The sequence below is a fragment of the Carassius carassius genome, chromosome 24, assembly GCF_963082965.1.
Source record: "Carassius carassius chromosome 24, fCarCar2.1, whole genome shotgun sequence".
In the NCBI taxonomy this organism is placed as follows: domain Eukaryota; kingdom Metazoa; phylum Chordata; class Actinopteri; order Cypriniformes; family Cyprinidae; genus Carassius; species Carassius carassius.
The window spans coordinates 17,200,627-17,261,574 of NC_081778.1; the positions used below are offsets into that span (position 1 = coordinate 17,200,627).

Here is a 60,948-nt window from a genome sequence, read left to right on the forward strand (position 1 = left end):
AATAAAAATAAAACAAAATAGAGACATTTTAAAATACAAAAAGTAATTAATATTATTATTTAGAGCTTTTCAGACTATATTATAATTCAAAAATTCACAATATAAGAAAAATGCATGATCAATCTCTGGATTAAGTGGAAATTTAAACTACTCAGTTATGCTGCTTTAGCATTGAATTCACTTTTTGCTGGTAGAGGACCCAGTGAGATTAAAGGGTTTTACCAAAAATCTAGTTGAATAGGACCTTTAATGAAAACAGCGGCCTCACATCTCAAATCACCCACTATGACAGTAGCACTCTGCCTCCTCCCACCACAGACACATATTTATCTATCACCAATTTAACCGACACCATTTTACCACATACTGTACCAAAAGCACTAGAAAATGTTGGCAGGTTTTCACATTTTGAGTGCAAAAATAACTCTTCTTTCTTATTTAAAACAGTTTTCATCTTCAATTTATTTGGAAAAATTGCCAGTAAATGAGTGCTAATCATAGCAAGAGATGTGTGCACACACGTCTGTGTGTGTTTGTCTGGTACACACCATGAAAGAATGCAAAACATAACTTGTAGCCAGAGGACATACAAAAAACGGTCACACGCTTTTTACAACAACTTAAAATACCAGAATATTTTCTAGCGACTTAACAAAACAAAACAAGAAACAATACTTGTCATCAGCTGATTATATAACAGCACTTACAGGAATTCAGACCTTAAAAGCACTCTTTATGGCATTATGACAGAACCCTGGGGTGGAACACAACCTGAGTGACAAGACGCACATACTTGAAATGAACAAAGATATTCAGATATCTTTAATGGATCATTTGTTACATATTGCAATACTGCTACTTGCAAAACTGGCATTTAAGAATTTAGATCTTGTGCCAAAACTGACAGCTGCATGCTGACTTCACATTGCCTAATGCAAATATGAAATCTGTATTTTATTTGCATTACTTTATTGTTTTGATTTTAAACACAAAGTACATTTTTTAGCTTCTGTTTTTAAAGGATAAAGATGATTTAGAAACAGATAGTATAGTTGCAGGATTTACCAGCAGGGGCCAACCATACATTCCTTGACATTTGGACCCTTACATACTTTTACTTTTAAGGGTATACCTTACATACCCTTACATAGAAAGCGGAGCAGCACATTTCACCAGGCACCCTACACTGTTCAATAAATCCACCCTCCGGGGCATTTGATTTCACGCACCTCTTGTCGAGTAATTCTTCACCCCGTGACAGTGGTGGAAAATGCTGGCAATACAGTGAAGAATTACCGACAAGATCACCGCCCCAACTCCTAATTTTTTAGGAGTTTTTTTAGCGGAACACCTCGCCACTCGCCTGGGCAGGACGGAGGATGAACTCGCCGCCGTCCTGGCCGCCGCAGCCCAGTGCGTTCCGCTACCTGAGCCTCGGGCACAAGCCACCTGCCTGTTACCCAAGATGAGAGCCGATGATGATGTGGAGGCCTTCCTTCAGGTCTTCAAAAACACCCCCCACCGTGAGGGACGGCCCAAGGACGAATGGGCAGGTGCGCTGGCACCCCTCCTGACCGGTGAAGCACAGAGGGCTTACTTCTCGCTCCCCTTGACGACCGCCGACGATTATGCCGAAGTTAAGGCTGGCTCGCGAGGCTGGGCTTCTCCCCTGTGTGTGCCGCCCAGCAGTTCCACGAATGGGAGTACAAGCCTCGGGTGCCAGCCCGTGCCCAGGCGGCCGAACTCAGCCGCATCGCCCAGCACTGGTTGCTGGAGGGAGACCCCACCCCAACCGAGGTAGCGGAACAAGTGGTAGTCGATCGCCTCCTGCGCGCACTACCTCGCGCCCACCGACAGGCCGTCGGCATGAGGAACCCAAGTAACATCCGGGAACTAGTGGAGGCGATCGAGCTGGCGGATGCTGTCCATCACAGCGGGTCAGGGGACCGGCTGCCACCATTCCCCCGGAGGATGGTCCAGGAGCGATGCCTGCTCGAAGGCGCCGCACCACCAGTCAGTAGGCCGACGGTTCCCCCGCCGCGAGATGAGCCCATGCCCAGCGCAGATCCACCGTCGCCTCAGCGAGCCTGGCTGGCAGGCTGCATCGTCCACCAGCGAGTACCGGCGGGAGCCCCCGAAGCAGAGGTGAAGGTGGATGGAAGGAGGTTCGGGGCCCTTTTGGACCCTCGAAGCGGCCGGAGAAACTTCCTGCCGATTACCTGTGTGCACGGAGACTCGCCAAGTACCGGCCCGTGAGATGGTCATTTCGTCCCCCCATGGCACCTGGCCGGTGGAGGTGGGCCTGGTGAAGGACCTGCCGGTGGCCATACTGCTTGGAAGGGACTGGCCCGGCTTCAACAAACTGCTTACCGCCTCTACTCAGCCTGCCAGCCCCAAGGGGAACGGTCGAAGACAGAGGCGGCCACTTGGACCTCGCCGCCGGCCGGCCCTGCTCGTCTTCGACAGTGGGAGAGAAGGTGAGGCCCCCTCCCAATCTACTAATATTTTCTATGATGTGTACCAACAGGCCGCTGGAGGGGGCTCTTTCGCCAAGGAACAGCGGGAGGACGACCAACTCAAGCACTGTTGGAGTCAGGTGCGAGTCATAGATGGAGAGGACGTCCTCCCCCGGCCCCACCCTCTCCCACATTTTGTTGTAGAGAATGGCCTGCTGTATTGTGTCGCCCAGCGAAGGGGGGAGGAGAAAAAACTACTAGTCGGGCCTCGAGCCAAGACCGAGACCATCCTAGAACTGGCACATTCCCACCCCATGGCAGGACACCTCGCAGCAGCCAACACCACTCAGCGCATCCGCGACCGCTTCCACTGGCCGGGCCTGGAGGCCGAAGTAAAGCGATTCTGCCAAGCCTGCCCGACCTGTCAGGCCACGTCGCCCAGGACTCCTCCCCCCAGCCCGCTCATTCCGCTGCCAATCATCGAGGTGCCCTTCGAGCGGATTGGAATGGACATAGTGGGGCCGTTGCCGAAGTCTGCCCCGAGGGCATGAGCACATCCTGGTCATCGTCGACTATGCCACCCGGTACCCAGAAGCAGTCCCCCTGCGGAAGGCCACCGCGAAGTCCATCGCCCAGGAGCTGTTTCTGCTGGCCAGCCGAGTCGGCCTCCCCTCGGAGATCCTGACTGACCAGGGAACCCCCTTCATGTCCCGGATAATGGCGGACCTCTGCCGGCTGCTGCGGGTGAAGCAGTTGAGGACCACCGTCTATCATCCCCAGACCGATGGGCTCGTAGAGAGATTTAACCAAACCCTCAAGCAAATGCTCAGACGCGTGGCAGCAGAGGACAAGCGGGATTGGGACCTCATGAACCCTACGTGCTCTTTGGGATCCGCGAAGTTCCTCAGGCCTCAACTGGCGTCACCCCCTTTGAGCTCCTGTTCGGCCGTCAACCTCGGGGCCTCTTGGACGTGGCCCGGGAAGCGTGGGAGCAGCAGTCGGCCCCTCTTCATACCATCATCGAACACGTCCGACAAATGAGGGAACGGATCGACAGAGTGATGCTGTTAGTCTGGGAACACCTCACCAGGGCCCAGCAAGCGCAGCAACATCATCACGACCGGGCAGCCCAACCACGGGAGTTCCAACCGGGAGACCGCGTCATGGTCCTGGTCCCCAGCTCTGCATGCAAGTTTCTGGCCTCCTGGAAAGGACCCTACTCGGTGGTAGAGAGGATTGGGCCGGTCACATACCGCCGGGACGACGACAGGCGGAGCAACTCTACCACATCAACCTCCTGAAGAAGTGGGTGGGGACCCGGGACCAAGTAGCTGCCCTGAGCCTCACCGAGCCCGTGGTTGTGGATGTCAACCCCCACCTCTCGGCTGCCCAGAAGACGGAGCTGCAGCACCTGGTCAGTCAGTTCCAGGATGTGTTCTCCTCTCAGCCCGGGCAGACCAACGTGCTTCAGCACCACATCCGGACGCCCCCAGGAGTCGTCGGTCCAACAAATGCTAAAGTTGGGGGTAATAGAACCATCCCCCATTGTGATGGTCCCAAAGCCGGATGGCACCCTCCACCAGGCCTACGCGGCCGTCTACCTGGAAGAACATCTGGATCGTCTGCGGAGAGTGCTCTCGGAGCTCCGGCGGGCTGGACTTACCGCCAACCCCTGAAAATGCCACCTAGCCCTCTCTGAGGCCAAGTACCTGGGCTTCCAAGTCGGCCGTGGACTCATCCGGCCGCAAGACAAGAAAGTCGAAGCCATCCACGCCGCCCCAAGACCCCGGACAAAGACCCAGGTACGAGCCTTCTTGGGGTTGGTGGGTTATTACCGATGTTTTATCCCCAACTTCTCCTCTTTAGCCGCCCCCCTGACAGACCTGACCAGGAAGGGGCAGCCGGAGAAAATATGTTGGACCCCGTCGTCGGAAGAGGCCTTCACCCAGGTTAAAGCGACACTCACTTCCTCGCCGGTACTCTGCGCCCCGGACTTTAGCTGCCCCTTCCTGCTGCAGACGGATGCCTCCGACACAGGACTGGGAGCGGTCCTCTCCCAAATTCAAGAAGGTGAGGAGCATCCGATCATTTACATCAGCAGGAAGCTGTCCCCTGCCGAGAGGAAGTACGCCGCCGTGGAGAGGGAAGCCCTGGCCATCAGGTGGGCAGTCCTGGAGCTCCGGTACTACCTCCTGGGCTGCAAGTTCACCCTGGTAACCGATCACGCGCCCCTACAGTGGATGGCCCGCGCCAAGGACACCAACGCCAGGGTGACTCGCTGGTTCCTAGCGCTCCAGGACTTAAACGCTCTTAAACAGCACACGCTGCACTCAAACGACGGTCTCGAACCGAATGCAATGCTGGTCTAATTCCTGTCTCATTTCTTCGCAGAAAGCAGCGAGTGACCGACAGCCCACCCACTTTGGAGCACGTCAGGACACCCACTTTCACCTTAACTGGCACCGAAGAGCACAGAGAGCACACGGGAAGCACCGGCCACCAGAAAGTGGAACAGCACGTTTCACTAGGCACTCTACACTGTTCAATAAATCCACCCTCCGGGGCATTTGATTTCACGCACCTCTTGTCGAGTGATTCTTCACCCCGTGACAATACATAACTACAGCTTATGTTGTGAGTTCCTTGAAACAATAATACCATTTGTAAATGGCGAGATGGATGTAAATGCCAATGTTCGGTTGACCTGAGACTGGGAAGACATCATTATCAAGCTCTAATGTAAACCATTTAACCACTAGTTACTCCAGAGGGATTGTCTTTGCAATGCGTATTTTAAACCCACTGGGATAAAAGAATGTTGAGTAATTGCTATTTATATCCTGTTCCTTGTTCTAGGAAAAATATTCAGAAGCACTATTCAGAGGTTTACCATTAGTCTCAGTGAACAAGGAGGAAATAGAAGTTAACCAGAGCTGTAACAGGCTCTACAAGGGTCTGTAAACTAAACAAGGGGATATAGAAAAACACTCATTGATTCATTCATTCAAACTCCCACGGCTTAAAAATAACCCAATATTTGCACAAAAGTATCCTACATATTCTTTAATGGAAGTAGAGATATCCTACAACAAATCTTCCTTTAATGTGTTGTCCTTCAGGAAGAAATATGGACGCACACAACATACACCCTTGAAAGACAGACAGGGCATCCCAAGAGCTTGGCGGTGAACTGAGTAGTGCATGAGTAGTGGTGATAAACAGAGAGGGCTCAGCTATGTGAGTAATGTCAAGGCTTTTCTGCTATCTCTCCTTTAATGCATGAGAAATTCCCTTCCAGAGGCTGACAACCATAACACCACACCACACACCCACATTTTGTCTGCTGGTTCTGGTATCACTGAAATCTCTTCTCATCAGTCACAGAATCTAATTAAAACAGAATAAACTGATCACAAAAGTGGCTATTTAAAAATAAAATCTAAATTTAAGTAGCAAAGCGAGATAATTTGCTATTCTTCAAGGCTGGTTTGATAACATTCGAACACAGCAGGGGCTTTAATGGAGGGCCAAGGATAATGAATAACCGAGGAGGTCACGTTCACTGCATCATTAAAGAGCAAATTGAGTGTACATGTAACATATAATGTGTACACACAGACACAGGTGCGCAATTAGGAGTTTCTAGGAGTAATCCCCATGAAATCAAGCCACAAAACTCCCTCTGAACACAGAAAAGGATTGTAAGCATGTGAGTATGAGTCAGTGGAAAGAGATTGAAAGCTTGTGAGAACATAATGTGTGGGAAGCACTTTTAACCATGATACTTGCATCTTGATGTTCTTTGTCTAGAAGGACTGTATTTATTTTTCTTTTCTTTTTTACAAGAATATGACCTTGTCAGAAAAATACAAATGTTTACTCAGTAATAGACTTTTCTCTCGCTCTCTGTTACGCCAAGCACTGTGTTCTATGACACCTGTGCTGATATAGCAGCAGGACAGCTCTGACGGATGGCACGTCAAGGCAGATCGTACAGCTGCCTTCAGTTTCACAGTAACTCCTGCACATATTTTTTATCGCTCAACATGCCTTGCTGCTTCTTGTCCGTCCACAGAGGCCCTGGTGTTACAGAAATGACACGCATCAGCTTTAAAGGTGCACTTTTGGACGACAACATTGCAGTAACAGTATCAACATTCACTCTTGTGAGTTTCCAATAACTGGCCTGTTAATGAGATAAAGTCAGTAATCTGTTGGTCATGTGATTTTAACATGGCTACCCCCTTTAAATAAACAGTTGCGTATATATATAAAGTTGAAGTTCTCAAAAACTGAGCTAAATCCAATATTAAACTAAAACAAATCACAAAAGCACATAAAATTACTTAAACATAAACTAAACTTAAAATGAAAACTGTAAATAAAAATTAAAGCTAATTAACAATATTTAAAATGCTATAAATGCATATAATTAATACTAAAATAACACTGAGTTCAGGAAGGAGCTTTTTGGACCACTGAAGCAAAGTGGCAGTATCTCTCTCTATCTTCATCACTTACTCACACACAAACAAGAAGTACAGAGTGGATCAGTATTGGGAAAAGATGGAAAACAACTTGCTTTGATGAGGGAGAATCATCATTTAATCAGTAGAATAGATCCAGACATCAGTGTCTCCATTCATCAAATACAAATGCATAATGAGAGCATCTGATAGCTGACTCACACACACCACTTATTATTCATATCATTCTCTAAAAATCCTTCCTAATTCTCCTCATAAGAATATCTACAGATCTAAAAACCTCTACAGAAGCTTGTCCAGCTGCAACCTATTGTAACATTTTCCCCTTCCTATTAAATGTCTTCTCTTATCTGAAACAATTATGATTTCAATTTCCATTTTCTGTCCTCATTTTCATCTCAGTGTCAAACTGCATTAACATGCATTTGTTCCTGTGCTGTTGGTCTGACAGGTGAATGAGCTCCTGTTAGTGACTGGACTGTCAGAATCAATGATTTAAGAGGGATCCACACATGCTTCTTAACATCTGTCTCATTCCTCAAACTCATGTTGACAGTGCAAATAATGTTAATCACACCTGAGGGTGTATCTGGCTGCCTAGCCTAGGCTATGTTTTTTTTTAAATGATCCCCTTACATACAAATTTCAAAACGGGAGCAATTTCACCAACTTGACTGACACCCAGCAGGCCGGGGCAAGGATGAATGAGGCTGTGGCTGAATGTTTGATGATATATTGGCTGTGTCATAGGAAGTAGGAAGTAGCTTACTACATTTTAAGACACGGCTATCTTGAGGTTGTGTAGGAAGTGCCCAGCATTCACAAAGTACAGTACATCATAAAGGTCCCCTTTTTCTGAATTTTTTATTTTTTTGGTGTGAATACACTAGGGGAGAGCAGGGGCGAAAGTACCATTTTTCAGAAAAACATCATTTTAAAAGATAATGTTGTAGACAGAGATATATTTCTGCTGTGGTCAATAACTCATAAGTGTGGTCTATCAATACCAGGTGGTATTTTGTAGAAATGTAGAAAGGCTTCAGTATAATTTCAATTTGAACATAAGTTGCACATTGTTACTTTTGACCCCATCGGTTGGGATGAAAGTAACAACAATATAAGCTAGATTTATTTTCTGTTACTCTTATTTTTATTAAGTATACCTGACTATGACCTTGTTAATATGTAACTGATTAACTTGTTAATATGACATATTTATATTTATATTTTTATTTTAAATTTAAGTTTCATCAAATTTTTCATCAAGTTTCTCAAAACCCGACTGTACAAACTTTATTTTTTTATTTTTTATTTTTTTATTTCAGTGTATTTTTATAAAACATTTTTTCAACAGAATGAACAATATAATAATTAAATTACATTGGCATAATATAAATTCTAAACATAATGTAACAGTAGGCCTATTCATGTTTCCATCCAGTTGTTTTTATGCATAAATTCAAAATGTGCATTAAAACATCTGGAAACACTGCAAATTCATAGCTGGAGGTGTAAAAGCTAAGGTATGGCTAAAACCTAAATATAACTAAGGTAAATGCGAGGTAGGAGCTGCCCATATGTTCCTCTGTGTCCAGAAATGCTCTCTCATAAACATCTGGATAAAACCAGACCACTGTTTGTCTTTCTGACCCTCACTCAGACATATTCTTTTGGTATAATATGACATAAACATTTTAATAAATGATGCAAGAGACAGAAATTCACAGAATAGCATGCACCGGAACAAAATAAATACTTCTTGTCACTGTAGCGGGACAAAAGTAACAACTGTTACTTTCGTCCCGACAGGAACTCCTGTCATTTAAACCTGATTTACATTTATACAAAAAAAACTTTGATAATGCAAACTTTAGGATGTGTTAAAGCACTAAATAACCTGTAGATTGATCATTACGGTGACACATGAAACAAAAAAACAACACAACTAATTAAAAAAATTACCGCTTCAATAATTTAGTTTTTGTACTCGAAAACAGTTTTACCGACCTAACTGCGGGAAATGATGAGGAAATCACGTGATATTTCTCAGCTCCATCAAGGATTGAATGCTGAATATACCGTCATAGCTGGGAATGCAAATGCAGTAATAGGCTCTGAGAAAATCGCCTGTACTCACACTACTTATACTACAAAAGGCATTGAACACTGCATAAGTAGGCAAAATGGGACAAAAATACAGACATTAGACCACTTCCATTCTGACTGCTCAGTAAAATACAGTCAGTCATTACTAAATGTTTTGCTATTGTGAATAGCTCACTGGATGTATTACATGACTGGTTACTAAATAAATAATACATGTTTTTAATGAATGAGTTTGAGTAGATAATATTTTATTATCTGAGAAAAAAGAACATGTGGAGAGTAACGTAAATCGTCTCTCTCCAAATCCTTGTGAGTTTCCTTTAGGTCTCTCTTTTTATTATTATTATTATTTACAAGTAATGTTATCTTTGTGGTTGACATTGCTGAAATTCGAGACTTTAACGTTTTGCTCTACAACATAAATGGCATACTCACAAATAAACCCCAATTTGAAAAAGAAAATCAGGAGTGTGAACATAGTCATCAGCAAGTTTCCTGTATCAGAATGTCACTAAATACGATGGTTCACTCTCACAAAAATGAAATAACCAAATCAGATTACTTAATTTAATGATCATACTTAAATGTCATTCAATCAGAAGCGATCTGTCCTCAAAGATAATACTGTCTTCACATGTAGAAATACCTTAAGGGGGTTTCGGATCATCTTTTAACGATTAACAAGATCTTACATGATATAGCCATGCACTTACCTGACGGTTCCAACAGATGAATGCCTTTTAAATCATCAGAAGTAAAGAACTAACACTGAAGCCCCAAAGGGAAATTCAAGATGAATGTTAAAAGAGAGAGTAACAATGTTTAACATGCTTATTTGGTTTAGCCATTTAAATTATGAAGTTACCTGAGGCTTCAAGCAATTCTACATAAAAAACAAGAGTCAGTTTGGAATTTGTTGTTGTTTTTGTTTTTGCAGTATAAATTCTACACAGTTCCAATCAAAAGAAGACAAGCAACAAAGTTCACAAATGCATTCCACAAATATACAAATCACCTGGAGAGCATAAACACTTGCAGACAACCATAAAGTATGACATCTTATGCAAAACAGCGCTCTTCTTTCTTGCAAAATTCAAAAATCATTCAGTAGTTAAGACATGTATTCTTAAGAAAACGTTTCCCCCCACAATATTCTACAAAATGGGTGTTCAAATATCTTGTAGGCAAATATTGACCAGAACTATAAATCACACGTGGCATTGACACAACATATGAGTACATTTTGCAAATTGAAATCAGTAAATGTAAAAAAATAGCATCAAAGATAAAAGTAAAAAATATTCCGAGGAATCTTAAACAGAGGCCTTTATAAACTGGCCATCATATATTTTCCAGTGTTTTAAATGTTCAGAGATATTTATGCTCATGTTCCATGTGTCTGCTGGACACTTAATACATACTGATTCATTAAAATAATCTCAACTACACACAAAGACTCAGTAAGTAAAAAATAATTTTATATCCAAACCAAGCCCTCTCCCACCCTCTATCCATCTCATTTCTCCTCTGTCCTCTCTTCCTCATCCAATTGTACTTAACCTGCTAACTGGAGAGTCTAGAATCACTGTTTTGTTGGTACTCAAAAATTTGAAGCAAATAACAAGGCTCTTAGCTTTGTTTAAAAGTAGGGCCTGGGAAAACAAATTACAGTGCTTTCCAACCACATAGTGATTCTAGAATGTTCCAGCTGTGCCACCTGAACAACAGTGTGCTTTTACTAAGATAACATATACAGTATAATATATATATATATATATATATATATATATATATATATATATATATATATATATACATATGAAAACACAGAAATGTGTAATGTCATATACAAGCTTAAAGAAATCATTTTTACACCCCACGTTCACTCATATTTTTGGTTTAAAAAAACAAACAAAATGAAAGCACCAATAATTAACAATATTGATATAAAAAAAAAATAATAATAATAATAAAAAAGATTATTAAAAATCTGACCCTTGTCCTCACCTTTTACCATGTGTTCTTGTTTATCGCCTTGCTCTCAGAATTTAAAGTGATAGTTCACCCAAAAATTATGTATTATGTTAAAATTATGTCAAAATGTAATTCTCAGTGTTTCTGTTTTACATTGAAAATCAGTGGGATCCAGTTTGGTTTTGGATCCATTATGTCCAAAAACCGTTCAAAATGTCTTCTTTTGTGTTCCACAGAAGAAAGTAAATTATTTAAGTTTTAAACGATAATGAGAATGAGTAAATTATGACAGAATTTGTTTTTGTGTGAATTATGACTTTAAAGTATAAAGTCTTGGGGTTTCACATAACTAACACAGAGCAAAAACTTTTTTATTTAAAAAGACTGAAGGTGTTTAATTTGATGTTTCTCTAAATATAAATAATGGAAAACATAGTGATATTAGTGCTAGAAAAAGTTAAACTGAATAGTATATTGTGACAGTATGTTCATTATGATTTCTGCCCAGTAAGAAGATAATTTCCAATTCTGCTCAGCACTTGAATTATCCAAAAGGAATAATGAAGTTGAGACTATATAAACTAGTGAATGCCTAATCCTGTTAAGAGGCATTTTAAAAGAAAGAGACGGATCTGTCCTGTCCCCTTACTAACGCATGTGTAATAATTACAGAGTTATAAAATTACAAATCTTTGAACGTGTTTGGGCTGTTGGATGGAATTCAGCGCAGTTCAGAGAAAATGAGATGCTTGAATTAGTTCTGTAACTCTTCCAAGAGTCTCAGACTTGAGCTAAACTGGTCAAAATATATTGTTTGAATGGGATTTTCACACACTCTCTTTCTTTTCTGTCACCACTGGCTTTTGGTTTTAGCTCAAAACATATAGGTGTTGGACATGTAGGCATAGTCTAAAATATCAGTTTTGTAGTCATAGTAGTAATATATAAGGCAAAAATATTCATATTTGACCATTTGAAGGCTGATATGAATGACAGCTTGATTATTTTTCCAGCGTTGAATGTACAGCTGAACAGTGTGTATAATGGCACATCCATATGCTCCAAGCAGATCGTGGCCAAAGCGTATAGTGATCAGTAGGGCTTACTAATCGGGATAATGGCACGTTTGCAGTTCACTATCTAAAGTATAAACAGAAAGTGCATTTTGTAATGCAAAAAGAGGCTGTACTGCACTATCTAACACCATGAACTAATGGACATAACCAGGGTGAAGCACAGAGTGAAGAACCAGTGCCGACAGTGACTTTTCTGCTTAGTTTTGGGTAGAAGAACACTGCATTAAGTCGTGCTCTATTTCACAGAGTTGCATTACAAAGATTGGCTTGATAACACAATCAGGACATAGTATGTACCCTTATCAAAAAATTGGCAGATTTACATTCATTGCCCCTCCCAAACAGAAAACCCACCCTTGACCTCATAGCCCCTCCCATAATCTTTCAAAAAAGAAAACTGTACAGCTAAAATGAATTCATCTTCTCTTTCCTCCATCTCCTCTCTTCTCCTCCATCAGAGCTCTCTTAATTCCACCGCCATCCTCTACATCCCTGGAGACGTCCCTTGTCTCTTTTCTTCTTCTTTTTAACACTGTGAAAGATTAAAGGTTGTTAATGAACGCATATTACTGGCCATCATTTAGCTGCTGAATGTAAAACAATATTTGAGATTAAAAGCTATTATATGTCTATTTAAGGATCACAGTGCAGGCCTCAAGAATTAATTAATTGTAATTATAAATCTTTACCAATCTTCTAAATTTTTATCATTTAGAGAAGGTTTTCTATCATTTAAAATACAATGAAATGTTGTATAATTAGTCTATTATTTAGTTTAGTATTATAAGTACAAGGTCAGAATAAGTACAGCATTTATTTTAACATAAATGTATCTGTAACACTGAATGACAATTTTATTGTGATTTTAAGGACATTTTTGTTGTACAATAAACAATTTTGGTACTGTGTTCTCTTGAATCAACACCAGTTCAGGACCACCATGCTTTTGATCACTCACCTGTTCTGTATTCGGATTGTTTTTGAACGGAACAGACTCTTCATTGCCTTTCTCACTGCTCTTCTCACCTTTAATGTCCCCAGATGCCCTGGAAGGAGGAAGTGATAGATAAAGAATATATAAAAAAATGAATCTATGGAAATGTGAACATGATGTGCAAATGTTGGTTATCGTGGTTCTTGCTACTCACCCATTGTTCTTGTCCTTTTCCCCACAGCTCAGCTTGCCATTCTTACTAAGGAAGAAGAGCAGAGCCACCAGGACGACAAGCAGCAGAACGCACACCACCACGGCAATCATGACCGCGCTCGAACCTCCCTGCTGTTTTTCCACTGAGAAGATCAAAGGAGAAGAGAGTCGGTGAGAAGTCAAAGGTTAATGGCGAGTGTAAAGATGTGATGAGTTTGGGTGGGACAGGAAGAGAAAGTGTAACTCAGCAGGGGAACGGGCGTGCTGAAGAGGGTGGAGAGGAAGTAAACCAAAACAATAAGCAATTGTTCTTTTGTCGACATTACTTGAGACCCAAGTTATCAGTGATAATTAAGGTCATAGTTTACGAAATTATATACAAACACACGCAATTTCACAGTTGTAAGCAAACATACAATTGCATTCATACTGTACACACACACAGTTTTATTCTCACGCAAAGACAGAAAAGCAGCAGGGGTTATACAGACCTGTTTTGAACACAGGGTTTCCTTTGAACAGCATTATGGTAAAGGGAAAAGTTGAGTTCGAATGAACAGTGCATAGGAAAAAACACTCTACTCACACAACGAGGCCCATCACCAAGATGAAGACAAACACACACACGCTGAAGTGACCGCACAAGCTAACCACTTGAAAGCACGCTCAAGGATGAAAGGAAAGAACGGCGGTATTAAGAGACTGAGACCCAGACACATAGAGGAAGGAAAGAGAGGGAAGTAAAATAGAACAGAATCCTTTATTGTTCCAAATGAGGGTAAAGTTAAAGGTGCAGCATCAACAAAAAAGAGGATGGACATCATTTAAAGATCATATACGTAATACAATATACAATATACACAGTGTTTGGTAACAGTACATAATATACAGTGTAAAGGGCTGGAGAGCTAGATCACAGAGTATATACAAGAAAGAGTCCTGAGAGGGAGAGGAGGAGCAGAGAGAGTCGGGTCAAGTGTCTACCTCGGTTAGCAGCATTGGAATCTGATGCTTTGTGTGGATCTGCACGGAGGAAATAAAAGATCAAGGTTTAGTGGACAGGTAACATTTTGAGTGCAAATCTGTGTCTGTGGAGATATGTTGAGTAAATCTGAGCAAATACACTATGTTCAGAAGTTTGGGGCAGGTAGATTTTAATTTATTTATTTTTAAGGAATTGAAGAGTATTTAATTGACTACAAAAACGTTCTATTTCAAATAAATGGCTGCTCTCTTTAAATTTCTATTCATAAAAAATCCTTTAAAAAGGTTTCCACAAAGATCGTAATGTTAACCATTTTTTCTGTTTCTTGAGCATTTCTGAAGGATCATGTGACACTGAAGACTGGAGAAATTTTATTATTTTATTTTTTTTAATCAAATACATGCAGCCTTGGTGAACATAAGAGATGTCTTCCAAAAACATTAAAATAAACATCCACAAGGTCTATGCACATCTGCACTGGTCATACTTTTTATGAATAGTATCAAGGTCCACAATCCACTGTGCACTTGACCATTAGTTTTCAGTGAATTAAAACTGGAAGCAATATCCATGATTTTTTTAATCTTCTCAACTAACTATTGTCAAAATTCTGACTTTTTTAAACAAATATATTTGGTTGCTACGAGCTGAATAAACCATGCAACGTAATGAGGTCATGTGACACTGTGCAGAAGCACTGTCTGATATAAATATCCCTGCTTTCTGTATATACCTATTTACATACAGTTCTGAAATATAAAAAATAGAAAGCAGTATACATCATATATGCTGGGGTGCTTTTTGTGCAAACCTTGCTGCTGATTTATATGTACCAAACTACAAAACTGCAAGTTAACCCAACGTTTTCTGTCTGATATTTACCCATCGTGGGGTTGCTAGTGGGATAACTTTAACCCAGTAATTTTTAGAGTGTTGTATTCCAATCCCAACATAGCCTTAGTCTATTAGAATAGGATGCACTAACCTGTTTTGATGGACACCTCGAAGGTCTTGTTGTCTCTTCCATGACTGTTGTATGCTTCACAAATCACACCATTCTTCAGAACCGCAGCCGAAGCCTCAAGAGTGACTGTGCTGATCACCTTATTCCCCACTACTGTCACTGACTACACACAGACAAACACACAGATAAATATCATTACAAAAATATGACAAATACAGTTTTCTGATGTAAAGATCAAGCTCAAACCTAATTTATTTGAAGCACATACACACACCTCTTTGCCAGAAGGTGTCCAGGTGAACTGTGGAGCAGGATGACCGAGAGCAGAGCATTTGAGAGTGACCATTCCTCCTTCCTTGTCAACAAAACCATTCACTGGAACATCAATCTCAGGTGCACCTTCAAAATGAAAGCATATGTTTTTTATTAGTGTCCCATCTTTGAGTTAATTTAACATCTGTCTTTTTCTGAGGATTCAGAAAATGGCTTTAAAATATAATATTCTTATGACCTCATATTCTTTCTTGGAAACCAGGAAAAGGTGTGAACTACAACCATGCATACTATAAATGACTTGAAGGCATATAGAACAAAACCAGGAAATCAGCTGTGGAATGAAAGCTTTGCCAATGGCACAGAAAAGATGAAAAACCTTGCCTAGTGTTACAGTATGTCTCATACTGCAGGGGGACACAGTTTTTAACAGCTAATGTTAGTTTTATTATGAGAATTAGTTCAACAGTAACTTCTCACATTGTCAGTGGCCTTGGAAATATATCTCCCTTTGGTATTTCAGCATGTTGCCTTCAACCAAATGGAACCACTCAAAGATGAATCACAACACTTGATTTGAAGCAACATGTCTATGACCATTTTGTTTCCTTTTGATGCAGTTTCTTATTAAAAAACGTCTCTACTGGCTTTCTTGATTCAATGCTACAACATCCCTACAACAATAGCTAGCTAAGCTACTGTAGCTCAGACTCACTACAACTCTTTACTCATTCAGAAAAGTTGAACATACATAAGCGGCTAAATTAAAGTCCAGGAGTTTATTTGCTTTTTTTTGTTTGTTTATTTTTTACATCCTGAGATTGGCGTGTATAAATTAAATATGCATGGCGGAAGCAAATTGTTATGGATCCTAATAAGCTGTAAATGTGAATGTTGACATTGCCATTTAGGTTGTAAGCATTTTGTTTATTGCCAAGAAACCAAACTCATTTAGCTGGTTTATGAGCAGACTAACATTTCCCATCATCCTCAATGGCAGCACGAGAATGATAAAACACGCAGATCAGCACCAATTACACACCTAATGTGCATTCTTTACTCTTCTTTATGATGCCTTAGTGCTAAAATGTTTCCAGACTTTCTAGGGAATTAAAAAAGAAATGAATATGAAAAAAAATGACCTGAACTCTTTTGAGTACACATCATATCATAATTATGATATGAAAGATGGTACTTTTGAGAAGAACATGAATGCATTTCCATGGCAACAGAGACTTCTTGATTATAGTGAATGGGGTCAGTATTTATTTATTTAAGAAATGTATACTTTTATTATAGTAGTGTAACAGTAGCATTTGACAATCTGAGAGCTCAGCCTAAGAGGTTTGTCTTTAAAAGTGTTTATTGTTGTTTCATATCACATTATTTTTATATGCAGATTTTTAATTGCATTTTTACTTAAAATTATGCTTGATTGGTTAATTTGAGCAAAAAAAATAAAATAAATAAATAAATAAATAAATATATATATATATTATGAACAAACTCGCTTCACTTTTGCCATTGAACTCCCACTTGTATCTAAACATAATATCAGCAAAAAAATAGCAGTTATAACAACAGACGTTGACAGTTTCTTGACAGCCCATAATTTAGTTCTGTCTCCTGATGGCATGCTGTCTTGATACTGATGACAGCTTGTATTGACACTTTGCACTGATAAACCACCATAAAACTTTGTGTGTGTCTATGCATGCACTTAGTACCTGTGACCACAAGGCTGACATTGGCTTGTTTTTGGAGACCTGGCACTGAAGGTACTGCTCCGACACATATATACACACCAGCCTTAGCCAGAGTCACTGACTCAAGAGTCAACACACCCGTCTTCGACAGCACCTCTGAGTCCTATGGTATACAGTGAGATCAAATGAGATGCTGAGTCGAATTAGATCTAGTACAACATTTTAGCCAAAAACAAGATGGACAGCCTTATAAAACTTAAAAGTATAGTTTACCCAATAATGAAAATTCTGTCATCATTTACTTACACTTGTGTCGTTCCAAACCTATTTTACTTTGGTTCACTTTAGAAACACAAATTTAGAAGATCCAGGTAACCAAAAAGTTGAAGATCTGAAAAGGTCAGGAAGTCATTGTAACAGTTTAATCCAATTCTTGTGAAGAGATATGATTGCCTTATATGATGAACAGATGTAATTTGGGCTTTTATTTATTTCTAAACAATGACTGACACACATACATTGGAGCATGTCACATATGGTAAAGAAAAAAACTCACACACAAATGTGTGTGATGGATCCACAAGAACCAGTGAGGTTTGTTTATGATGCACAAGACCCTAAATTTCATGTTCACCATATGTGACATGCTCTGTATGTGTTTATACGTGAACAGATGTCTAAATTAAATCTGTTCATCATATTAAATAATCATATCTCATCACAAGACTTTTGGATTCATTTTACAAAGACTTTATGGCCTTATTGGACATTGGTTACCTGGACTTTCAATATAGAGGGACAAAAATATTTCAAAGAAAGAAATGTTTCAATGCTCAACCTAAGTCCTTTGGGTTTGGATTGACAAGAAAAGTGAATAAATAATGGCAGAATATTCTAAATTAATTAATTAAAAAATTTATAAATAAATCTGAAAAATCTAAAGGCAGACAAAGAGTAGCACCATTAGAACTAAAAGAACATTATTCCGAAAGAAAAAAAACAACATCAGAGACAGAAACTTTGAAAAATTGGCTTGTTGAAATTGGTACATGCCTTTATCCACTGCAGGGTGTATTTATCAGAGGACTTTGTCTTACACTGAAACTCCACAGTATCTCCTTTTTTAGCAGCATGCAATGGGCCTTCTGGAGTCACTGCCATAGGGTCCAGATCTGACAGAGCAACAAAAGAATGAATATAGCTAAAAGGTGGTGGAAAAAATCTTTTAAACCTGAACTTAATGATATAATTTAAGACTTTGTCTGACAATAAATAGTGATCCTTGATGCTAAGCCCCACCCTAAAACATTAAAGATAAAGATAAGATAAAAAGTAATGTTACTATCTTAACATCATTTAAAGGGGTCATATGATGCGATTTAAATTTTTCCTATCTCTTTGGAGTGTTACAAGGTCTCCTTTTTTTTACTTTCTCTTTGGAGTGTTACTCCAACCTTGGACTGAATTCTTCACTCTAAAGTGGTGAAAGTAGGCCAGTTCACCTCTAACTCCATCTCCCTAAACGTAGGAGCCCCACAGGGGTGTGTCCTGAGTCTCCTGCTATACTCTCTCTACACACATGACTGCGTGTCTTCAGCAATCCTGAAAACGTTCAATTAAGGAGCCATAGAAACTGTGGTACGGGAATAGCTCCAGTCAAGACTGCAAAGTCATGCAGAGACCCCTTTAATTTATATACTGACAGAGGTCACTGTAGTGTTGGAAATAACTAAAGAGTTTACAGTACTGGAGTGAATGTGTTACAGAAACAGTTGTTTACTTGAACTGTCATTGCTTTCAAATGATACTCTTCTCTTTTTAGTTGATGATGAAAAGCAGTGGTGTTATTGTTAACTTAAACTAAAGCTATTAAAAATGGAAATGAAATTTTCGAAATGAAGCAAAAATAAAATAGAAATAGAAATACTAGATAAAAAAAATGTAAACTGAATTTAGAAATGTTACCTTGCCAACAAAGTGAAATAAAATAAGTATAAGTACTAAAATTATAAAACTAAAACTGAAATATCTTATAAATAATAAATAAATTAGCTAAACAGAAAAAAATAGAATTAAAATATATATAAAAAAGCTAATTTAAAATATTAATAAATACTATAATAGTATCTAAATAATGCACACAAAATAAAAAGATACTTACAGTGCACACTTAAGTTTAGAGTTTTGATAAGTACGACACCTTCCAAGGCATCAAAGTCCAGAGCTTCACACCTATAGGTTCCAGCATGCTCTCGAGTGATGTTCTTCATTTCTAACATTCCTTTCAATCCTCTCAGTGCTTTATCCTTATGAGTGAGTAAGCAAATATGTGAGTGAGAATAATATGGACAGACCAGCACCAGATTATTTGGTTGTGATTTGGCATAGAAGGTCTCTCACCTCTTTGTAAAAATCAAACTCTGGCTGAGGGTTTCCATCAGTCTCACACTTCATCAGCACATTATCCCCCTCTTTGATTGGCCCCTGATTCTTCAGTTGGAAGAACACATTTTCTGTTGAATCTAATGGGAGGAAAGCACAGTATGAGTAGTTTAAGGTAAGTGAGCGTACAGTTGACACATGCGGCAGGGGTTACAGTTTAATTGTGAGGTGTGCACGTCGGACTTACAGAGCAACGAGAGGTTGAATTTATCGGAGCTCTCCTGTTTGATCTGGTGGTTTGGCATTCTGTACTCCACCGTGCAGTGGAAGACTGATCTAGCGTCGGCTTTAACAGGCTGCATGAACAGTGTACTGGTCAAGGTGTACAGGCCTGAGGCTTCCTTCACCACACTAGGTATCATATAGGTTTCTAAGAAAGAGTGAGACATTAAAGAGAGAGAGATTAACATTACTGTAAGATGTCTAAAAGTCTGTGAGGACTTACTATGCTAAAAAAAATACATTATACAATATATGCATTTATTCTGAAAGGTATTTAATGAATTTGAATCACTTCAGTATTTAGGGGGCTTTCCAGGATTTTTTGATTAATAAAAAGAGCAGTGTTTATCCGAAACGTATATTAATGGTTACAATGTTAATATTTTACTGTCAATTTGTATCAATTTAATTCAAGTTTGCTAATAAATAAATATATATTTCTTATTGTAATAAATATGGGTATACATACTAAATCCCAAGTTTTTTGGTCTTTTCAGACTTTCAGTGGTCCCAGATTTTAAAGGCATAAAGCAATTTTAAATTCTGAGCACTGATTCTTCACTTACTATTCTTTTGGTTATTTACTTCAGGCAGAGGCATGGCATCTTTAAACCATATAATACGAGGCTGAGGGAAAGCGTTCCTGCTGATGCACCTGGCCACCTAAACAAACATACCACACAGAAATGTGACACGATGGATGTTGTTACAAGATTTCTGACAAACTTCTTTAATTGATTGTAACCTTACACAAAATAAATGTACATTTAAAGGCTTAACGCTGTCATAAACAGCTATAAACATATACGTGAGACTCACTTCAGAGGAGGTTTTAGTGTCATGACTGACAGTGATAGCCTGATCATTTCCTTTGATCACTGGCTTCTCCGGAGGAACTGTGATAGGCAAAGAGATGGTCATTAATAATTAAATCGAGCCAGAGATCTTTCCTAAAAATACTACATGCATACACCCACTACAATTGGCCATATAAACATGAACACATAGAGGGGGAAGTCACTGAAAGAATTATGACAGTGGATAACTGGCTCTTTTAAATCACTTGACCGCACCACACTGGATTTATACCTAGGATGCCTAGTTATAATTCTCCTCTTCATCATTTAATCATTATATTATGAATAACTCATGCCATGATCAATAGAAGTATACATAGAAAGTTCTATTAAATAAAATCCAGTTTATCAATTACCACCTGCTGTCTATAGGTGGTAATAGCGTAACGTTAAATGTGACAGGCAAACTGTACTGAATTGAGTCAATAAGGCACAATATAATGAGCCTTATTAGCATGCAAAGGTGTATTCACTCCATTTAACCATTTGAGCGGTATGGTCCCACATATGGGATTTTTATTTCCGTGCCCCTGGGAGTATGGTCTGACATATTGGATTTAGAAAGTTCAGTGACTTCGCATGACTTCCAAATTCCAGTTTTGTGCGTTGGCTGGCGCTGAGCCAGAGAGACGTGCACTGCTCTTGTCATATCATCACAACTATGCAGTGTTATTAAACTCATAATGCATATTTTGGGTTTCAGACATTCAAATACTAGTAAAACTAAAATTTTGAGTTAAAAATATACAAATATGTGTATTTAAGCAACAATAACATGTCATCATATGACCCCTTTAAATGTTTTTTCAGGCTAAAACCGAATGGCAGATTGTTAGATTGAATAACAATCAAGTTTTTGCACTAATATACTGAGTTTGCCGCTAAATTTGCAAATGGAAACCAGCTAAATATATGAAAAGCGAATATTAAGATACATTAACACTGATACTACTAATTCTCTCTTTTCAAATCGAGCTGCAATCTCTCCCCTACCCACCAATTCACATGCAAGGTCACTGTATCACTGCCCCCAGCTGTCATCTGGTACAAAAATAAACTGAATCATTTTTAATAGCATTAGCAGTCATGCCATTCTCCCTAGAGCGCTTAAGTTTCTCAGTCTCTCTTTCTTTCAGTCACCAAAGCATCTCTCTCATGTCTTAATCTATCTCAAAATATGTTTAAAAGACACTTTAAAAGCATCAGGGAACGTGTTTGCATCGAGATGGATGTCTCTTTCTCTCTCTATATAAGGACATGTCCCTTTGGTGTAGCCATTAGCCATGAAGCAGGCAGCAGCATTTGTCTCCAGAGAGGATTGTTTTCCAGTTCCATTGCTCTCATTCATAATTATTACAGCCATTACTGCCTCTCTCACTCCATGCAGTCTGGGATGGAAAATAAAAAAGCCGTTTTGCGGTTTTCTCTGGTCTGTATACACATGCTCACTATCCCACGGAGCCTACGCCCTCCTACGCTCCTACGTTGTTTAGTTTTTCATAAAGTGTCCCCACCAGTGACCCCATCATGAACAGCTGGGGGTGGGTCTCTGAAGAATTGATGAATTGCTTAGGAGGGGCTGAAAGTTCCATACCATCTAATGCATGCCAATCAGAGACATGAAAAATAATAAAATAAGGTTACATTTTATTTTAAGTTGTCCTTGTTACAGTGTACAATTATACATATAAGTGCTGAGTAATATCAATTGACAACATGTACTTACTATATGGTTAGGGTTAGGGTTTAGCTTAAGGTTACATGCAGGTAATTATGGATAAATAATTGTTATTATAATAGTATAAATTGTGATAATTTAAATACACCATGTATTGCACTGTAATATGTAATATGCATACAGTGTTATACCACTTTTTAGAGTAAACTCAAGGTTCACTCTATGAAATGAGTGCCATTTCCATACTGGAATCGGTGATTTTTATTTTTTATTTTTTTACTGGAAAACAAAACTAAATACTAACAAAGTTTTTACTGTCAATTTTACAGTTGTCGGCAAATTCCCAGTTACTTTTCCCATAAAACCACCTCAAAAATATAAATATAAAAATAAAAATATACAAATAAGCTCTGATCTCAGGCCAGTGTTTATTAGTGCACTGCTTAATCCATATAGAGCTCTTTGGCTCTCATAACCATTAAAATGACATCCATCAAACATGACAAGTGCAATCACTCTATTAATCAATAGTGTCAAATGCAATATGTACAGCCATTATTGACTCCGAGCGAACTCATAAACAACACCCAAGACTAATGAATAGGGATGAAAGTGGCTGGCCATATGTCCGATTTAGATTATGGTATAGACAAAATGGAGGGAAGAATTATTATATGTATTAATTGCCAGTCAGACTTACAGAAAACCTTGACCTGGGTCTTATTTTCAGAGACCCCTGGAGGTCCTGCAGTCACTTGGCAAAAGTAGGCTCTGTCATCTTCCACTGTGACAGGGGAGATGGTGAGGGACGAGTCACTTCCCATGGTTAAGCGACCTTTCATTCCTGTGACATCTTCAATGCCAGAACCTTCGGAAGACTTGTAAGCAATTTGCTTTCTTGCACCTGAATCCTCCTGAGGATGACGGAAACATATCCATCAATGTTGTACAGATTTTTACATGAAGAAATGCAAAACAAGAAAAAAAAAAATCAAATGAAAAAAGAGGTATATTCTCATAATATTAAGTCCTTCATGTGCTTACAATCAGCCAGAGGACCACAATTGAAGAGTCTGGTGCAGAGGTGGTGTAGCTGCAAGGCAGTTTGACGGTTTCTCCTTTAATCACTTCCACCTCTGGGGTCACCTTGACCATGACTGAAGCCAGACATACTGTAAAGAAAAGGGACAAGAGACAAAAAATGACATATTTGATAGCAATGATGGCTATTTTACTGAACATTTGGACTTGGTTTTGGCTGGAATGATCGAGAGCTGGATAAGCGGCTGGACGGCGAGACGGCTCTTCACTGCAGCTGCCTCAGAGTCACATGATCCATGACACAGCCATTGTGTTCCCACTGCCTCCAAACATGAAGCCCAGCTGCACAGAACCAGGTGCAAGAAACCCTTTGCTCTAATTAAATCAGGTAATAGGAGTGTGTTGGCGATACATTTCATAATTCAATATGTATCCAATGATTTTGAAGGCAATACAAAATTAAGAAACATCATGAAAATGTAATAGAGTTACATCCAGTTTCAATAAAATAAAAAAAAATAACATTTCTGCAATATACGGCAGTTAAAAATACTTTAATCTACAAATAGTCTATAAATGGGGAGTTCGTGGCCTAGTGGTTAGAGAGTTTGACTCCTAACCCTAGGGTTGTGGGTTCGAATATCGGGCTGGCAAAAACACGACTGAGGTGCCCCATCGAATCCCCCAACTGCTCCCCAGGTGCCGCAGCATAAATGGCTGCCCACTGCTCCAGGTGTGTGTCCACAGTGTGCATGTGTGTGTGTGTGTGCACTTTCAAATCACTTCCCATCTCAGACTACATTTTGGTGTGTAGAATGAAACCCAGATTAAGAGTCTTTTTGTGTGTGTGTGTGTGTGTGTGTGTGTGCGTGTGTGTGTGTGTGTGTAATGTGAGCATGCAGTTTCCTTGTTTAGAAAGATCACAGGAGTAGTGTGGCATCCAGACAGACAACACTTCTTCTAGGATCCTCCTTCTTCCATAGATGCCTCTAGGCTGATAGACAACACACATAAACACACCCGCTAACAGATTCTCATGACTCCCACTAAACCCAAGCAAACAGCTCATGACTACTGTCATGTGTTATACAGTACTAGCTGTCTGAGGGGTTAAAACCAGTTCTTAAGAAACAATGTATAAAAAATAGGCAACTTTCGCCTTAAAACCAAATAAAAACAAGACAGGGACCAGAACACACCAGTCAGATACAGCATTAGTACTCAGCAAGAATGAATTGAGCTAATATTGACAGCAAACATCTTAAAGATGATTTGTGTCTATACACTACAACCCGTGTTATGGAGTTTTGTGTGTGTGTGTGGGTGTGACATTCCTTCGGTGATTCACAGAGAATGCTTCCGAGACCTCAGTATGTAATAGTGGGGTCAAAGGTCAGTATGTGTTGAAATTTACAGAGCACAACTCTGTAGTCTATACAACAGTCAAAAACAGCACTCCTTTTCATTTCCTTCCTCCTACATCGCCATCACTTTTTATATAGCCCTATCTGAAATTGGCAGCCTCAGCAATTCATGCAGTTGTGACGTATTGCATAATAGACTGTTTTGTATTATCCACTGTGATTGAAGAGTGACCCAAGTGTGACTGCAGAGGCCATCATTTGGGACAGAACCTTTCTCTTTGGCCCTATGCCTTTTAATGAAGATAAAGTGTTGGTAAGTTTTTCAATGTTAAAATAAACATTTGACATTTTTACATTTACTCAGTTTACATGATAATTTTCCATTTGGGGGTTTTATTTACATTGATTCTATTTAATAAATCAGTGTGAAATGTAATACATTTAATCAGGGCCGCTGCTGGCCAAATGGGTGCCCTAAGCAGGATTGTTTTGTTGTGCTCCCCTTCCTCAAATATGATGATGGAAAAAAAAACACCTACTATAGCGGTGAAAACAGAACTTTAATCAAATAAAAAAGTAAATTAATAAATTGTATTATTTACATTTTTTTTTTTTAAGAAATTATAAAGGCTGTGTCATCTATAGCAAAAAGGTGGCCAAAAAGTTTAACCAAAAATTTAAGATTAAGTGAATATTTGAATTAAATGTTTGGTCAGTAGCCTAAACAAGGATTTGAATGTCCTGTAAGTGTAACAGCAGTGATTACATGGCATTTGGCTCCCTTTGCAGGCATTTGTAATAACATGTACATAAATTGTTTATTTTGTATTTGCCTACATTATGTATTTTAACAGTGTTATTATTAACCAATCATCATTGCCTCATTGTTTTTTATATAATGCATTTTAAGTCATTTTAAAGGCTATTGATGGCTTAGGTCTGTTTTTATAGCAACAACAACAAAAACATATTACAGTATATGGTTAATTTGCAGTAACTATGGCTACAAGGATGATGATTTGTGGTGTTATTGTTAAAACCATGGGTAATTTTCATAAGGGAACCTGAAAAAAAAAAAAAATTCCCAGGAATGTGCCTGAAAGTGATAAACGGGCCTCATTTTTACCTAAATGATTTATAATTTATTTTAATATATATTGAAAATGTATAAGGTGTGCATTGTAGCTGACACCTACATGAACACATTACAATTGTTTTATGACTGCAAGTCTTTCTCCTCAAATGCTATTGAGCTTCAAATTGCGTTTGAGCCCATGTGAAAAAGTAGCATAATTTACATATGATTTACAGTTTATTTTAATAAATATTAAACATTATATTCAATTGTGCATTATAGCTGACACTTAGATGAACAATTACAGTTGTTTTATGACTGTAAGTCATTCTCCTCAAATGCTACTGACGTTAGAAAAGTGTATACCAATATCACATGTAACTTTAGAGACGGTCCCTAAATTTGATACTCTCGAATGTCCCACATCAAGCCAACTTTATGCCTGTAATTTATTTTATTTTTTTGGATGGGAGAATGGCGCATGTTTAGAGAGCGGTGGTACTGCATTTAATTATCTTTTTAATTGGTTGACTGGTTCGTAGCTGTAAGATACTGTATATGCCATTTTTATTGTATTTTATGCTCCTAAAAATGTATCACTTTAGGAAATGTGCTTTGGAAACCTGTTAAAACAATCTTTATTTTTGCAGTTCTGTCTGGTGCCTCTAAAGGTATACAAATTACATATTGAAATCCATTATTTTCTGATAAGGCACTATGAATGTCCACATGACATGGAATGTCCAGATGACATCACCTCTGAGCAAGTCTCATGGGTCACAGCTATCCATTAGAAATCACAGTTGATTTAATAAGAAATACAATATTACCAGAGTTATTTTGCTATTACTGAGACCCTATTATTATTATTATAAATTTGCTTTTATTTTTATGTTTTAAATGTATATTTAGTTTTAACATTTTAAAGTTGTATTTTTTTATTTTAAAAACGTATCTTTTTTGTTCATCAGAAGACAGCCATATGGAATTGGAAAAACATGAAGATGAGTAATTGATGAAAAAAAAAATATTTAGGGGAGTTATCTCTTTAATACAATCTGTTTAAAACTCCCACCCCAGTTCCACCTCTCTTTTTTTGTTTTCACTACTATTGTCTTATCAATACTACTGGTCCACTCATCTTTTCAGCAAAGGGGAGCAGTTGGACAGAGAGAGGGGCAATTAAGGGGCAATTAGTGCCTCCTGTGTTCAATCTCCAGCTCAGCAGGACCTGGATGGGTGCGGTCAAGGGCATCTGCGGGTGGATGCGAGTGATAGTGAGTGGTAATTGGATTTAAAAAGAGAAAAAGAGAGCATGCGTGATGAACGGCGAAAGAAGCAGATGGATTGGAGATGTTCTGACTGTGACAGATCGACAGACACTCACACTGAGAGGAGACCGTACACACACACACACACACACATTCAGTATTTATGAAATGCATCAGCTTGCCACACTGCATTCTGAAAACATAAGGCAGTTTTCAGACAGATGGATCATTTTAGTACCAGCAATTACATGCAAGAGAGTTACGTAGAGAACTGTGCCATATTTTTTTCCACAACAAAACCCAAGTCTCTCGTTATACATCACTTCCTGTCCTCATTTGTGTGTTCCAGAAAAGACTGTCAGTCTGTATATTAGTGGTCGTTATTCTTCAGTGACACTTTCCACAGTTTACATCATTGCATACCTCATAGGTGTCGACAAGTGAACCTCATTTGAGTAAGTCGCTGAATCATACATTCAAACGACTCTTTCAAAACCACTGATTCATTCAGGAACAAAAGAAGTGACTGAGTGCATCAGTGAATAATTCAGTAACCTGATTCATTATTATTTAAATTCAGCATGAATTAAAAATGTGCAATTCTTATTTGGTTAATGGAATGTTGCAATGTTTATTATAAATATTTTATCCACGCACATCTTCATCATCATCATCATTATTAATATTATATACATGCCCTAATCCCTAATCCCTAATCAAAAACATGAACATTTACTTGTGATGAATTTTGTATTTTTTATTATTATTTTTTTTTATGGTGGTTGTCAGTATATGTTAAAAATATTTGGTAATGTACAAAACTGATTTTAGTAGTACAGTACCTTTTTGATTGTTTGTTTTATAAATAACTATTTTAAACTTGAAAATTTACAGTTTGTTCCACAGATGTTTACATTTTTACTGTATCTTTACAGAATTATTCTTGCAATCACCGATGCCCTTTTTTTTCCTTTTGTTTTGCAGTGTATTACCTTTAAAGTAAAGGCTATTTACGCCAAATAGTGATATATACCATTTGCACCAAGTGTACAAAAGCAAGAAAGGATCTTGTTTATACAAAGAGCAAATAGTAATAGATGCTATTTACACAAAGCATTAATTTAAACATTTAGAACTATGGGTAAATTGTGGATAAAGTAATAGTGGGCAGAGTCAGTGCCATTTTAATCTAACAATGTACCCTGCCCTCTATTTTATAGCATGCTTTCATTAATTTTCTGGCTGGTGCTATACGTATATACAGAGGGACTGATGTATAATACTGATGAATGGTGTGTATACAGTAAGCGGACATACTGTACACTCACCCACACAAACAAACACACACAAGGTCTCTCAGGTGGTAAGGTCATTCCCTCAAGGCCAACAGCTTTAAAAGTAAACTCAATTTTCATTGGTGCATCATCAGACCATTCTCTGAATGCTCAAACAACAGGAGCAATGGTTATTGCATGTGCCCCAATTGCTGCTTATAAGGGCAAGGTATGTTTGGGTCTGGCTTGCAATTGCTGCTTTGCAAAATCCTAGTCTCCCTTCATTTCAATAGGTAAAAAAGAAAGAAAGAAAGAAAGAAAGAAAGAAAGAAAGAAAGAAAGAAAACCCAAACTATATCACTCCTTAAAGCTGGAAAAACTGAAAACTATGAATTAATAATGGATGAGTTTAGTAGCGTGTTAGGATACTGCACACAGAGGTTGTGAACTATGAGAGAGAGTAGTGTGTCCCATGAGAGTGCATTTGAGATGGTGTGTGTTAGAAACAAAACCAAAGGAACGCTGTGACTGATCTTAATGATAGTACAAAAAAGTAATATAAACAGAAACATCGCTGCCCACAAACTGCAGTATAAATGAAAGATAAGCTAATAATCTCTCTTAGCACTGCTCTTAGCACTGAAGTGTCTTCACTCTGATACAGTATTTCTGTATCTGCTCGGCCACTTTCAGTGTACTGCTATTCCCAAAACGAATCTCCACCTTTTATGCCTTTCATTTTATTTTGACAAATGTTATTATTGTCAGTCCTCAAAATAACCTGCCTGTGCAGAGGAGACTGAATGGATGGACTTTTCTGTCTACCTGTTTGTGACAGTAGGTCAACACAGCTGAGCAGTTTCATTAAATCCAGAGTTTCTGTACAAAAACGGCCTCTGCTTCTGTCATTTACACAACCGGAGAACACAAACTAAATGTGCTTAAATTTCTGCTTTAAAATTCTCTAATAAGATCTGGTTTGACTTTCAACTTCATTAATAATTGCTCATAAAAGCAGATGTACACTTTTACATATATATTTTTAATTATCATAAGTAAATTAAATTTTTTTTTTTTATATATATATATATATACCTCAATTATGGCTTCTGGATACTAACCCAAGCAGACAGATGCTTATAAATGAATGAAATACAGAAATATAATCAGGCACAAACTATGCATGAATATTCCTGAGAAAACCCCCCAATGCATGTACTCAAACAGAAAAGTGTTAACTTTGCTGATTTTTTTTATGGAGTGCTGTAATTTTCAGTGATGATGTTGTGCTGAACATTATTACTATGGCACAACGGCAGAAGGACTGCCGGAAGGATACAATAGTGAGTGGGAAGGAAGTGGAAATATCAGCAGCTGAATGACATTCACTACTGCGGATGCTGACAGCTGATGTCAAGACTTACCATTCCAGTATTTTGAGTTATTTAATGTATTCATATCAATTAGAAGAATTTAACACATAAGTCATTTAGACCACTTTTCGGTAATGTTGTTACTTTTTAAAAATAGTTTTCGTTAACTGATATGAAGCTAAAATGTAATGAAATACATATAAATATTGGATGAAAACTTAAACCTAAATCAAAATTAAAAATGTTGCTTTGACAACTAACTGAAATATTTATTAATTATTAAGTAATCATTATTAATTTTTTTTATTAATGATGATTATTAATTATTATTAATAAAAACCTAACAGTACATGAATAATCCTAAAATAAAACATAGATAAATAAATAAATAAATAAATAAATAAATAAATAATAAAGTTAATTTTTTTCATTTTTGAGCTTGACATTTTAATTATATGGAAAAGTAGCTAGTACTTTCTTCAACATTTTAAGAGTATCCTGTGGATTTAGAATAACAATGGTGATGTATTCTTTTTTTACCATAAAAATGTAAAATTAAAACAAAACCAATTGATATAATCATATTCAGCATGCAGACTAAAGACTCGCAGGACTTCAAGAAAAATATGTAGTATAAAGCAACTTCAGAAATGCAGGAATTGGGTGGGCAATTCAGAACTTCCTTCCTGACATCTTTAAATAAGCTGCCAAAAACAGATTGATTAAACAGGATTGAGATAAAGAAGGGCTTCTGTGAGTGTGTGTGTGTGTGTTTAATGGATGTGGAAGAGTGGAGAGTGGCATGATGGGTCCATGTATGGCCTGACATCAGTCATCACTCCTGTGATGAGACAAGAACAGGTGCAAGAGCACTAACAGCAGCTGCTGGCTCTCTCAAGCCCTCAGTCACAAGGCAAAGAGAAGAGATCAGGGAAGCAGAAAAAGACAGACATACACATAAAGAATAAGAAATGATACTGAGGTTGAGTAATAATATGACATAAAGGTAGCAGATAATTGCTAAAAGCAAAAAGACACTATAGAAAACTGAAAAGTCAACTTTGTTTAGCCTACCAATACCAATAGGTTTAATTGTAGCTTAGAAATACTAACAAAAACAATAAAGTATTTTCCATTTCCCCTATAGTCATCTATTAGACCAGCAAACTAAGACCATAGAGCCTTTTGCACTGCTTTTGTTCCAGAACTAAATGTACAGTACTAAAGTAATGGGACGATTTTGCACAAACTATTTCCCCGATATCGTTTAAAGGGTTAAATTCGCACAGACAGTGTTTACTAAGTAAGCCGGTCGACAGCGACGTCATTGGTGCGTGGCGTTCAACAACAAAAACAAAGAAGAACAACATTAACAGCAGGAGGATGAAGGACGCTGTGATCAGAGCTGTGTTTTTGTTGTGTCTCGCGGGTTTCACAATAATGGACATGGAATGTCAACGTATAGCTACGTAAAGCGAAAGAACGGAAAGGTGGACTTAGAATCTCCAACGACAACTGGCAGTGCTACATTTGCTACAAGTGCCTGCACTTCAGCGTCCGTTCGTCTATCACTGTTCTCCATACTTGCGAAAGTGGGTAGTTCCACAATTAGTTCTGGTACTATGAAAAGGTACCCACGGTGCGAAAGGCGCTCATGTGAACTTCAGTTACCCTCCTCAGGCCTTCAGAGCATCGTGTGCATCTCCATACACTTCCTGAAGTTTGTGAGCCAGTCACAAACAACAAATCCAGACATTATACAACCAAGGAAGAGGAACTTTCTGATTTTCAAGCTTCTGTTCTGAGATCAATATTCTTTACTTTAATCCAGTTCGAGTCTTGGGCAGGCAGGAATTGTAGGTGGGTGGAGTGAATGTACAGCGCTCTCTCCACCCTCAATTTCACAAGTGAGTTGCCCTTGAGTCCCCCAACACCAAACTCGTCCCTGGTTGCCGCAACATAAATGACTGCCCATTGCTCCAAGTGTGTATTCACTGCTGTGTGTGTGCACTTTGGATGGGTTAAATGCAGAGCACGAATTCCGAGTATGGTTCATCATACTTGGCCATATGTCACGTCACTTTCACTTTCACTTACTCAATTTATTATTCCGGTTTGAGTCAAGTACATGGATAGAAAGAGGTTACAGCTGTTCTTGGTTACACCACACACTTTCACTGACATAAAACTGAGGTTTAGCATGAGCATTTAGGTTTAACTAAATGAGGTTTACAGTCTGTCTGTGTAAGTGTGGTCAGATTCTTCTGCTAAACCATTGGGACATCAAAAGATCGTGAGAATTTATCTTTTGGCTCCTACCGCACACTACATTTCTCTACGATGCTTCACATCATTAACTAGCCTTACACGCTCCTCTGCACTCTGGTAAACAAATCTCCTCCCATTCCTCTTTCTCGCCTTTGCTTGTTTAAAATTGCTGTGAATTGGTGTTTGCCACACATTTTACTTATTTTAACTGACATATTTCTGAGGTGAATTCAGTAGTTCAGTGCTAATTTAAAAATAAATTCTGTTTTTGTGAAGTCATCTGAATGGTGTACGCCTACATAAGACTGTACAGTACTGATAATAGTTTAGATAAGAGTTTATATTATATAGAGAGTGGGTCAGCATCCACAATGTATTTTGTCATTTTGAAACAGCATGACCTGCAGTGTTTTGCTTAACAACAGAGAGGATCCTTACTCTTACTGGCTGCTGTCTCTGTAGATATGCTGATAAAAACTGATGGAAGGGCAAACATTAAACAGAACACACTTATTATTGTGCTTCACCAGAAGGACAATGGGAGAATCAGTACACAAAGAGCCAAAGAAGCAGGAAAATCCTGAAGCCAGAACACAGAAAGCCACACAAAGACAAATAAATGAGCATAAACATCAGTACAGCATACACAAGGTGGAAAGATTTGATAACAGAGAAATTCGGAGTAATGATACCCATTTTGAAGCCCCAAGTCTGCCAATTTTCAGCAATCAGGGTTTGACAAATTTACCCCCCAAAGATTTGCATAGTTTATGACGGGCACAGACTTCAGTTTTTTAGCTTCAGACTATGATTTCGTTTAGTCCATCAAACATTGTTTGATACTTAGAATCATTGTAAACACATTGTTTTTAGAACACTTTGTTTTCATCTGTCATGTGTCTCCTGGCAACAAGTGTTGATTAAAAGACAAACTTCTGGAACACCTGATAAATTGTGCATAATAAAAGCAAGAATGTTACTTTAGGAAAGTAAAAGCATGATTTATTATTGATTTAAGTCAGTATTTTCCATATCCTTTCTCTCTCTGTGATATATTATCTGATAAGCTCTAGTTTTCCTATAATGAGGTAAAGAGTCTCAGTCTCTTGATCTCTGAGGATAAACAGTGTGAAGTAGGCTACAAGGTCAGTTCACGCTCAGTCTTTTGTTCTACAGTCATTCCACCCCACTACAATGGTCGTCCTGACAACAGTCAGTCTGAGGGCCAGTGCCGACTACTACATGACATGAACGAGAGAAGACAATTTGAAAACTACTTTTACACAAATAACAAGGCACAGTGTGAGGACCGCATTATGTTGATCTATACAGTGAATTAATAAAATATGAGAGCTTCTTAAACATGTGCTTCATCACCCTAAACTAAATCTATATACAGGATTTATTAAAAGCTATCCAATACTCTGTTCTGCATCTATAATTTACAGTCTGGTTAGTTTTGTCTAAGAAGGATATGCCACAAATCTTGAATGAATGATTCAGACAAAATATATTATCTTCAGCCTACACAGTTGACGTTTTATTCTGTTTTACTTAGTTTTCAAGTAAATTCAAATGCCTCTAAGAGGAAAATATCCCACTTTATCTTAGATATGTGAGCTTGCAGTACAAAACTAAATATAGAAGCATATCTGTTTGCCAAAATGACACAAATTCTGTCAATATATATGACGTATGTCATATAAATCCGATCATAGTTCGTTATGTGGTCAACAAGAAGGGTTGGAGCGCAATCTTAGGGCCCATCTCAAAAGTTTCAAATGAGTTGTTTTGGGAAACTTGATTTGAAATCGCCTCACATGACACTGACAAAATTGAAGAGATGGGATTCTTATTAGGGCATGTAAGCAAAGAAGTAGGGATGAAAGAAAATGCTGACGGACGACTCTCACTCTCCCGATCACCTCAAGGGCCCCTAGGCTGAGCAATTACAGCCCTGTATTACTAACTCCAGTTCCCAGAGCAGAGCCGAACGTGAGAATGAAATTTGGGGAAGGAAATGGGGTATTCTTTGGGGGTTGGGTGGTTACATTTGAGCGGAGAGTACAAAAAGCCCAAAGATGGATGGATGCAATATAAAATATAAGGGGGGTGGGGTATAAAAAGAAAGAGAGATGTCTAAATGGAGGGAGTCTAAACGCTCCAGCTGAGTGCTTGTCTGCACTCCCCCCATTTCTTTCAGCAAAAATTGAGCATCTAAAGCAGCAGCCAGATATATGCATTGTTTGGTAGAGCAATCAGTTGGGCTAGATGGCAGTTCATGGTGGAACAGCTAGTAATGGACATCTAAAATGAAGTGAATTAAATAGGAGGGCTCTGGGAGAGAAAGAGATGGAATATAAACTGAAAATCGAAGCAGGCTCCAAAAAAAACTAATAACCCGACTGACAGCAGCGAGGTGGGAGTGGATGAAGGATTTGTGTGGGGGTGTATTAGCACTGACAGTAACTGTACAAGAGCCGCTACACTGCTGGTGTATTTTAATGCTACAGCTGTCCCATCCACAATACAGACTCTTCCATACCACTGAAACTCATTATTGAGATAGAAGGATAAGGAAAAAAGGGGGAGAGAGAGAGAGAGAGAGAGAGAGAGAGAGAGAGAGCTGAGTCAGAAGATATATCGTAGGGCTATGTGAGAGAGACATTATGGCTCAAGTTAATCTAACTAAAAGGGTTAGGACAGCCAGCGCTGACCCCCCCCCCCCCCCCCCCCCCCCCCACACACTTTCTTTCAATCCCTCTATCCATCCAGAGCCAGTTTTCCACTCCATCTCTCTCTCTCTCTCTCTCTCTCTCTCTCTGTCCCAGCATTCCCTCTATGCAGCATGATTTTCTCTGAGGGATGATAGTAAGTTGCATTTATAAATATTTAGCAGACACAGTGGTGTGCTAAGGGTATAGATAACCAGAAGGAAAAGGGGTTATCCTGGGGTTAAATGAGACCAAATCAACAGAGCTTTGTTCCGACAGGAAATATGTTCTTGAGCAATGAAAACAAATAACACTGCAAAAATGTCCACTGAGGTTCCAGATATTTATGGCAAGTATCTCTCATTGAATTATCAACATTGTATATTGTTGTTTCTCCTGAAATCCTTTCATAGGGCAAAAAAATGAATATTTTTTTCTTTATTATTAAATTAAAATTACTTATCATTAACAATGCTTGACCTCCTTTAAATTTACAAATTTGGTGAAACATTTGAGATATTAAAAATGTCAATCTAGTTGTTCTTCTTTCCTTGCAGGTCATTATGAACTTATCACTTCTAACGAAGTTCTTTCAACCAGGCCACACACAAAAACATGTCCCCTCCTCCAGCCCTCTGCTGCCCATGTCAGCTTTAATTCTAGTCTCCTGACTTTACTTAACACTTCTCCTTTTGTCTGCTTCTTCTCTCCTTAAGCTCCACATTTCTCACACTCAGGTGCTTTATTAACTGGACAATGGTGCGGGTGACTTTTGGATGGGCTATTGGGGGACTGGTGGGGTGGCTGGTAAAAGAACCCCCCCCCCCCTTAAAATAATCACATTTTGTTGCTTTACAGACTGAAATTAAGAGGGATACAGTTTTGTTTTATCCAGCTGTATTTACTCAGTGCACCTTATAACATCCAAGTGAAATGTGTAACATTAACATGTCAGAAAAGAATTTAAAAAGTCACTGAGCTTCTGTCCACACGTACATGGGTATTTTTAAAACCGCAGCTTTTTCTGTGCGGTTTGGCAGTTCGTCCACACGCAAACACAGTATCAGGTCACTGAAACCAAACCTTTTTGAGAACTCCTGCCAGGGTGAAGATAGCCAGTGAAACCGGAGATTTTAGCTTGTGAAGTCGGAGTGTGCGCTGGTAATAACCTTTCATTCAGGCTTCTGATTGGCCAACATGGCTTTACGGTTAGGGTTATATTGCCACCTGTTGGTTTGGCATGCTCTTGACAGTGCAGTGTGTTTTTGTGGTTTCATGTGGATGAGATATTTAATTTTTTTTTTAATGGAAGAAAGTTGTTTTTATAAAAATACCAGTGTACTGTACATGTGGACTAGGCCTAAGTTGGAAAAGGATTAACCCCTCCTAAAAATGAATTGTAAACTCATTCAGGTGTAGCTAATCACCTTCTCAATGGCAAACAAAGCCATTTTACTTTCAACTGTGGTCATGTTGATAAGAGCTTTCCTGGAGCATTTCAGTCCTTGGTAGTGCAACTGAAGCAAACAATTAACTATGGGTGGCAAATCAGAATCAAAATCTGTGGAATGACTTGAAAACTGCATTGAACTGAACTTAAGCAGTTCTGGAAAGAAGAATGGGCAAGATAGTAGAGACAGAGACATATCCCAACTGACTTAAGGCTATAATTAAAGCAAAAGGTGGTTCAACAAAATACTGACACATTGATTATTTTTTTTATGTTGGTGTTATATCTTTCATTTGGATGTTATAAGTTGTATTGGGTAAATACAGCTGGATAAAACAAAAACTGTCTGTCTTCATTTCAGGCTCCAAAACAACAAAATTAGATTATTTTAAAGGGGGCTGATTCTTTTCTATACCCGCTGTACAAGTACACACCGGTCCAAGTACTTTTTATTAGCGTAGTTTTCTTAAGTGAAAAAAGTGAAAGTGACGTGATGTGAGATACAGCCAATTATGGTGATTCATACTCGGAATTCATGCTCTGCATTTAACCCACTCAAAATGCACACACACAGCAGTGAATACACACACACACACCATGAACACACACCCAAAGCAGTGGGCAGCCATTTACGCTGCGGCGCCCAGGAAACAGTTGGGGGTTCGTTGCCTTGCTCAAGGGCACCTCAGTCCATGCTGTCTTCGTCCAATCAATGTTAATAAAAAATATTGCTATTCAAATATATCTATATTAAAAACCTAAATATGCAAATAAGAACATTAATCAGGGTTTACAATGTAAAATCATAACCGTCTGATCCATAACAATAATATAACATTACATTTTAATGTATTCATATAAATACCTAGTTTGATAAAAGTGCCAAACATTTCAATTAATAATTTGTCCTCAGTTCTACATACTTTCTCTCTCTACCTCTTTCTCTATCCCTCATCTTTCACCAAGTCTGGCAGGAGCCCCATGCTATTTATTCAGGAATCTCTTTTCCCCTAATGAGCTTCGTCTTGGCAGTGGAGAGGAACGGAGGGAAGGAGCAAGAGTGACTCAGATCCCTGAGACTGCTTATGTTTTACTGTACATCCTCAGGGCTGCCTTCCTGTCAACCAGAATATAGATAAGCTGGTGTAGGTTTCCTTTCCCGTATGGGATGAGAAGAAAATGAGGGCAGCATATAAGAAAATGAGCATCTGTTGTGGCCTGAGCGTATTTAACAGCTTCTTCCATGAGGGAACATTTAATCAAATGATATAGTGTTAATCCGATAGGATTAAAGAAGAGGGTTATCGTAACATTGCACGTCTCCAGGGTGTAGTGAAATAAGGAGTCATCTTGTCAAACCGGTCCCGTGAAAACATCAGGGCGATCTTGTGAAGCCCCTCTGCTGTAGGGACCACAGCCTGTGTGTGTGTGTCAAAAAAGATAGTGAGACGCACTGGGCAATGTAAATCTCAGCTCTGATGGAATAAAGCAGAATCTGAGGGAGAGTTTAAACAGAAGAAGTGGAAGGAAGGAAGGAGAGGGCTGAAAGGGTCAGTGTTGGCTGGTGTCCTACGGTTTCCAGCCCAATGCTATTACAGTCAGTCCTGTACCTGCCTTGCTCTCCCCCTTTCCCATCCGCTCCAATCTCCCTCTCTTCACTTTTTCTCTGCCTCACGTCTCTCCCTCCAGATTTCCTTTCCTTCCCGCTGCTTCTGCCTCTCTCTTATTTTATTTTTTTCTCTGAGCCTGTCTCCAGTAAAAAGTGAGTTTATTTACAATGTTGACAGTGCTAACAGCAGACTCAAGGCTAAAGGTCAGAATCACACACACAGATACTTTTTTACACATCTTTTTATATTTTCTCTCCACTGTTTCACTCACTCTTCTGTTGTGGATCTCAATAATTTTTCTACTCTCTTTGCAAAAAAAAAAGGTACTGTGGTGGTACCATAACACAGTGATACTATCAGATGGTAAGACTAAGGTACTTCGGTAGGAATGCACAATATATTGGGGATCATATCAGAATCATGTTTTTTAAACACCATTGTTCTGATAAAGGCAATACTTAAAGGAGAAAATATATGATTTTATATAGAGATTTTATATCACTTAAAAGTTCAACATAAAAGAACAAAGAAAAAACTTTATTGCAAACACTATTTTTAAAACAAAAGGCAAGAGTAAAGATTTATAATATCAGGCAGTATATTGGTTATTGTTCAGTAACATAGCATGATTGTCATATCAGCCAATATACAATTTAATATAATACAATATAAATTATATTTAATATTTTATTATTTTATAATTTATATATCATTTAAAATTATTTGATTACGTGAGAGGAAAAAGACCTCAGGCTGCTACAAGAAACAAAGAACCACAACAGGTAGGCCAAACTGCTATATTATAACTATAATACTTGTTTATATGTGTACATAATATACTATGTAAGGTACTTAAGGTATACCATGGTATTACTATGGCACCACTGTAAAAACATACAGGTAGTACTGTAATACAGTACCATTGCACTTTATAGCAAGTTTCCTTGCCATTCTTCTTCCCCGATTGATTTTTATCAGTGTATTTCAGTGTTTTGGAGGTGATTTGTGTATGATTATGACTGGGTTCAGACTAGAGGACAAAACATAACATGCCATCATCACCCGGGACTGTCTGTACAGGTTATCAGTGTCTCAAAGCAAAATCACAGCGCCAAGTTTCTAGTGTGAAACCTCTCTTCCATTTTATCCTTCCATTTTGCTTGCTCTCCTTCACTACTGTACCAAACCCTCTGTTTGGCCCTCTCTCTTTTCCCTATTAGAGCGGATTAGCTTTATAAAGCTTGAATGACCGTGAGTAAGTGGAGGGTAACAAGTCACAGTCTTACAGGCACGTCTCAAGCTCTGTAACTCATGGCATCGAGCGTGTAAACAAGTCAGCGAGTATGACAGAGGGATCGATGCAGCTCATAGCCGGCTAATCCATCTTATCCCAGTTAGCACAGCACACTCTACCACTCTACCACACTCTTTAATGATTTCACTTCTTCTCTCCTGTACAATTATTGCACAGATTCATATTTTCCTCATCTTTCTACTGTACTTTCTGTCTTTCTTCTCATCCTCTCTGTGCCAAGCTGTCAAGGTCTTATGAGCCACTTTGATTGATTAAAACAAAGGGTCACCTAGCACAGAGGATGCTAAAACACACAACCACACACACAGATGCAGAGGGGCACTTGCAGACCTTCAGTCATTTCAGCAGGAAATTCAATTTGTTGGGAACTGAACTTAATTACATGAAATATTAGCATGAGAGCATGTGAACGTTGTGGACTGGAGTAGAAGCAGATTTGCACGATTTTGCCTGGAGTGTTTCTTTTGAAATTCAGAGTAATAATGTTGTAAATTAGATGACAGCTTACCAAACAAATAAACTGACATAAAAAATATGAGTATGCAACTAATTAATCAGAATGAAGGGTTCCAGAGTGCGATGTAATAAATGTCTGTGTTGTCTCTCACTCTAAAATAGTTTTGAAACCTTTCCATCACTACACATTAACAGCTTATAATGGAACTGCACATAAGCAAAAATCCACTATTGGTTTAGGCAGTGTTAATGGAGCAGTTTTATCAATATCATAATACATCTGTCTTGCAAATGTACGGAAATTGCACAGATTTTAGATAATATGTCTGGTGCTTATGATATTTGATAAAACAAAAAACTATACAGAAAAACTTTACAGCGGAAAAAAAAACAAGAGAGAGAGAAATAGGAAATAGAAAACCTGGAGCGGTGTTAAATTGAACTGATTACAGAATGCTTTTAGTGTGCAATGGAACTTGTAGAATCGCACCACTCATGTAACAACATAACACATAAACTACTTTGTGTTTATATACGTGTTGAGCACCAGAAAGGCCTTTCATTTTAACATCTTGCCTAAACTGTAATGCACACACATGAGATAGCGAACTCACGTTAAATACAAACATATGATCACGTTACTGTGCAGTGTTTTTGCATTAAGTGTACTAGGATGTGTGTTTGTATTATGCTTTCATTACCTGTGTCATTTGAGCAGCAGAATTCCACAAACTACATAAATATATGTATATGTTTGAATTACATGCAAACTGATATTAACGGAGAGGACTATAGCACTGGACTATAGCACTATAGCACAGATAAACCGATAGGATAGACGAGTGCAGAAACAAAAGTAGCCCCCCCAAAGCAGTGGAACATTCAAAGCTTATCTGTCTAATTTTGAAACACCTGGCATCTATCAGTCTGTTAGCACATACACTCAAACACGTCCTCTTGCCCTTTCCATCCCTGTCAGTTTAGCTATATCTATTCTTACGTAAAAAATCAGAAAAAAATAAATGCTTTCCGTTTTTAATCCACTGGGAAAAGCCTTAAAATTTAAAGGGCGGAGAAGACAACAATGAAATGTCAACAAGATTACAAGCAGGGGGTAATTGTCTTCGTAGGATGGTCACTAAGGGGACAGAGATAGATGGGGGAGGGTGTGTCCCCTTATATAGTCAGAGGCGGGATGGAAGACGGGGGGCAGTGGGGTCTAGGGTGGGGTCAGGTCAGGTTATATACAAGTCTGTCCTTATTGATAGCTTTAGGTTCATTCTGACACTGCTGGAGGTTATAAACCAGAGCTAAGGTTTAAGACCTCACAGTAAAGACAGATAATTGCGACACCCCACATGAATGGTTTATACAATATTATAAAACCTTCACCAAAAGATCACAGAGTGCTACAAGAATCAAGAAAAGTAGAAGAAATTGGTGATATATGTATATATAATATTTTTATAAATGTAAAACATTTAAATATTATTTTTAAACATTTCTCTGTGAATATCCTATCCCATCTCTGAAAAATGAGTGCTGAAAAATGTTTCATGTTGACTTAAATATTTAGGATGAGAAAAACAGTCTCTTAAAATTAGTCCACACTGAAGAATCAAATTAGTAATATAGAAGCAAAAACAAGAGCAACGTATCATGGGACAAAGTAATGAGTGATCTATAAAATCTGTGAGTGATCAAAATTAAAGATGTAACAGTTAATGAATAGCAAGATACTATGAATAGATCCACATGGAAGCAGTGCCTGCAGGACTCCACATGAAGTCACACAGATTTCCCCAGACTTTAAACACCCACATAAGCTCTGAGCATCGCACAGCCACTTGCGTGTTCATTTCTTATATAATTTGGCTAAATATGATTTCCTCTACCAAAACTGTGGTCCTCTCAGCTACAGCATTTAAATCCATTCCATAGAATTCCAAAGATTTTACTTGAAAAATCAGTAGTAAAACACCTACGTTTTAGTCAATAGTGAAACCATTGTAAATGTTTAACAACAGAGCAGAGCCCAATCTGGGTGATCAGTAGTACAGATTGGGATCTGTGAGGTGAACTGCGGAATCGCTCTTATCTGCATTACAGACATAACATGTCCCAACCTGCAGGAGCCAGTAACTAGAGAGATGAGTGATAGTATGAGGGGGAAGTGGAGAGTGTCAGGGATAGAGCATTATAATTAATAAACAGCAGCAGAAAAGTCTGTAAACACCAAAATGGAGATGAAAACAGAGCGTCAGTACACACACAAAAGTGAAGGGAGGTTGAATAAAGCATCCTGCTGAGGACCACTCATGGAATCCATAACACCATCTCAAACTGAGATAATGACACTCACTCCCTCTCATGGTTGTTTAAAATCTGTCACTCAACGTCGGATGTGGAGACAGGGGTTCCTTAAAGGGTTAGTTCAGCCAAATATTAAAATTATGTCATTAATAACTCACCCTCATGTTGTTCCAAACCCGTAAGACCTTAAGATCAGTGGCAGCTTGTCCATAGGGGGCGCTGGGGCGCCGCCCCCATCAACATTTCAGAAATTAACATGTGTAAAAACATTATATTAAAATGAAAAAAAAAAAAATGAAAAAAATAGTTTACTCATGTGCCGGCTGGTAGTGAGAGCCTCGGAATTTAATAAAAACTGTCTTTAATCGATTAACTATTTACTATGTTTTTCAATACGTTTCATGGGCGAGGGACGCCGGACACATGGGTGTCTATGTGAGTACACAAATTCTCGGGCAGCATGTGACCTGAAGCTGGTCTCTGATTGGTTTCTTAAAGATCCTCCTCGGGGCGCAAGTCGTTGCGTGCCTGGCCAATCATAATTGGATACATGTTATTTTATCCAATCTGATTGGTTCTCGTCAACTGTACGCGGCGGGAAATAACCTTTTCACTTTTTTCACTGATCACTTTTTATTACACAATGGCAGCAGTTAATCAAAACGCAGTTATTTATTTACCAAAAAATCCTTTCTCAAGACTTTCACTTGAAGAAAAAAAAAAGATTAAGGATCTCGAACCGGAACAACCTGATTTACAGATCCAGCAGCAGGCCAGTGACAGAGGACGAAGCTACAAACGGAGCTTTACCCGCGCTTGTTACGAGAAACGGAGCTGGCTGACTGGATGTGATGTTAGCAATGCCCTGTTTTGTTTTCCCTGTCTTCTTTTTCAAAGTGTCGGCACTGAAGTTTTGTGGAAAACTACGGGGGTAAGCGACCTCAAACATCTATCTGACAAATGCAAACGTCATGAATGTAGCCGCAGCCATCTTGAGAATAGCGTGAAACTAAAGTTTTTGGGCAAAGTAAGCATTGCAGAACAACTAGACGAAGGCTACAGGATTGGCATTAGGAGGCACAACGAAGAGGTGACAATAAATCGACACATACTGTCCAGGATAATAGACTGTGTAAAGTTTTGTGGAGCATTTGAGTTGGCTTTACGTGGTCATGATGAGAGTGAGAGCTCAGATAACCCTGGTATATTTCGCGGATTGGTGGATTTTGTGGCCTCTCTTGATGGAGCATTGAAAGAGCATCTTGACAGTGCTACTGTATTTAAGGGAACGTCGAAAACTATACAGAACGAGCTTCTGGATTGTATGTTATCTGTTACAAGAGAAGAAATAATCAAAGAAGTCCAGACAAGTACAACCCGAATTCCGGAAAAGTTGGGACGTTTCTTAAATTTTAATAAAATGAAAACTAAAGGAATTTCAAATCACATGAGCCAATATTTTATTCACAATAGAACATAGATAACGTAGCAAATGTTTAAACTGAGAAATTTTACACTTTTATCCACTTAATTAGCTCATTTAAAATTTAATGCCTGCTACAGGTCTCAAAAAAGTTGGCACGGGGGCAACAAATGGCTAAAAAAGCAAGCAGTTTTGAAAAGATTCAGCTGGGAGAACATCTAGTGATTAATTAAGTTAATTGATATCAGGTCTGTAACATGATTAGCTATAAAAGCTTTGTCTTAGAGAAGCAGAGTCTCTCAGAAGTAAAGATGGGCAGAGGCTCTCCAATCTGTGAAAGACTGCGTAAAAAAATTGTGGAAAACTTTAAAAACAATGTTCCTCAACGTCAAATTGCAAAGGCTTTGCAAATCTCATCATCTACAGTGCATAACATCATCAAAAGATTCAGAGAAACTGGAGAAATCTCTGTGCGTAAGGGACAAGGCCGGAGACCTTTATTGGATGCCCGTGGTCTTCGGGCTCTCAGACGACACTGCATCACTCATCGGCATGATTGTGTCAATGACATTACTAAATGGGCCCAGGAATACTTTCAGAAACCACTGTCGGTAAACACAATCCGCCGTGCCATCAGCAGATGCCAACTAAAGCTCTATCATGCAAAAAGGAAGCCATATGTGAACATGGTCCAGAAGCGCCGTCGTGTCCTGTGGGCCAAGGCTCATTTAAAATGGACTATTTCAAAGTGGAATAGTGTTTTATGGTCAGACGAGTCCAAATTTGACATTCTTGTTGGAAATCACGGACGCCGTGTCCTCCAGGCTAAAGAGGAGGGAGACCTTCCAGCATGTTATCAGCGTTCAGTTCAAAAGCCAGCATCTCTGATGGTATGGGGGTGCATAAGTGCATACGGTATGGGCAGCTTGCATGTTTTGGAAGGCTCTGTGAATGCTGAAAGGTATATAAAGGTTTTAGAGCAACATATGCTTCCCTCCAAACAACGTCTATTTCAGGGAAGGCCTTGTTTATTTCAGCAGGACAATGCAAAACCACATACTGCAGCTATAACAACAGCATGGCATCGTCGTAGAAGAGTCTGGGTGCTAACCTGGCCTGCCTGCAGTCCAGATCTTTCACCTATAGAGAACATTTGGCGCATCATTAAACGAAAAATACATCAAAGACGACCACGAACTCTTCAGCAGCTGGAAATCTATATAAGGCAAGAATGGGACCAAATTCCAACAGCAAAACTCCAGCAACTCATAGCCTCAATGCCCAGACGTCTTCAAACTGTCTGAAAAGAAAAGGAGATGCTACACCATGGTAAACATGCCCCGTGCCAACTATTTTGAGACCTGTAGCAGAAATCAAAATTGAAATGAGCTCATTTTGTGCATAAAATTGTAAACTTTCTCAGTTTAAACATTTGCTATGTTATCTATGTTCTATTGTGAATAAAATATTGGCTCATGTGATTTGAAAGTCTTTTAGTTTTCATTTTATTAAAATTAAAAAAAACGTCCCAACTTTTCCGGAATTCGGGTTGTAGTTTTTTATCAATCCAGGCAGATGAAACCACAGATATTGCTACACTGGCCCAGCTTGTGCTTGTTTTGCGCTACATCGACGACAAAAATAACGTGCAGGAAAGATTTTTTGAGTTCATCCCTCTGCAGTCAGCTACAGCTGAGTCCATTGCTACTGCTCTAAAAGAGCGTCTTGCTTCTATCCTCCCTGAGGATCAGAAAAGTAAGCTCATCTGCCAGGCATATGATGGGGCCAGCGTGATGAGGGGTACCACTGCAGGTGTACAGAGAAAAGTACAAGATGTGTATCCAAATGCCCACTATATCCACTACTACGCTCATCAGCTCAACCTGATTATGCAGCAGGCCACGTCTCACATATCCAAGACGAGAATTTTTTTTTCTAACATTGGTGGATTATTTGTTATAATTTTGATGATTATGGCTTACAGCTTATGAAACCCACAAAATCTAAATGTCAGAAAATTAGAATATTACATGAAATCTCACTGTAGTAGTTACACAGTAATCCCAGGTCATTGAACCAGGTTTTGGTTATTTTGCTATTGTGGGCAGGTGAAAATCCTGATGGAAAATCATCATCTTCATAAAGCATATTCATAAAGCTTTTCTGCTGAAGGAAGCATGAAGTGCTCTAATGTCCTGGAAGTCCAGAGTCAATGCAGCCGTCTACCAGGACATTTAGAGCAATTCATGCTTCCTTCAGCAGAAAAGCTTTATGAATATACTTTATGAAGATGATTTTCAACAGGATTTTCACCTGCCCACACTGCCAAAATAACCAAAACCTGGTTCAATGACCATGGGATTACTGTGTAACTATTAAAGTGTGATTTCATGTAATATTCTAATTTTCAAAAATTTTGTTTTCGTGGGTTCCATAAGCTGTAAGCCATAATCATCAAAATTATAACAAATCAAGGCTTAAAATATCTCACTTTGCAAGCAATGAGCCTTTTTGTATAGAATTAGTTTCACATTTTAAGTTGAATTCCTAAAATAATTTAACTTTTCCATGATATTCTAATTTCTGGAAAGGGTCTGTATATAAAGCAGAGCAACATTATGTTCAAGTAGGAAACATGCTTTTTGTTACTATGTTGGTCTGAAATGTAAATAAAAAAGAGATCAAAATAGCTTTTTTGTTTCTGCTTGGTATTTTATATATATACAAATATAATACAATATATACAAATACAATATATACAAATATATACAAATTTATATATATATCATATATATATATATATATATATATATATATATATATATATATATATATATATATATATATATACACATTATTAGGGCAGCAGGTGACAAATTATCGCTTAATCAGAATTTCAAATGGACAGGGAGAGAGGACGTGAGTGAGAAAGAGTTTGAGAGAGAGAATTTTTGGAAATAAAGCTTAAATCCCCCACTGGAAATCAAAAACCAAAGGTTTTAAAGTAATCTAGTGCAAAAATACAGTCTGGATCTTGTACATTAAATTGATTTGTATGTCATGATTAAATTTACCAGACAGCTGACTTATGAAGTTTCTCTTGAGTATTACTGAATTTATGCATTTTATTTTTTTTCATCAGATGAATTATGCTGAAAAAGTAAGATCACAGAACACATTTTAAGTGAATATAAATGTAAATATGCAGACCGTTCCGAAGTAAAAGTGAAAACAGAGAAAGCAAGTAATTTTTGTGTTTGGGGCTAGCCATCCGAAACGTCAGCCCCCCCCAACCCCCAGAGCAAACCCCCTGGAAAGTCATTGTGTAATAAACCCATGTTAAATCTACAGCTTCTAGCAATAGTGGGAGAGAGATTTAATTGTAAAAGGAAAACAATGAGGAGATAAGCTATAAAAAAAAAAAATGAAATCGAACACAGAATGCTCTGCTTCAACTGTTCTGGCAGGATGCCATGTTACCTGATTTGCATAATTCCCAAACAGTGATAATATGATGCAGACAGCGCATGCAAACAAATGACACTAACAGTGGGTGCAAAACCTTCTTAGCAAAACTAAAAAGATCAACAATGGAGAACCTTCCACGAGCGCAAACACGATAACATTTCAAAAGCAATAGAAGTCTGACACTGGACTTAAATATGAGAACAATTTTAAAAACATGATAAAAAAAAAACATTAAAGGAACGTGATGTAATCTCTGTCTTTCTTCTGCACTGTGACTCATTGTCTGACTGGTGAGGAAAAAGATACACACACATCTGACATGAGTAGACATGTCACAGTTTTTTCTGCTAAACATCACACAAACACACAGTCGACTGTCAAGGTGACTAGAGCTGTACTGTGTGTGGCTGCATTGTAGGTTACCAATACTAAAACTACTGGAGAATCTACAGCTATCCTAAACTAATAGCTGTGTTATAATAAGCTGGTTTCTAGCAGGGCAAAGCTAATCATTTAATCATTTTGTCATCTGCTTTTATAATTTTATGCTACTATTTAGCAACAAACCTTCTTTCTGGTCAAACCAAGCATAAAAGGTGGTCAAGCTTCTGGAATATATTATCTGATCAACCAGCAAATAACTAGCTTAAATCAACTTGGACCAGCTATCAGCTACCATGTGCATGTTCTAAAACTTAAGCTCTAAAAAAGTTAAAATCTTAGGCTGGACACCCGGAGATGAATGCACGACCCCAGGCTGTGACCTAACTCTTGGGTAAAGTGAGGATTTTAGTATGTTTAATGAAGGTGAGGATTTTATGAGGCTGGAGAGGGGAGAAGACAAAGTCCAAGTCCAGGCAGGTATGAAGAAGAGAGCCCAGAGTGACAAAAGAAAAGAAAGAGTGCAGAAAACAGCCATCTGTCACATTAAAAACAGAGGATGCAGAGGGAGAGAAAGGGGCAGGGTGTTGGAGCAGTTTCTGCCTGTCTTTCATTTCTCCATGTGCAAACCCACTTCATTCTTTATAAATGAATGACACGGCAGGGGCTCGAGGAGTCATGCCTTTAAAACGTGTTTCGTTTGAATGTGTGTGTGTTTGTAGACAGGGGCTCATGGTTACTGCCCCAGAGCAGTTTCATCCTGTTTTCATGACCTTATTGTTTAGTTGTGTGTTTGATGTCAGGCTTGAGCTCTGCTCCAGATAAACCAACACAAGATGCCAGCTCTACCGTAACCCTTAGCTCCATGTGTGTGTAGTGAGTTTGACTGAAACAGAGCCATGGTCCGAGCAAATAAGGGAAGTGGAACGAAAGAGATGAGGGACAGAAAGAGAGGGAGACTGCAGCCAGACATGCCAGTGAGTTTTTGTAAGCTGATCTTTGGAGCCATGAGTGTCCAGCTGTCTCTCTCCCTCTCTGTCACTCCATCCAGAGCTCGACACAGCAGTTTAAACTATGATTCACAGATACAGAAAGATGGAAAGATCAAGAGAGAGGAAGAGGAAAATTGAACAAAATATGAAAATGATGAAAGAGCACACAATAGTGCTCCAACCAAAGAACTTTTCCAATGCCACATGCAATCTGACACAAACAAAAGCATGAAAAAAAATCTATATTTTTCAGAATTTTAATGATATTCAGTATATATAGATATTCATGCATTTGCTCTGAAATGAATCAAAAAGGGATGATTTTTTCCAAACAACCACTGTGAGTTTAATTACAGTAAATAGGCCTGTCTATTAAAAAAGAAAAATCTAAGAAGATTTTATAAATGAACAAGGAAGAATTATATTTATTTCAATAAAATAAAACAGGATTATATGTTTGTCAACTAATGGCAGACAAGATGAAACAAACACAATATAACAAACGTCCAAATTAACCATTCAAATTGTGTTTTGATGTGAAATGTGGCATATATTCTGACTGAGAACCATGTTTAGGAAAGGTCTCTAAACAGCAAGTTCCTGGAATGTAGATTTTTGATATGGGACACCCACAAATATTAAATGGGGCCTCAACCCATTTGCTTAGCACATAGAGGAAGCAGATGGAAAGGGGGATGGGGATTCTAGAAGGGGTGAGGGCAGATCATGGGATAGAGGAGGTTGACTTTGACATTGATTACACCACCTTGTGTGTTGGAAGGGGTGTGTAGTAGTTATTGCCAGGATATGTTACTGGTTGATGCCACCTGGTCATATAACAGAGATGGCATGGCTGACATTGGTTGGCAATGCGGCCCTCTCCATGGAAGCACCAACAGGCAACCCCCGCCTTCCCCGCCTGCTCTCGTCCACCCTTTCTCACACACACAGATCCATGGCAGATCCGATAACCAGCTGGTACTGCTATCATTACGCCGGGACCTCCCAGGCATTTCACTTCTTATTTTTAAATACACTTGTATCCAGTTTTTCTCTGGAATGAAAAAAGTCCATTTTCTTAAGCTCCTTTTTTGCTATAAATGCACCCCACACATACATTTCCACCTCCAATGTCAACATATTCACAGTCTCACACAGTCTACACATGACCTTCAGTGATAGTTCCCATCAAAATGAATCCTCTGTTATCATTTACTCACCCACACATCATTCCAAACCTGTGACTTTTCTACTGAAGAATATAAAAGAAAACTTTAAGACTTTCCTTAAAATTGCAAGCTATGGGTAAGTTATCATAAGAGTGGTGCATGCGATTTATGTGTTTTATTTCAAATATTCTGAAGTACAGATAGCTTTGTGTAAAAAAAACAGACATTTTTTTGTCTTCCAGTCATACAGGTTTAGAGCAACATGGCTCATCAATAAATGATGACAGAACGTTCATATTTCGGTGAACTCTCCCTTTAGGTGTAGACAATTTATTAAAGTTTGACTATCACTTGCTTTGAATCCTCTCCTTAGTACTGTTCTGCTTCAAAATAAATAAATAAATAAATAAATAAAAATGTATTTTCCGTCTGTAATATGTTTTTTCCTCCTTTATGTACCTCAGAATGTCCCACTCCATTTTCCTCTAATTATTCCCCAATCCAGCCCCTGTCCTTCTTTTTTCCTGTTTGTCTCTTCCCTCTTCTGTCTGCACTTGTTCTCTTGCTGTGTCTAATCACTCCGCATTAATACCTGCATTCCAGCAACTCCAGGAATGTCTTAACAATGTAGTCTTGTTCTTTAACTGGTGCATAGTTACAAGAGCATGTGGATATGCAGGGCCGGCCCGCGCCATAGGCGGTATAGGCAAATGCTAAGGGCGCCACTCATCCATAGGGGCGCCAGAATGAGTATTTTTTTTTTTTTTTTTTACATTTTTTTTTATAATAGGCTACTATTTAAAAACCATTAAAAAAAAAGTCCGGCTCTTCAATCTTCCCCCGCCCATCGAGTGCTTGAAGTGCGTCAGAAACAGAGCGCGCGCGATCAGTTGTTGGTAATTTGTTGTGTAGCGTGCCCGACGCCGCATCCAATGTAGACAGCACTGCTTTTGTTAACACGCAGCTCGTAGAAACGGGCCTGGCAGCTCGCGCCAGTTCTAGACACGGTGAAAGTTTCCTGATTGTGACGGAAGGCCGAATTTACATGACACATTATAAATGAGCATAGTCGGCGATAGATACAGTGCCAAAAAGAAGAGAAGAGGATAAAGACAGAGGTAAAGAGATGTAGTGAATGAACAATTTATTGCACAGGAGTAAGATACTATAATTTCATGGCAGTTATTTTTACCTTAAACTTAATGTTAGCAGTTGTTTTGAGTTCTGAGTCCCCAGACTGTGATTTTGTACAATCGTGTCAGTTTTAAGACGCATTTTTTATTATCACTTTTTTATTAATGTTTTACTCTACAGTTGTGCAGTTTTGGGGGGATACAGTACAGGCCAAAAGTTTGGAAACATTACTATTTTTAATGTTTTTGAAAGAAGTTTCTTTTGCTCATCAAGCCTGCATTTATTTGATCAAAAATACAGAAAAAAATGTACTATTGTGATATATTATTACAATTTAAAATAATTTGTTTTCAATCTATTATACTTTAAATTATCATGTATTTCTGTGATGCAAAGCTGAATTTTCAGCATCATTACTCCATTCTTCAGTGTCACATGTGACATCCGGTCTATCACGTGATCCTTTAGAAATCATAATATGATGATTTATTATGAGTGTTGGAAACAGTTCTGCTGTAATGTGTGTGTGTATATATATATATATATATATATATATATATATATGCTAAATCATGAACACAATGACAGGGTGAAATGGGCTGTGAAGCATGGGGCGCCAGGTAAAATCTTGCCTAGGGCAGCAAATTGGTCAGGGCCGGCCCTGTGGATATGTATGTGTGTGGCCACATAGAAATTGAGAAGACAGAAATGGATTTAGATGCCCTTGACCCTACATAACCAATAGAATAAATAAATTATACACCATCAATTAAAAGTTTATTGTTGGTAAGATTTTATATGTTATATGTTTATATGTTCAACATTAAAACATAAATACTAGAATTTAAAGTCATTGTTCTCTATTTTAATGTATTTTAAAATGAAATTTCATCTTGTGATGGCAAAGCTGATTTTCAGCAGTCATTACTTCAGTCTTCAGTGTTACATAATCCTTCAGAATTCATTCAACTACTTGCTATATATATATATATATATATATATATATATATATATATATATATATATATATATATATATATAATTTCTTTTTAAAAAATAGTGACTCAAAACTTGAACTGAACAGCAATAAATTATAAATTGAATATTAGAGCAAAACTGCAAGAGCAAGTATTTGACAATAACTCCTATTGGATTGTATTTTTTGTGTGTGTTCTAATTAAAAGGGCTTGTATGTATGACTTTCACTACTTGTACTGTATGAGGCCACTGCTAAGAGAATATACTATAGTGAGTGACTGAGCATTGAAAAGGAGGAAAAAGATGGGAAAACAGACAGGAAAGGGGCTTTCCCAAAAGTAAAAGAGACGTTAACAAAGTGAGTGAGAATGAAGGAAGGACAAAGGAAAGGGAAGAGCAGTGTGAGAAAGTTGCCTTCAGCCAAGTGAGCCCACTGAGTAGAGTACTGGTACAGCATCACACTCAATTATTTCAAGCATTTCAAAGAGAATGGGATCTCCAGATCCACCATCTGATCCAGAATGGATGATTTTAATGAACATGTGTCCTCTGTTCTCGCTCTGTCAGCCCTCCCCACCACACCAGACAATATGCGCCCACACGCCCGCTCCTGCTCCCACTCCCACTGTTAATTGACTAGGGAATTCCACGTGCCTGTCACCATAGTTACTTGGCAATGAGCGGAGGGGTTAGACTGACCGCTGTCCCAAAAATGTTCAGCTGAGGTGGGGAGTGACAGCCCCGCTGTCAGTGGGCAGGAGACCAGGAAGACCAAAGACAATAACGCCCTCAACAATGTCCCTCAAACATATGCCCATAAGATTCTATCTTCCAAAGTGTGATGACCTCTTCCCAAAATAACAGTGTAATTAAGTCTTATTAAAATCTTAAAGAGTTAAAGCCCTGTGTGTCTTAGTGCAGAACCATTTCATGAGCTTCCGTGTTTTTAACAAACTGAACTAATCCATCATAAGTCAAATGCCACGGTTGTCTGCATAATTGTCTTTTAAGAGATTCTGGGCTCAAGGAATAGACAGCAAACAAAGAATTACTGGCCCTCATGAAAGCTTAATTTGATCGCACAAAGCCCAATTCCTTTGATAATACATAACAAGATTTTCATTTGTGCTTCATTTTAGCTCTTCAAACTCGATAAACCGATATGTTATGCTCTTCTGAAATCCTAGCGCTGGTAAAAAATATCCTTCCCATGGGGAGTTGATGCAAACGGTAAGTGAATGTTCTCTTCAAAACTAAAATTACATCCAAGACTGATTACTGGCCATTAATAAGATTTAATTTCAAAGCAAATGGATGGTTTCAACCTTTAACAAATGGCAAGGTACGAAACCTGAAACTCAACAGGAAATGTAGCCATGCTAGCTGTCAGTCATGCTAGTACTGTACAGGGAAATCTATGATTGGTTGAGATTATGCAGAGGGGGACCAATGCTGGGGCACCGCAGGCCTGAATATGATTATAAAGCTGAGTGTCAATCAGCAAGTAAACAGAGTTAGAGTTGGCACTGATATCCTTGGGGTCCATCAGACCACCTTCCTGATTAGCTATCAGCCAGGGACACTCATTAACCACAAGCTAAAGCAGAATGCTGCTAATCTACAAGGATGAAGGGTTTCGATAAAGAGGAAGGATGGAAGGAGAGAGAAAAAGAGCAATCCAAAATTATTTTCTTTGTCATCTCTTCCAGTAAAGATATATAAACTCATTAAATAAAAGAAATGAAGATTGCATAAAACTTCAAGAAATAAAATATTTTGTTAAATTAAGTTACTCTACTTGCAAAAAGTTTGTAGCCTATAAATATATATACACACTCTGAAAAACAATCTTATGAAATCTTTTCTCTTTTATATCATGAATCATATTTACACATTCTCACAAGATAATTTTGATTAAAAAAGTAAGAGCAAAAAGTTATTTAATTTTTAATCTTCAGCTCTTTCAACAACTTCTAGTGCGGGTCATATTCAAAGTCATGTTCAAAAAGGTTTTACAACATACAGGACAGCAAAGTGTGTGTTACAGAGACAGAGCAAGTTGTGGGGGTTGAAGGTTGTGTAAAGCATGAGACACTTCTCCCGCAGGTAATCACCTGAACATGTGCCTCCTCAATGAAATGTGATCTGACACCCAATCTCAGCGTGTGAACGGGAAGCCCCAGTCTCTGATACTCAAACCCTCCCCAAATGTCTGACTAACACAAACACAATCCCTCAGACAACGCAATGTGTAAAATTTATAAATGTGGTTCTTTTACATAGTTGAATAACCACCACTTTGCTCCTCTCCGGCATATTTCATTCATAATGCACCTCAGACATATACATGCTCACAAATGCCCTCACTTAATTCATCCCTGTGAGGGTCTTGTGGTGCTTCACGGGTCAAGCACTGTTAAAGCAACAATGAAGCTCATCAAACAGTGACCATTTTCGTTGAAGAGGTTAACAATGCTTGGTTTACCATTAACCAGATTAAAAAACTGCAAAATAGCATGTCTAGGAATTAAAGTGTCCTTCATGTTAAAGGCACACGCTGTGCAAATGGAGAAAGAACGACTGTAAAGGAGATTGCTGATGATAAATCACAGCTGGAAACAAACACACAAGCACGCACACACACACACCCTAGACATTTAGTTTCACCCACTGAACTATGATTCACCCAAACAATATTTAAACAGTGATACAAAAGTGTGTGATTTGTGAAGTGAACATCAAACAAGAACCGAAGTTGTATAATAAAATCTTTTTACATTCCTCGTACTGAACTATTTGTCTGAATATTTTCAGTTAGAGAAAGTGCAACCAAAGGGTCAGGATTACAAACAGTGTTTATGTGTGTGTCTAATCTCCAGCGAGAACACATCTTGAAGGGTCTCTCGAGTGCGGGGCAGTGAATAGCTCAGCCTGGGGGTGCGCTCGACTAACCAAACAGCCGTAAGCTGAGGGCTATAAAGGCTTTTCTCTCCCTTTCGTCAGTAGACTGTTCTCCAGGGAATGTTTGCCAGCTGATAGTATGAGGACAATGGGCATAGTCTGTTTAAGGAAAGGGATGTTTGAAGAGCTCTTAAACAAGCACTGTTTCAACACAATGTGTTTACAGGCACATAAGGTAAAGCTGGCACAGTTTAAACCAGCTGCAATGGAAGTCCAACTGAGATATGACTATGAATTAAATGTTAAATATTTAAATTCTATATTCACACCACAAAACAGATCACCAATGACAAAAAAAAAGCTGCAGAAGTGCGTCAAGATGAAGCATTTCTTGGAAGCCAAATCCCCAAACACTTCTATGATAAACAAATCAATTCAGAGCAACTAATGTCCATCTCCAAATCGATATGGGAATAATAGAGCTAAGGGAGATGTGGTAATGTACTACAAGATGGACGATAGTGTAGCATGACCTCAGTTCCTCGCTAAAAAGCGATATTTTCCCCAAAAGGAAACCCATCAGCCCTGAATCCATTAGGAATGCCTGAGAGAGGCCTCAGGATTTGCATCGACCAATCACCCTGCCGAACTCCTCAGCTAAATGGATCAGCCGCTCTTAACCTCTTCTCCCCAAAGAGCCTCCGAAGCGCCTATTCTTCAAAACACTATAGCCCAACACACAGATACAGCTTTTCACTTTGCCTCATATCCTATTGCTTCCCAGTTTAGTATCATACCACTTCAACATCCTGTATAGAAAACAGGCATAACACAATAACACACACAAAATATCTTCCAGATACTCTGTTTCCTGTATTCCACTAATAACAGCCTTGAAGCTGCAGCTTTGGTGAAATCAAACGGCAGACATGCGACCAGGCTTCCTCTATCTCTGTTTCTGCCTTCCCCAGATGCTTTGTAATGTGGGCAAAGTGTTTGAATGCTGAAAGACTGGACAGGACAAAAATTTCATCAAAGTCGGGAGAATTGGTGGGAAGGCTTTAGTGCAAACTGCAAAGAAGAAGGGAGGAGTGATGGAGGAATACTGCATTCTTTTTTTATTTTTTTAAGAAATGACTATCAGCAGTACTGATTATAAATTCTGAAAGAAAATTCAGCGGGTCTACATGAATAAATTATTTCCTGCCAGCACAGAATCTATTGACACACTGTCTGTCTTCCCAGTCAACTTTTCAGTTATCTATGCTGGAGCACGTACGATATCAACTATAAATCACGCAAAACACTGATCACAAACCGCACCGTCATTCCTAAAAACAAAGAGAGACACTAACAAACACAGAAGCAACCCAGACAGAGCTAATCCACAGCATTAAAACTCAGTGTGTTGTGTCTGAGTGCAACATCTGCAGCAGCATCTGAACAGCTGTGGCTCAGATCAGTCATTATGTTTACGTGTACTTCAAAAGTTCAATTTCAGGTGAACCAAAACAATTATTTGTTTTTCCGAAAGCCTTACCCTGACTGAAACATTACTTAAACGCATAGTTCACCAAAAATTACAAAATTTGGTCATCATTTACCCATCATGGTGTCTATCCAAAACAGCACGGACTGTTTCTTCTGCAGAACACAAAATAAGATATTTTGGAAAAACTGTTTTGGTCCATTTAATGAAAGTCGGTGGGGTCCAAACCAACTTTTGACCTCATTAGCTATCAATGCATGTTTTGATTCAGCATTAATAAACCTATAAAACTTACTATTAAAAAATATTATAAATGATAAAGCTTCTCCATGATTGCCATCAGAACTGTTCAAACACAACAAAGCTCAGGTGTCTCTTTAAAGACAGAGGATGATATTCTGATATTCAACTTGAACATTATATAAAAGTTTAAAAAGTAACACATTTATGATTTGGTGTCGATGAGAGGGCGTTTGGGTTTAGATGGGGTTGTGGAAATACATAAGACGAAAAAAAAATAAAAAAGATCAGGGGAAACTGGCTTAGATGATATTAAGATGAAAAGACAGACTGCTTAGTATCTCTTTTTCTGAGCAAGCATGTGGTTGCTGCTGTTTTGTGCCAGACCAATGCAGAGTGAGCTTTCCTCAAACTGTCTGCCAAAAGAACTATTACCAGTCCAAAAACAAGATTTCATGATGGGTCTCAAAACAATTAAAACAAGCCCAGACACTCTTGATTATTACTTGAGGCATTTAAAATACATGCAGCTGTAATTCCTTTAGAGTTTCTTATGAATATGCATACTTCCCTACTACAGAATAGGTGAAAAACAGTATGTTAAGAGTAGAATGTCTGAATTCACATTATTCATAAAACAGTAAGCAAAAAGTACCCAAATGACCTATTACTCCTAGTGAGATTCTGAAGTGAGAATCAATGAGGCCAGGGAGAGGGTCTGTGGAGAGCCATGAGGAGACGCAATTAATGCATTTTCTCTGATAAAAGTTGCAATTGCAATTAAAAAAATCTAACACATGCTACAGGGTCAGGGAGAGGTCAAACTGCTAAAATACGATTGACGTGTAAAAAAAACAAATGTTTTATAGTCTAGCAGCAATGTGCCATAGTGTGATCTTGGATTAAAACCTGTGTTGTGATTGCGTGACTTCCTTTCACTGGCAGCCAGCATGTCCATCAGTGCCGAATGAAAGTGGAGAAAGAGAAATAGAGACGGGATAGAAAGAGAGAGAATCTTGGGGGTTGAAGAGTCAGGGGGCAAGATGTAACCTGTCCCCTGCTGAATGCTTCTCATTCCAAGCAGTGACTCCCTCCTCACAGGCATGAATCACAAAGCTGATCCGAGAGACTATGGCACACAGCATTGAGCCCAATCATACACTTTACTGGCTCTTTCTACCACTACCATCATCGCTGGCCAAATTAGCACCTTGGGTTTGTACAGTTACACAACATGTGGGCTTACACTGCAAACACACAGGTGTGTGTGACTACATTCATGCGCAGGTGTGGGTGTGATGGATATCTATAGAAGGAAGCTTTGAGCTCGCAGAAGCCACCTCAGACACAAGATTGGCTTTTATCTGCTGGCCCAGCGCAAAGAGCCGGGTTTAATTTGAAGCCTCCTAATTCCAGAATAATTACTGCTGGCTGCAGGGGTGATGTGTGTGTGCGCACTTGCGTTTGATGCCACTTCAGTTGGGGAGGTTTTGCTGAGGAGAGAATTTAAGCAAGGAAATGAGCAGGGGAAATAGACAAAGAAGGGAAGGGCATTAATTCTGCGAGGTGTCTTAAACTCAGCTGACAAGCTGTCTCGATGATTCTTTCCGTAACCTTCTGACATCCCTACACGATCAGATGCTGAGGTGCTACACTGATACCTCCAAAGATATGCAACTGGGACTTGAAAACACAAATAATATTGTGTAAATGTCATCTGGGAGGGTATTGCTTTGGTATCATTGCTGGTGGTTACATTAACAAGGTCAGGTGGCTCCAATATGAGGCTGGACGGGAACAAATTTAAATGCTAATAACTAAGACTTCCATTATAATGTCAATTATATGAAAGCTCTAGCAGAGGCTGGCGTACCTCTGGGAAAGGTAGGCAACAAATTGAAATGAACAGGCAGAGTTCCAGCTTTTGCCATTTGCCAGTTAAAGGCTACAGATCAATTGAAATTTATGCCCGGAAAGAGGATAAAGTCATTAAAAGAGGTTTTCCTGTTGACATGCTCAAAGAAAAGAAGCTGTGGAGCTTGTGGAAGTGTAGTTTTTAACCTTGCTAAGTTTGAGAAGTCACGGATCATGTGGTATGATACTAGAAACTGCCAGACCACTCAAACAATGGAAGAAAGGCAGGGCACAGAGGGATAAGATAGGTAGGTAAAAAAAAAACTGCAGATAGCCACAACACTGAAAAGGTAAGAATGCTGGAAGAGCCTACAAAGTGGGGGAGAGGAGCGAAAGAGCTTTAAGAGCAGATAGAAAGATAAAACACAAGTACTTCTGGGTTGGTGAAGAATGTCTGCGTGGGAAGTATTTTTTAATTTACTTTTTTATTTTTATTTTTTGGAGAGAGGTTCTTTATATGAGTGTTTTTACTCATACAGTCATGTTAAAGTGGAAAACATGCAGACTTTCAATAATGACTTAAGTCAAATCTCTGTCATAAAATGTAAATTTAGTCTCAAAGTTAAATTATGTTATCTGCAAGTCAAACGTGGTAATTTGCATCTAGGCTTCATTTTAAAAATGATAATACATCAACCCATACGTGAAAAAAAGTGATATAGACCGTCAGTCAGATAGTGGGCGGGTCTAGAAAATGGGCGGGGATAGAGGCGGGGCTACAGTCCCTCTGTGCTGAAAAGTCATTGGTCACAGGAAGCCAAACGCTTCAAAGCAGAGCAAAAACTGCTATCAACCGAACTGCAGGGTGCATGGCGCAACAGACTTGGTAGCTCAGAGCAGGTTCAAATCTCATACAGATATTATTTTCCTTCCATCAGACACTTAATTAATAAAATGCAGATGCATGAAAAACATTCTGAGAATTTAACACATGGGAAATTGATATCTGCGTTCATGACGGAGGTACAATAACTTAATTACACTGTGTTTGTTGAAAATTCTTTCATACACTATTTTAACTCTTGCATTTTTATAGCCTACATAAGATCATGGAACCCAAACAGTACATAATTCTATACATGGTAGATTTATATCTACGCTATATGTGTGTGTGTGTGTGTGCTTTTTTGATTTATATTGTAATAATTCCAAAAAATAATTTAATTATATCGTTTTTAAATTATAATAGGTAAACCCAATTTATGAGTTGAATTCCATTTTATACCATTATTTCTTATTTTATGATATTAAAAATCGTTTTTAAAATAGAAATACGTATGAGACCGTTAGATTTCAACAACACAAATTAATACTGAGGTGATATGAATTTGGACTCTCGCAGAAGCACACTTGAATTTCGACGAAAGCACGCTGGGGGCAGCGCTGTGATCCTGCCGCTCTCAGTGCAGCGGAGCAGGAGCGTCCATCCCCTCCTCAAACACCGCGATCAGTCTGGGCTGTTAACCCTTGAACCATTCACTGACTAAAACATGAGACCCTCAAAGACGCCAACAGCCACAAAAGCCCTGTTTATTTTTAGTAAAAAATTCTGCTCAACTTCGCTTAAGTCCCCAAAGTTGCTTTCGATCGGGCTCTTTTATCCTCCATACTGTAGCTAAGGTAACAGGTTGTTCCAAGAACCAGCAGAAAAGTAACCTGTTCTTAATTTACTCAACGTTCTTTATTCTCACAAAGTAGCTACGAAGTAAAGCTTGTGATTAAAGGAATAAAAAAGTGGGGTTTTCGTTATTCAGTAAAATATCTAATTTTTTAAGAAGTTATTATCATTACTACTTACCTTGCAGCGCTAGAGCAAGCAATGTGCAACAAATCCCGACCCGTCCTAACACCGCTCTCTCCATAGTGTATTTCCCGCGTCGCGTCGTTGTATTTCTCTGCAGCTTCTCGTCTCGATACAGCTCCTTCCTCCTCGTTCTCGCTCTCACACGCAGAAGTGCAGTGCGCTCCCCGTCCTTCTTGGCGCAAGAAATCTGATGCGTCTGGCAGTGACTTGGCTGATATTTGCACAAAAGGTGGCCGTGCACCCCTCCTCTTTTCTCCCCTCCCTTCCCAAACGAGTAAAGTGCTGCTGGAGTGAACACGACCAAGAGACGAGAGACTTTTAAGCGGTATCGGCTAATTAGTAAATTAACATTGGTAAACATACATAAAGCATTGTAAAATACAGTTTTTTATTTATTTTTTATGACTGAAAAGGATGCACTTCATCTCTTCCACTGGTTTAGATCATTCATTTGTGAGTCCTTTTGGCATGGGCGAGGCTAGCCCCTTTTTAGGGGTGCTGAAGCACCCCAAAAAAGGAGCTCAGCACCCCTAAAACTTGGAGTAAGAAATTTTGTTATTCTAAAATTTTTGTTCGTCTTTTACACGGTTAAATAATGTCCAAAACATACTCAGTAGTTTGTGGTTTAAAATGTATGTGTTAAGGAGGAAAATGAAAACATTCCCGCATAGCAAATGGTGTCATCTTCTTCTCTTCTTCTACTTCTGTGTATCTGCACCGCTCAGCACGACCGTCATCCAGCGCGAAACACACGCAGAGTGAGAACCCGAGATGTAGTGTTGTGATCGGTTGTGGTGCAACTAAGTTCCGAAACCATATCGGTGAATACTGGAGTCAGTATCCTGAATCACCATGGTGGTACATCTATAATAAGTGTTTATTTTCAGACTATTTTAGTCCGGCGGGTCGCCGCCGCTGTGGAGTAGCACAGGACCTGGGTGACTCGTCCATAGTCATAAACGGAGAGAAGTAACGCCGGTTACAGTGTTCTTCCGCAAGACGCATGCAGTTCTGTTTATTAACTGCTAGAGCGTGAAACAAAAACAGAAGCGCGACAAATAAACTGGGTACCTGTATACTGCGTACGTGTGTCTCTGTTGTTAAAGTTTATCGTTAATTTAATACTCTGGAGTCATGTAAACATGAAGTCACGTGCGT

At 38.8% G+C, this 60,948-nt stretch overlaps 1 protein-coding gene across 1 annotated transcript; it reads right to left on the reverse strand.

The window, feature by feature from the left end:
* Positions 1 to 12,529: 12,529 nt before the first annotated feature.
* On the reverse strand, positions 12,530 to 60,016 carry LOC132103007 (basal cell adhesion molecule-like). The gene is made up of 16 exons (XM_059507789.1): positions 59,785 to 60,016; positions 23,418 to 23,545; positions 23,074 to 23,287; positions 20,647 to 20,734; positions 20,405 to 20,493; positions 19,804 to 19,986; positions 19,575 to 19,696; positions 19,336 to 19,480; positions 18,228 to 18,346; positions 17,196 to 17,337; positions 15,470 to 15,594; positions 15,217 to 15,358; positions 14,231 to 14,269; positions 13,248 to 13,389; positions 13,058 to 13,145; positions 12,530 to 12,631 (listed from the first exon to the last, which is right to left on the reverse strand). The coding sequence occupies exons 1-16, from the start codon at positions 59,846 to 59,848 to the stop codon at positions 12,626 to 12,628; spliced, it is 1,836 nt and encodes a 611-aa protein (XP_059363772.1). The 5' UTR covers positions 59,849 to 60,016; the 3' UTR covers positions 12,530 to 12,625.
* Positions 60,017 to 60,948: the final 932 nt, after the last annotated feature.

What these genes read in the sequence shown, in the direction of transcription:
- LOC132103007 (XM_059507789.1), bottom strand. Translation starts at nt 59,848, where the DNA reads ATGGAGAGAGCGGTGTTAGGACGGGTCGGGATTTGTTGCACATTGCTT. An exon ending in TTGTGGTCCTCTGGCTGATT is followed by an intron (nt 23,288 to 23,417) that starts GTAAGCACATGA and finishes CGTCATCCTCAG; the next exon opens with GAGGATTCAGGTGCAAGAAA. An exon ending in TTCCAATGCTGCTAACCGAG is followed by an intron (nt 13,390 to 14,230) that starts GTAGACACTTGA and finishes TGATCTTCTCAG; the next exon opens with TGGAAAAACAGCAGGGAGGT.